Source organism: Carya illinoinensis, chromosome 10, assembly GCF_018687715.1.
Source record: "Carya illinoinensis cultivar Pawnee chromosome 10, C.illinoinensisPawnee_v1, whole genome shotgun sequence".
In the NCBI taxonomy this organism is placed as follows: Eukaryota; Viridiplantae; Streptophyta; class Magnoliopsida; order Fagales; family Juglandaceae; genus Carya; species Carya illinoinensis.
This window is the reverse complement of record NC_056761.1, coordinates 12,057,770-12,129,698: the sequence shown is the minus strand read 5'-3', so window position 1 is coordinate 12,129,698 and position 71,929 is coordinate 12,057,770. Positions and strand designations below refer to the sequence as shown.

The following is a 71,929-nucleotide window of genomic DNA, read 5'->3' as shown; positions in this document are numbered from 1 at the left end:
CTTATCACTGTCTTATAATTGCAAATTAATCTAGCGAATTATGACAAAAAAAAAATTTAAGCGATAGGATTTTACTTAGACCTGTGCATTGTGCATTTATCAGACCTATTATGTGTATCTATAGGATTTCAAGATGTTTTATGATGCCAAGTTCGGTAGAAAGAGGTTGCCGGAGTCAGCGAATGGTCCAACAGCTGATAAGCCTTCCAGTAATGTGAATTCTGCAGCTGTGACGTCAAATGGAAACATTCATGTGAATAACACATCTGACATGGCCATATTTGAAATGTTCCGGGGCCAGGTGGTTCATTTAATACATCCTATGGGGAATTTATATTAGTATGGCTTTCTCAGGACTTAATTAACTCAGTTATTTGTTTTCAGGCGCTGAGCTCGACACATACAAATGGAATTTTGTCTTATCAAACTGATGAGAGACCGTATGATTCCTTGCTTCTTTATTTCATGTAGTTTTGTTTTTTTGTTTAATGTTTCCATTGGTTTGCTTTAAGAGTGTGCTAAAGGCAGTTATCAACAATGTTGAGTCAACCTTCCCTATCTCAGGAGTTTTTCTTCTTGAGCTTCTCTTCATTGGCATAAGTGATCTTGTAAGCATTTCTGATAATTTGTGCTTCTGCCAGTGTGGAGCACCTATGATCTCGCACTTGTGTACAATTTACCTTCAAATAACTTCATTAATGACTGGCTAAGAAAACCACTACATATTATGGAGTTTTGCCCCTTTTTTCAACCGGGCAGCTGGGGGGAGGGGAGTTCCTTGGATTGCATTTGGGATCTTACTGTATAAGAACTTGAAAAAGTTGTAAGCCCTTCCTTTCCTGCTGTATTTATATCACCCAGGTATCACACATTTCTGTTTTGTGAGTAATACATTGATTGGCATTGATTAAAACATTGGAAGTTTTAATCAATGCCGATAAAAAAAAAAAAAAAAAAAAAAAAAAAAAAACACTGGAAGCTGGTAAAAAATGGTTTGATGATACTGAATTATCAACTCAATTCATTCTTAATTTTCTTGATGATATTAACCATTTATTCTCTTGATGGTACTAAAAAAGGGAAAGAAATCCTCTGCAAATAGCCTGTAGATGGTCTAAGGCCCCGTTTGGATGTTGACATCCAAACATCACTTAAACACAAACACAAACACTTTTCAATTTCAAATCATCAATTTTCTCATCTAATCATTACCTAATCATTACAACTTCCACAAACTTCCAAACAAAACGCAAAAAACAATTCAATTTTTTCTAATTCCTCCAAAAAAAAAATAATAATCTTAAGAAATTATATTCTAACAATATTTTAACTTTATAATATTTTTATTCATTTTTTTCTCTCTCCTTTTCCAAAACCCCATAAAATATCTTAACTCAAATTATTTTTACTACTATTCACAAACCATTTACTACTATTTACAAATTTTTCATCTCATTTCAACATCCAGACGAGTCTGCACCCTAGGGTTATTGGAGCATTACTTTGTAAAACTTACACCTTTGATATATGTTCAGTTAACACAGGATTTTCTGAATCTGAAAATTGAATATGATGGAATAGTTATTTTTTGAATTCTTATATAACCTATTAACATTTTACATTCACCTTTTCAGGCAGAAGTCTCTTCTCCCTCCATTTGAGTCTGCAGAAATGCGTACCCTGGCAGAAAGTTTAAGTAGGTAATTGCAAACAGAAAATTACAAGGCAATACCTGTTACTATTATTCCATCCGCACACCATCTGGCTGGCCAAAGATGTTTTTCTGTTTAAATTAGATGCTGGAATTGTAAATCACACAAACTATCTTTATTACTTCTTGTGCAGAGACATCATCCGTGGGAGTCCAGATGTTAGCTGGGAAAGCATCAAGGGGTTAGAGAATGCCAAACAATTACTTAAGGAGGCAGTTGTTATGCCAATAAAATATCCCAAGTATGTCTTGTTTGTGAACATCTTGTAGATCATAATATCATAAGAAGTTAATTATGTTCCCCAACTTAAAACAAGCCTTCCAATTTTTGAGGTACATTACTGGCCTTCTATCACCATGGAAAGGTATTCTTCTTTTTGGCCCTCCAGGGACAGGAAAGGTTTGTAAATTTTCTTTTATTACTTTATTTTATTTGAAATTTTATTTAATTAAGTGTTCTGTTTTTATTTTTTTATTCCCTTACCCTAGAGAATGATGCTATTTGGACTTCTTTTGTACTTGTCTTCATACTGATGTTTCGCTGAGGTGGTACTTCTCACCCTTTTTTTCCTTCTGTCTTGGAAGAGAGTAGGAGGGGGAGGGGGGTGGGGACATATATTCTCTCCTTTTTCCCTTCAATTCTTGTGTAAATTCCAGCTTTCATTTTGTCCCCACCCCTTGCTTCCCCCTTCTCTTCCTCGTGGTTCCCTTTGAACTTTCTTGCTTCCATATAAATCATTACTCAGCAGAGAAGGTACTCTACAGCGAAAAATGAGCTCTCTATAAAAAATCTGTAAATACTAATCATTGGTTGTTGAACCAAACTTAACTCATCTCAAACTAATCATTGATGGGACCCACTACTTTTTAACTTCCCATAAAAAGTTAAACTCATCTCAACCTACTTCATATATTTCAACCTAAAAGGTTTTTTTTTTTTTTTTTTTCTTTTGATGTTGGGGAACCTCTCCCCACCTTTGCAGAATAAACCTTGGTCCCGTGCACTGCACCCTCGGAAGTTTCCCTATACACAATTGGTTAAATCGCTGGCTTTTTATGAGGGAGTGTGGCCCCAAATGATTGTTTGTACCCATGAGATGTTGAACCTTGGACCTTGAAAGGAGTGATATCTTAAGACCAAGGCCTTCACCACTTGGGCCAACCCCTTGGGGTTATTTCAAACCTAAAAAGTTAAAACTCATCTCAATGGGACCCACAAAATATTACTATTGACAACTCAACTTAACTCATCTCAACATCCAAACGTAGCATAAGTCACGTTACAAAAACCCTGTCCAAAAGTTGCCAAATATTCTACGTCCTTGTTATCATTTCTTGTGAGATATTAAGTTAATTAAATCAAGTGCAATGATCTGTAAATTGGCTTGCCAATATCAACATCCTTGGAATTTAGGGGTGATAGCTTTGTTTTTTTTTTTTTTAACTTGCAATGGTTTGCCAAATATGACATCTTTGGTCTCGCTATTTTAATGATTAATATTCTAGAACTTTAATGAATCACCATATTGTGTTGCCGCAGACAATGCTTGCAAGGCTGTTGCAACAGAGTGCAACAACACTTTTTTCAATATTTCAGCATCTTCTGTTGTCAGCAAATGGCGTGGTATGCCAGTGTCTAGCATTTTTTTTCTTGGTTTTTGCTGTAGTTAATTCCATTTTTCTTTCAGTGCATTGGTTTTGAAAATGTACAAACAAGATTATGATATGGAGGAACTATTTGGACAAAGTATTCCATAAAATATGTGACTTAGAAAAAGGAGCAGCAAACTATGCTTAACAATGATAAGACTAAAGTCAGTCATAAATGCTTGAGCTAGTTAGTTTCAACTAAAGAATTGAAACAATAATGGGAACATTTGGGTCCATTTGGTAAGTGTTTTCAAGAAAAATTTTGGTGTTTTGGGGTGTTTTGGTATGTTAGCACCTTGAAATGTGTTTTGGGGTGATTTATTTGGGAGTATTTCATTTTTGTTTTAAGTTATTTTTAGTTGGGGCTTTTAAAAAGGAGAGTTTCTTAGGGTTGAGGATCTCCACCACCTGTGGTCGCTGTGGGTGGTCTAACCCACTATGCATGGGATGCTCTGCCACACAGCAGGGAGATCTCTGGCAGCCATTCATGGTGAAAGGGATGTCCCTCAATAGGTGCAGTGGGGGATCCACCCCTCCGTCATGGCAACACGGCTGAAGGGGGAGATGGGGGAATCCTCATGGCAACACAGCTGTCGGGGGAGATAGCCCTCTTTAGCTGCAGCCGATATGAGCCAAGAGGGGTCACTCCCCTCCAGTTGCAAGAAAATTATTAGGTACTCCTGGAACACGGATGTGGTGGTATTCCCATCCTATCATTGTACGTCACGTAATTAAAATTGCTTATATAAGCACTAATTTTAATTGACATGGCATCCTATGATAGTATGAGAGTATCACGTGTACATGCTCTAAGAGGTCCTAATAATTACTCCCAGCTACAGCCTGTGAGGTTGGCTGCAAGGCTACAGTGAGGTGGATATCCCCCTCCCTCGTGGTGGGGATATCTCCCCCCTGTGGCTCGCAGCACTGTGTTGCACGCCAAGGATGGGGAGATATCCCCATCTCTTGTGGCTCACCATGTGGCAGGGCACCTCTCCCATATTAAATTTTACGTAAGGTTTTCTTAGTTCAAAAGGTGCGCGGTTCTATATTTGCCCACCATATTTCATAAGAAAGTGGTGGAACATCATCATTAAGATGTGGGGCCCTTCACATTGTGTATTTATATCACTGCTGATGTTTTTATTATTTTTATCAATCCACTAAATTCCCGTTCTGATGTACATTTTTTCTTTTTAGTGATTCAGCAAATGAATTGCAAAATGGTTGTATGACATTACAGGTGACTCAGAGAAGTTAGTTAAGGTGTTATTCGATCTTGTGAGGCACCATGCACCATCAACTATATTTCTTGATGAAATAGATGCTATTATTAGTCATCGTGGTGAAGGACGTAGTGAGCATGAGGCAAGTAGGCGTTTGAAGACTGAACTGCTCATACAGGTGATGTATCAAAATGACCTGCTTTATATGTCACTGGACGTTTAGATGCAAACATGTGGCTCATAAACATAAGAAGAATTTCTAGATCTTTCAAAAGGATGTTGGACGTTGAATCTTCTTGTTGCTAGCAGCACCCTCTTAACTTGTTTGATGCATATCTATTGAGCATTATTTTAGGACGAAAGTTATCAGCCATCTTTGTCCAAGTAATTACAATTATAGCTGTTAAACAATTACTTATCAAAAAATTATAGCTGTTGAACAATATGTAACAAGGACAGTTTATTATTGTGTCAAATTACTAACATGCATGGCAGATCCAAGCGCAGCAACTCAACTTTCTTCCATTTATTTTAAGGTTGTCACATCCTGAATTGGCACCTATGCCATGTCAATCTCATCTCAACATCCAGACATCAGTCAAATACAAAAACTTTTCAATTTCAAACCTTCAACTTTTTCATCTAATCATTACCTAATCATGACAAATTTTCCAAACTTTCAAATAAAACACAAAAAATAAGTCAACTTTTTCAAATCTCAAAACAAAAATAATATCAAAAAATTATATTCTAAAAATATTTTAGCTTAAAATATTTAGATTCAACTTTGTTTCTCACCTTTACCAAAACCCTATAAAATAACTTTAGTCAAACCATTTCACTACCATTCACAAACTATTTCACTAATATTAACAGATTTTTCATCCTATCTTATCTCATCCCAGCATTCAAATTAGACCTTATTTGCTTGTGGAATATAATGTTTCATCTTTTTCTGCTTTCTCAAAAACTTATCACCCAGATTAGATTGCAGATGGATGGTTTAACCCAGACAGATGAACTTGTTTTTGTTTTGGTGGCAACAAATCTTCCCTGGGAACTAGATGCATCGATGCTCCGGCATCTTGAGAAGCGAGTATCGTTTCGAAAATCCAGTCCAATTTTATGCAATAGGGAAAAAGGAGTAGGTTGAGTTGTTATAGCGTTCTAGTGGCTATTTGTTTAATTTTGGCTATAATGGTGAATTATATTTATTATGGAAGAGTCTTAATTGTTGCCATACTATCATAATCTTGGAGGTCCTAAATTTATGTGGCTATTATTGCATAACCTATTCTATAAGTAACAAAATCTGGTTATTGGTTACAACTTGAAGAGGCAGCTAGTTGACTGCTGGTCAGTTGAAGGTCTTCTTACCATTAAGCAGAAAAGAAAAATCTATACAATTTGACATTGAAAAACCAAGATATTTCAGTCATTCTGCATTTGGCAGTGGTTATGATTATGCTTCACTTAGCTCAAAATGAAGCATCAAAAAATCCTTTGTCAAAATTCCTATGTCAAGGGTAGACAAATCCTCGACTCCATTCTCATTGCTAATGAATGCTTGGAGAGTAGAATTAGAGATGGAGTTCCAGGCATCCTTTGCAAATTGGATATGGAGAAGGCTTTTGACCATGTCAATTGGGATTTTTTGATATATATCCTTGGTAGGCATGGTTTTGGGGAAAAATGTTGTAAGTGGATGAAGTATTGCATTTCTTCAGCTAGATTTTCAGTTTTGGTTAATGGCACTCCATCTGGTTTTTTTTAACACCTCACAGGGATTGAGACAAGGGGATCCTTTGTCTCCATTTATCTTTGTTTAGCTATGGATGTGTTAAGTAGAATGTTGAAGGCGGCGGTGGATAGGGGTTTTATCTCAGGCTTCTCGGTGGGCAGTTCCATCCATGGCAGCATTAATGTCTCTCACTTACTCTTTGCGGATCCTGTGTGAGTCAAATTCTGATCAGATCTGTTCTTTGAGGGCACTTTTGTTATGTTTTGAAGCTGTATCTAGTTTAAAAGTCAATTTGTGCAAATCTGAAATGGTCCCTGTAGGTTTGGTCAATAATCTAGGGGATTTGGCTGATATATTGGGATGTTCGGTGTCTTTTTTGCCTATGAAATATCTACTTCCCTTGGAGGCACCTTTTAAATCTAAGGCAATTTGGGATGGGGTTTTAGGAAAAATTAAAAGTAGGTTGGCTGGCTGGTAAAGGATCTACTTGTCCAAAGGTGGTAAAATCACCTTAATCAAGAGTACTTTATCAAATATCCCAACCTATTTCCTCTCTTTATTCCCTTTGCCTGCAGGAGTGGCTAATAGAATAGAAAGGATATTCCGTGACTTCTTGTGGGGTGGATTGGAGAATGGGAAGAAATTCCACTTGCTCAAGTGGGATAAGATTTGCTCTCCTTTATATTCAGGAGGTTTGGGGATTAGAAAGCTGAAAACTTTCAGGAAGGCATTTTTAGGGAAATGGTTGTGGCGGTATCATCAAGAAGGGGATGCTCTTTGGAGGATTGTTATTGATGCCAAATATGGGAATATTCGGGGAAGTTAGTCCTCAAATGAGGTTAGAGGGGCATATGGAGTGGGAGTGTGGAAATTCATTCGCAATGGATGTGGGGAGTTCTTCAGAAATTTCAGATTTGAAGTGGGTAGGGGTAATCATATCAGTTTCTGGCATGATTTATGGTGTGGAGATGTGGCCTTGAAGATTGCTTTCCCTAGAATTGCTTCAGATAAAGGCACCTCTGTGGCTGATTGCTTGAGCAACGCTACTGGTCTTATTCAGTGGTCAGTAAGTTTTATTAGAGATGCCCAAGATTGGGAGGTGGGGGTTATCACTGATTTTTATTGCTTGCTCTATGATTTAAATTTAAAATCTGGAGGGGAGGACAGATTAATCTGGAATCAGCTTGGTAATAAGAAATTTTTGGTTAGATCTTTGTACAAAGTCTTGGTGCCACATTCTTCTAGTGATTTTTTCCCTTGGAAAAATATTTTGAGATGCAAGGTGCCTCTCAAGGTCCGATTCTTCGGGTGGTTGTCTGCTCATGGGAAAATACTTACTATTGATAAGCTGAGAAAGTGTGGAATCATTGTAATGGATTGGTGCTTTATGTGCAAAAGGTATGGAGAATCGGTGGATCACCTTCTTCTTCATTGTGATGTGTCGAGGGCTTTGTGGGATGAGGTCTTTGTCAAGTCTGGAATCTCTGCAGTGATGCCTACGAGTGTAGGGAATCTTTTGGCCTGTTGGAGAGGGATTCAAGGAAATCGTTAAATAACAGCTGTTTGGAAGATGATTCCTCTTTGTCTTATGCGGTATATTTGGAATGAGAGAAATGGCCGTGTTTTGATAATAGAGAACGCTCGGTGGATGGGATTGGGGCTTTCTTTTTTCGTACTTTGCTGCTTTGGGCTTTGGTTATTGTAATGGATGGATTTAGTTCCAATGAATTTCGTGCTGTTTTTCGGCTTTAGTTTGTAATTAGACGTTTTCTCTTTTATACTTCCTATGTACTTGGGCTATGCCTAATTACGTGGTTTAGGAAGTACTTGGGCTATGCCTAATTACGTGGTTTTTAATAAATTTCTTACTTATAAAAAAAATGATTATGCTTCCCTTATGATTTTTTTTAATAGTTAAAGAAATACGTTTTAAAAGGCCTTGAGGTTGTTCTATATCATCTATCCCTCTTGACTCCTCTTCCCATTGCGTTTGGCAATGGTACCGGGATCAGTTGCCACCTCTTCCAAATAAAAAGAGGTAAAGTATGATGTCATGATTTTTTTGTTTTAGATGAAAAATGACTAGATCTAGCAACTACAGTTTAGGGCTGATATTAGTTAAGTGGTTATCCTTTGACCATGATAAATAAGATCCTAGTGCCTCTTCCAGAGCCAGAAGCAAGAAGAGCCATGTTTGATGAACTCCTGCCATCAGAGCCGGACAGGGAGAAATTTCCTCATGATTTGTTAGTTGAAAAGACAGAAGGTTATTCAGGTTCAGATATTCGGTTACTGTGCAAAGAGGCCGCAATGCAGCCCCTTAGACGTTTAATGGCACTCCTTGAAGAGAGACAGGAATTGGTTCCTGAGGATGGTATGTGACTTCCAAACTTTTTGCACTTTTTACAGTTATAAAAATGTATGATATAAGGAACACAAGATGAGTACATAAATTTCTTATGGTTTTATTTGTAAACTTGCAAAAGAATGTGTAGATCATCACGTTGGCACATTATACATTATACTACTCTTCAGGCGCATTCTAGAATAAACTGGCTGAGGAAAGCTCTCTGCTTTATAACCTCATTGACGATTTCCTACACTCAAGAAACATATTACTGTGTTTATTTTACTAATCAAAATAATAATAATAATAAAGAGAGCATATTACTGTGGCTAAAAGTCCACTCCCACATCCTAATAGTCAGACATCTTCTCCTGCCAGATAATATTTTCCCATGTGCTTTTGTTTTTAATTTTTCCTTCTGAATTTTATGTCTGAGTTGCTTTTGTTCCCTGATGCTCTTAAGGGATCATTATTTATGTAATACTAGAAGTCTTGGGCTGTCAGGCTTAAAATCCACAGGTCGTGGCTTGAGTCACCAATTCATGCAAAAATTTTGAAGGATAGAACCAATACTGATCTACACCGCTCCCAGAGTCCCACATAACTGGGATCAGTGCTGAGTGATGACGCGAATGCTTTAAATTTTATGTGGGACCAAACCAGAGTGGAAGTATGCCATAATCTATCAAATTTAACTAGGCAGAATGAGAGAGCGTCTCCTACACTTTGTTCAACAAAATCCAACTCGTTTTCCCCCATCAATCTAGTCTTGACATAACAGCTAATAAATCTCTATCATGAACGTCTTTTATTTCCTTTCTGTCTTTCTTGTTTCTTGAGCTTTTCTGTTGGCAGATTTGGGTGGGACCTCCCGCTTGTGCATCAATAGAAGTTTTCAAGTGCAATCAATAGCTTTCTAGGCGTAGCTTTTGGGTTTTCCAAACTTCAGACCTAGGATAGATTGTGTCGAATCATCCAAACATCTTTTCATGTGGCATTTGATCTGGGAGATCTAAATTCTTACCCAACATCCTGATTCCTGGAATTTGATGTTCGGGAATTTAAATGCCTAGATGTGCGATGTTGCTAGCACCTGATGATGTGCTGTTCATACGAGCTTAACAAGATTCATGGGAATGTGAACTTTTCACCTGCTCTTCATTCTAGGGAATCTTGTATGATTTTTCTCTTATTTCACCCAAACTGATGTTAGGCATCTGGATTTCCATGAGCTGAAGGCAACAAAATAAAGGGATTGCTTCAATATCCTTTCTACATTCTTGGGAGTCTTGAAAGATGTGAACCCAATGTTATTGAACTGTTTGACACTTCCAAGAGAGCAACCTAAACCGCAAAGGATAAGCTTATGAAATTCTTCGTAATTAATTACTTTGTAAGCAAAGAAAGAAAGACAAGCGAGTTCAAGTACCATCAATGTTGTCTTACACAATTGTTTTTCTTTATGGGTATTATTTTTTTAAGTTATTGGACACAAATATTTAGAAGTTCAAAGCCATTACATCTGAGGTTTTAAGATTCCCCATTCATGAGTATTGTGACTCTACATGGTATAACCTCTCTCTCTTTTTATAAACCTGAATGAAACACCTACACACAATACATCTTTAATTTCATTTGTTCTTTAATTCTTTTTTTCTTGAACATCTGGATCGTTTACCTATTCTATAATTGGTCATTTGGAACTGAAGGATCAATTTATGACTTACAGAGTTGCCTAAAGTGGGACCAATCAGACATGAAGACATAGAGACAGCTTTAAAGAACACCAGACCATCTGCTCATCTGCATGCTCATCGTTACGAAAAGTTTAATGCCGATTATGGTAGTCAAATTCTCCAATGAAGGCCCCATAGCCTTTCTCCTTCAACCGTGAAATGTGTATGTCCAAGTTTATTTCTTTCATCAGATGTTATCATTTCATAAACAACCTCAATTTTCAAGCAGTGTGTTGTTTATAGTTGCCAGAGTAGAACTCAGCCGTTTCAAGCACATTAAATATGCACATACCTCAATTCTCTGCATTTCCTTATACCATACGTATATTTCATACCGTGAACGTGTTTGACTTAAAATAGAGTAAACAATTTGAGTATATTTGACGAATATACCCCTGCTTTCTTTCCCTCCTTTTGTTCTTCTTTTCGATCCTTCAATGAAGCTGTTTTATGAGACTTTTTCTCTCTGTCTCTCTCTCTTCATTAATCCTTTCAGACACAGCTAGAAGCTCATTCAACAATTTAAATGGTAGGTGTTTGGGGTCAGTTATTTATGGGAACCTCTTCACCACGTAGCGTTCTTTATGCTAAGATTATTTTCCGAAATAAAATGGTTCTACTCAACATTTGTTTTAAGCATCATGTCCGTTTGATGTTAAACGTTCGCATATTACGTAACGTAGATAATGGGAAGCGACCTTGACTATATCTAGAGTGAAGTTTTGTGGGATTTTCCTCCTATTCATTTTTCGAATTAAAAAGGTGAATCTTACAAATTGCATCAGATTATAATTATTATTTTTTAATTTACAATAAAGAGATTTAACTTATTTCATCTACCTATATTAATTTTTTTTTTCTTTATAAAATCTTTTTATAAAGATAAAATAAAATACAACCCTGATTGGTCTGGAATTGTTTTGAAGAGGTAAAGATGATGTAAAAACGAACAGAATTATTTTTGTTATTGTGTCCCAGAACAATGTCTCAACTAATTTCAGACAGTTTTCCCGAGTGTGTCTTGAGTAATTTAAGAAAAAATTCTTGGTAGCATACCACTAAATCGAAGGCCAGTACCACTTGGGCCAACCCAACCCGGTTAGAAGGAACAATCTTACAAGCGAGAAGAAAGATTAGAAAGCTGTACAAACAAAATGAAAGAAAGCAAAAGATGATGTAATAGAACTCGTAGCAATGATAGAAAACTATCCAAAACATGTTACCACACATTGAAGACGAGGTTATAGTCCTAGATAATCATCATGAGTAGACCACCAAACCATTGCAAAAACATGTACATGCCAACATCCACTCAGAACACCATCGAGTCATAACTATCAAAACTTCCCTCCATAGTCCATAGTCTAGTCTCAAGGATATCCCTTTAAAGGGTCGGCTGTTTTGCCAGACCTCGCATCAGTCCATGCTTTTGCAATTGTTCGTTTCATTTCATCGTCCCCTTCCTCGTACATATTCTGCAAGTTTCAAATCAATGTACAAGAAAAGAAAATAAGAACCCTACAACAGAAACATTTGGTGCAAATAATATATGTCAGATGTTTCGAGACACAGCTACTGTAAACATGAACTAGACAATTTGGAATACTAATCTTATGCATTTTAAGGATGAAGTGGATGATCATACACATCTGTTGCTATGAACAAAGCTAGGAGGAACTCACTTTCATTAAATCCATGATTCCCGCCATAGGGTCCCGATCTTTATCCAGATTCGGTTTCAACTGTTAGATAAAAGTGCAATTAGTTGACCATGTTCCAAAGGCAAAATATATAATCCAGCTGAAGTACCTCTCACAGCAATCAATTTACCTTGTCCTCTTTAAACTGCAAATCTAACCAGTTCCCTTTTGATGCTTTGAACAATGTGATAATCACCCTTGTAGGCTTAACTAGCACCTTACACTTATCCGGAATAATCTCCTTGTTCAATTTAGCTATGGCACATCTGTAGTTCTTCCCTTGAATGTCATGAAATTTGACATCAATGGACGTTGTCTTAAACTCAGTTTCAATTTTTTCATGCTCAGCTCCCTCAAGGGATACATATATCTGCAGGGTGGCAGAATCAACATTAGAGCAACCAATGTCCTTTAACCGAGAAATTGAAAACGAAAACTCAGAAAAAAAAAAAAAAAACATTTAAATATTATACTTGTTTTGATGCCTTTCAACGCTTTGATGTCTATTTTGCTTCGAGGTTACAGAGAACCTAATATTTAGTAGCTTTATTAAAACCCCTTTCAGAAATAAAAGTCGGTTGTTACCTTGACTTTGTCATTGTCCTGATCCCAGCTGAATGATCCGAGTGTAACATATTTCAAAGCCGGGTCCGAGGACACCTTAGGTGCAGTTAAAATCGGAGTTGGAATTTGCGAGGGAGGCACGGAGACAGCCTCTTTTGACAACTGCAATGGAAGAATAAAGAGCAGGTCAGCGTCCACCAAAGCAAAAAAAATGTCTACCCAAAGATATATGATCTCACTTGAGGGGCCGATTCAGTCAACAGTACAACATCGAGCAGATAGTCGGAACCTTGCAGTACCCATTGCTTTTCAATTTCATCATGGTAAAGTTTCTTTGGTTTTTTTATTTTCTAATATAGATTTGGCTCGATTAACATATATTTAAATGAAAATGTACGAGTATCTGAATGCAAAAGCCGCAGGGAAGGATATGAAAACGGCATAGGCAGCTCGCATATAACAACGAAAAGGGCTTAATGCGCTATCTATCTGATCAAAGCGCATCAGTGCGCTCACTGATTGCCTTCATGTTCAGTAAATTTCGACCAATAAATATTTGAAAAAAGAAATCACTTCCTTAGAAGTTAACTTTACGACTTCCACTGAAAAAAGTATAAATCAAGAAAACGTAGGGAAGCCATAAACGATAGTTCTCTCCAAATCAAATATATATGTGCATACTATAATAAAAGTCGCGTAGTTGTAGTAGAAACAAGAAATTCACTACTTCCAGTAAAAGCAAATCGATTCATTTAAATTCCAAAACACTTACGAAAAGGAAGAAAAAAATCCGGGCATTCTTGAACAACAATCTCATCAAAATGGCAGAAACACTAGGTTCAATAAGAAAGAAGAAAGGAGGAGGACCTTCTGGAGGTTGCGGATCTCGGAGGAGATGAAAGAGACGATGCGAGGCCTCTTGGCGATGCTTTGGAGGTGATGAAGCTCTTCCAAGTCTAGAGCCAATTCGTCCGCCATTTCTTCTATCACACGTTCAACTTTCAAGACTCCGGCCTTTTCAAAGTTCACTTCTGCAGCCTACTGCGAAAGCCTTCCTTTTTGTATGGCCTTTCGAAACAGAGAAGGTTCTGGACTAGTGGAGGGTTTGCTTAAGGGTGAAGATTAATCAGAAATCGAAGCATTTTCAAATTTTAATGAGAGCGTGGCAACATTAGGTTAAAAAGCTATCTGGGTTGGGTAGGTGAAAGGACAGAATCCCTTGGGCCTGTCTTCGGTAACAATGATAATAATAACAGTTCCTAATACAAAAATATCAATGGAACTTGAATATTCTAGATCCGTATAAATTATTTTTATCATTTATTGATTGAATTTATCTATTCATTATAATTCTCATAAATTATACATTATATATTTTTTTTATTTTTTTCTTTTTAAATTAATTGAATTATTCTACTCATTATCTATATATCATATATTTAATAAGAGAAAAAAAATATAATATGTAGAATGATGAATATAATTTTTTTTATTAATTTGTAGTGACAAAAAAAAAAAAAGTAGTAAATTTAAAAAAAAAAATCAATATATAGAAGTAACTCTTCAAAAGTTCAACATTATTGCAAATCTTTCGCGTATTGCAAATGATCTACAAGACTACATTTGATAAATATGTGAGCATAAATTGAGTAGGATATATTGATGAATTTAGAAATTCTATCTATTAATATTAATTCATGAATGAACAAAAATATTAAAAGGTGGAATCTAAATCGTCATCTATATATATTATCATGACATCTTGGGACAAGACAAAAGTGACATATATTAGGATTTCCAAATTACTAAGTAATTGTTCAGATCCAATGATTAAACTAATGGGCTGCCATTTTTTTTTTTTTAATTGTCAATTTTTTGGACTTGCACCTGAGTATTACTCGTACTAAAATATCATCTCAGTCATAGTGATGAGATTCAATCTCATAAACTTATTATATCTATGAACAATAAAGGAGATTTTGGTATCTATGAACAAGCATCTGAACAAAGGTTTAATTTGGATAAAACTTCTGTTCATTTCAGTAGAAATATAAATGAGGATGCAAAGAGATTCATTTTGAGTATAGCTGGAGTAAGGGCTTATAATTCTTCTGAAACTTATCTTAGTTTGCCAGCCATTATAGGTAGATAAAAAAGGAATGCTTTTTGCAACATTTTAGATAGGGTGAGAAGTAGAATTAGCAACTAGAAAATGAAGTTTCTTTCCCAAGTTGGAAGGAGATCATGCTCAAAGCTGTCATTCAATATCTTCCAACTTATTGTATAGGTGTTTTCAGGCTTCCAAGTTTCTTGCTCAAAGATATTAACAAAGTCATGAAGCAGCTTTGGTGGAGTCAAAAGCAATGGGAAGGCAATGTTCACTGGGTTTCATGGAGGCAAATGGGAAAGGCTAAGTTTGTTGGAGGTTTGAGATTTTGAGATTTAGAAAGTTTTAACATGGCTTTACTTGCAACACAAGGTTTCATAATTATTCAAAGACTTGAAGCTCTCGCTAGTAAGATTTTAAAACTAAAATACTTCCCTCATTCTTCCTTCCTTAATGCCAATATTGGAACTAATCCTTCTTATATATGGAGGAGCATTCATGCTGCTAAAAAGTTAATAGAGGAAGGATCCTTAGGAGAGTTGGTAATGGTGCTCACATAAGAATTTGGAAGGATAGATGGCTTCCTCAACCATCTTCCTTTCGAGTTCAAAGTCCAGTTCAAGTATTAGACAGTGAAGCTGTTTTGTTTGACCTTATTGATCCAAAATTTAGGAGTTGGAACACTCCTTTACTTGATTTTGTCTTTAATAGCACTGAAGCAGAAATTGTGAGGAAGATCCCTTTAAGTGTTTTAACTGCCCTGATAGAATTATTTGGAGGTGCTCAAACAATGGTGTGTTCTCTATCAAGAGTGCATACCATTTGCATATGGAGATGATGGAAAGGGAGAGAGGGTAAGGGTCGAGCTCTAATACTAATAAAGGTTTTTGGGTTAAGCTTTGGAAGTTGAACATTCTTAATGCAGCTAAAGTCTTTGTCTGGAGGGCTTGTCTAGAATCATTGCCTACAAAGGATAATCTGATTAAGAGAAAAATTATAGATTCTTCAGCCTGTCCCATTTGTTTGATTAATACAAAAACAATAGTTCATGTCCTGTGGGATTGCCCAGCAGCTAAGGATGTTTGGAGTGATTTCTCAAGGCAAGTTCAAAAAAGTAGTTTCACTAGTTTTGGTTTTATGCAGCTGTTAATCTACATGGATGGAGTATTAGAGTAGGAGTTGTTGGAGAAGTTTATCATAACAGTAAAGAAGATATGGCGAGAAGAAATTCTTTCATTTTTGAAGAAGTTTTCATCCATCTTAAGAAGGTTCTGCAGTAGGCTCAGCAACTATTGACAGAATTCCAAGACAATCAAGTTTTACATCATATTTTCAGAGATCTATCTGTAAGCAGCAACTCGAATTGGATTCCACCACCTACAGATGTTTATAAAGTAAATTGGGATGATGCAATTAGGTAAGAGATTGGTAAAGTTGGCATTGGCATTGTCATAAGGGATTTTGAAGGAAGGGTAGTAGCATCTATAAGTTTACAAAAATTCATGTTTACTAATGCCTTCATAGCAGAATCTCAAGGAGCACTTCAAGCAGTATGGTTTGCAAAAGAAATAGACTTGAGGAAGATCATACTAGAAGGGAATGCACTAAATGTAGTTAACAGCTTAAAATTTATTTCTTCTGAGTCAGGTGTTCTGTTATGGGTTGCTAAGTAGGTTTTGACTCATTTTGATTCTTGGGATATTGTTCATGTCAGGAGGCATGTTAATATGGCTGCACACGTTTTAGACAAGTATGCATGAAGTAGTGATGAGGATGAAGTTAGATTGGAGGATAGTCTTTTGTGTATTATCCCTTTTATTTGATTGATTTATTTCAATAAAGATTACTTTGATTCAAACAAAAAAAAAAAAATCAATTATCATGGGAGATGATACAAAGTCATAAATTCTCAAAACAAGGCAAATTTCCGCCTGATCAAGGCCTTGAAAATTCAAGAAACCATCAATGATATCAACAAATGTACGTCCAAGTCAAATGTTTCAAGGCTAATTATACCCCTTTGATCCAGTGTAATGTTACACTAGCCTTTTGTAGCACTCAAAAATGTTGCAAATACTACATAAAAATGCTGCAATATCTAAATTGCAACGTTTTTATGCTCCTTGCACGTTTGACCCTATGATCCTTTCTTTTTTGATCAATTGCAACGATATCAAAAAAATGTTGCAATTAATATCAATTGTAGCGTTTTTTTTCGTTGCAAAGTATAAAATAGAACGCTGGAAATAAGTTATGAAATTCTCATTAAGATTGCTGTTTTTGAGCAATTTCAACGATTTTAATCATTGCAAAAACTCTCAATAGTTCTGCAAATACCTCATATCAAAAGCAGCGCTTGCTTCCTTCGTTGCAGTCAAAATTTTTTGCAAGGACTAAAATCGCTGCAAAAAATAAAAAGCGTTGTAAATGCGCCATATCAGAAGTAGCACTTGCTTTGTTTGTTGCATTTAACATTTTTTCCAAGGACTAAAATCGTTGCAAAAATCAAAAAGCGCTGCATATACCCAATATCAAAAGCAATGCTTGCTTCTTTTATTGCATTTAACATTTTTTTAAGGACTAAAATCGTTAAAACAGATCAATTGCGATGGGTTTTGACCTATTTGCTGTGACTAAAAAGCGCTGCAAATACTCAATTACAAAATTAAAAAAAGAATTACTACTGAAACATATAGTTTCAGTAATTGTTTTTCACTTATATTAGAATCAAAGTTAGTAGATCAGATAGGATTTAATTCCCTTTACTTAATAATACAAAGGGTACATTGAAAATAACAACAAAGTACTCAAGGATTCTTATCCAAGTCAAATTATAAATTCATTTACATTATAATTTATATAGATGGAGGGATAGCTTAATACATTTCAAAGTATTGCTAAAATTTCTCTAATCATCCAACACATACCATTATTGCACCTATTCTTTGCAAAAATGAATAAGATGTTCTGGCCAAAGCCACCTCCAACTATAACATGCTTGCTGTCCAATAAAGGCCATTCAATTTTCTACATGGAAGATATATGAAGATCATGGGTTAAGAATGTAGAAATGATAGGAATTTACTTAGAAATGGAAGACAACAAGGAAGTACAAAAAATTTGGAATTTTCACCCAACACAAGCATCTCAAAAATACCTTGCTCTCCATCTCAAATTTTTGAAATTCATTCACATTTTACCTCAAGTCAAAAATAAAGTCATCCACCGTCACTTACACACACAGCAGCTGAAACAGATGTAATTAATTACAAGACCTAAATTTGTTTACTTTTTATTAGCTAGCTAGGTTGCTGTTTGGTTTGTTGGAATGTTGATCCATGGGTTCAAACATTGATCTAAAAAGAAAATGCAGCATGGACCTGTATTATTGTCCCTTGGGAAGATGGCTAGATAACTTTCATGATAAGAAAACCCTTCATCAAATTAAGATGATTTTGAGATCTCACCACATACAATCTCAGAAAATTTCGTGGTGTTCATACCCCATTCTAGGTGCTGCTTTGTCCTTTTCACTCTATGTAATTCATTAGTTCAAAAAAGGATGGATGGTCTGTATGTGAAAGCATTTGATCATAAACTACAAAACTTCCCATCAAACAGTCAATCAATCTATTCATCTTCTTCTAGTAAGCAAGATAATTTTGCCATGAGTCTCCTAAATTCTAGCAATTAAGGAAATCTGGTACTATTTTAACTGCTGTAATTCTTTTGTTCTCTACCTTTGGATATCTCTCATTGCATGCCAACTCAATCTATGTACTTCTGATTTAATTAATATCAGAGAAAGAAAAGCTCAATCTATGTAATTCCAATCCTGATTTTCATGGTAATATGTCAAATCATAGAAAACAAGCTGCATCTTTTCATTGTAACATAGCATAACTCTAAAAATAGAAAGTTAAGGCTAAAATAAATCAAAACCCTATAATAGAATAACAAAACACAATTTACCTCATCATGAAGCATGCCAAATGTCTTTCTGTTGAGTTTTACTAAACCAGCTGAAGAAGCTATGTGCATAAGATTTTTCATGAGTAAGTCAGGGTGTATGCACAAGAAGCTGAAATGGTAAACAATGATAAACCCTCAGGTCATTATTTGGAAATAAAATCTGGCACTAGAGACAAAGTTAACAATTTGCAACAATATATGAGCCCAGATTCCTTTCTTGGAATTCAATGACAGCATGGTCATACTTTTAAAAAAAAATTGTGAATAAATCCACATAAAGAAAGGATCTGCACTAGAGACAATTGGTTTCACAATTGTCTTCCTTGGTGTACCACATCTAATTCACAATTGGTTTTCCTAATTTCATACAGATCATCATCATCATCTTGAATACCTATATATACTTCCATTTTAATACCTCGCTTAATTAGATTAACAATAGTTGGACTAAATATCATATTTTCTAATGACAAATTAACTATAAGATTATAAAAACCAACAGGATTTTGCCAAAAAGAAACAAAAAGCAAGGCAATCTAGTGCACTTATAAACAAAATGGAAGTGCATATTTTTCGTACACTACGAAACATTTGGCCTGTACACCATAATCAAATTCTATGATAGGCATATGCTACTCCTAGAAAAAACATTTAATTATGTTACATTTGATGAAGAATAAAAATGACTTTAATAGACACTCAAGCATGGCCAGCTACTTCTCCACTCAATAATACACGTGTATCACGACAAGCAGATCAATAAAGTTTGGGAAACAACAACCAGAAAGATTCTCTAGAAAGCCAACCGAAGCATGTGTATCACCTATTGGAGAATACTTTCCAATCCAACGGTGAAGAACATGTGTACCAAGAAGATACAGACATAACAATTCTTACCTACAAAGGCTAAAATCTGCAACCTCAAGTTTGTTTAGATAAAACATCAAGGATTGGATTCACTAAACATAGACTTTGTTTATCATGGGTACAAACTGTAGGTGACTAATAAAAGAAGGATATTATTTGATAGATTAATATCTATGGTATGTGCATGGTGCTAATGGATGCCTAGATAGAAATAGTGTTACCATTTCAACCATACTTAGACATGACACCTTAAAGCTAAAGCTTATGATATAACCTCTGCATGTGTCACATCCTTTGTGTTTGCTAATAATATATTGTGAGCTATCTTTCCAGTCATGCATAATCTCAAAGTATGAAATCTGGTGTGAATAAACAAGGTGGAAACAGCAGGTGTCTCCAGCATGAGTACCAGGTGTCTAAAACAGAGTGAAAACAATAGGACATGAGTGCCAGGTATGACCTAAACCATCCACCTCCACTCTCCAGCATCTCACTCTAGGTAGAAAAAAAAGCTAGAGAACACACAGTAAAGTACCTAAAAAGGAGATGCTGTGAATTTAAAAATTCCAAATTAAATTGTTTATATACCTTATTACCACACTGCTTGAAACTTTTTCCTTCCATAAAAATTTGTTACAAAAGAGATGGAGCAAATTTGAAATAACTTAATATGGGCCTACAACAAATAACCAACACAGATCTTTACCAATATATATCTCAACTAGAATATAAGCATGACAACAGATACTGAAGCTGAAACCAAAACACCCTTTGAAACACATCCAATAGCATTTAGAAATGAAGGGAAGCTGTGTTCTGAATGGGAAGATGTAACATGAGTGCAAGCATAGGAAAATCATAAAGTCCAGAAATTATGTAGCTTAACTAATGCTTAAATAACACATGAGCCCACATTATCATGTACACAATAAAACCTACAGAATATAAAATTCCCAGAAAAAATTTCAAGGACCCATCAAGATGGCCATAAAGGGGAAGGGAAAAATCATTTCGGCAACAGTTAAGTATTCATAAACAAGGAGGGAAAAAAAAAGCCAATGATTAAAAGAATTGGTAATAAATGATAGAAAAAAAAAGTATAATAGTCGGAAAAGGTTTTTTAGAAAATTAAAAAAAAAAATGCACAAAAACAGTTCCACAAAAAATATAATACACATCCAAATTATATGTTCTTGCTCAAAAAAGCAATTGCACAATTGGGAAGCACAAAACCAGACTTACAAATGATCTAAAAACCAATAACAAGTGTCACCAAGCATGTTACCTATCTAAGTTGTAAAAAAATGATATGTAAGACACCAAGCCAAATAACAAATAATTCATCAAAGGAAATGTTAACAAGAGTATAAATGATTGTATTCATCAAAGAAGAGTAATGACAGATGGGAATAGCAGAGTCTGACACTAAGCATGCATTTAATAGTCCATGTTTTAGTAAAGAACTAGAAGAAACACTTACCACTTGTATATGATGCTGGTGGGAAGAAATTTTTCATTAAAATGGATCAATAGATAAGAAACTGAGGTGGGAAGGAAAGAGGAGGTAGAAAAATTCCTAATTAATTCCTTATGTGCATTCTAGTTTTAATTTTTTTTTTTTAATGGAAATACTCTTACTCCATTTCATTGAACTAAAGAAGGGATACACTGAGGAATTTCCTCCATAGTTACATTAAAGTCAGCATATATATTAAGAGCATCTTTTGCTAACAAGTGGGCTATTGTGTTACCATTTCTCCTTACATGAGAAACACGCCACATTGCAAAAGTTTTGAAACATGTTCTAGTCTCACATATGAACATACAAGCCACATTTTCTAGTTAAGTATGCTTCAAAGCCAAAAAATAGAATATACTTTTCAGACTAGCACTAAAATCTTCCATTTAAAAGGATGAAATGGTCAATACCTTAATTAGTCTTGTCTTCTTGTCAAGCTCATATTTCATCTTACTTTCTTTTTGTGATCTCAACAACTTGTATCATTCCAATTAGTAATACAACAAAGATATACATTAGAAAATGTGCCTAAAGAAAATGAGTTTCAATTTAAAAGTTGAAAATTCTTGCTAGATAAGAGAAAGTATTGAAAACATTAGCCTGTAACACTAGTGTTTTACCCACTGGGATAAAAGGGAACGCTGCTGGATTGGGTTGCATGGGAATGACCATAAAGAAGGTGTAACTACTTTGATAATTCTTATTGGACAAGTGATATTTGCATGCTGGGAAAGAGTTAGAGATTCATAAAGAAAAAGAAATTAGTGCTAAGATGGTGATCTTAACTGCATGCTAGAAATCTCACTTGAACATTCTTTTAGCATGTTACCACCCAAAAAATAAAAATAAAAAGTTAATATCTTCTAGTAGGTCCCCCTTTTAAAAATTGAGGGATGTTTTAGTTGGCATTATTGGATGCGCTACAATCAATGTAGAAAATACAGAAAAAAAATAAGGCAGGCGAAATTCAAGGGCTGAAAATGTTTATTCCCTTCACTAACAAACCACTTCATATTGTAAAGCCAAGTTCAAAAACATATAAAGTTGAAAATATGAGGTGCTCCAGGTCATTGGGACAAAGTTTTATGGAACAGAATTAATACCTTTAAGTTTATATGAACACTGAATATAGTGGGTTTATACATACCAAAATGAATGCTTGTGGTAAATATCATCACAAACAATTCAAACTTGAAATCAATAAAACTATAGGAAATAGCTCATTAATGTAGATGTAAACTTATTTTTCATTACTATGAAATAATGAATGAACAAAATTTCTTCGCTAAGCTTATTCTCAAAATTCTCCTATACTTTCCAACATCTCACATATTTTCACTTTCAAACATACAAAAAAAAGATACCAATATTAATTGAATCATTATTCTCTGCAATAATTTAAAACATTTTTTTAGAAGTCGATTAATTCATAGAAAAATCTTCTGTGGAAGGACTTGGAATTTACCACTGCATTCATCATTATTGATGAATAACAAGTTACATGCGATGCAACAGACAAATGATCTGATGGCTTCATGGTAATACTTTTTAAAACATTTTATTTATTGTAATTTAATGGGTCAAATATTTAAGTGTGAGAATATATTGTCTATTTGTTTAATAAATTTATATATATAATATTCTTGTTCAGAGGGCCAGATCTACGACTACTAATACATAATTCAAAATTAATCATGATCATGCATGATCCTTATCAATACTACTTCCAGTGGTGCATTCACTTCATTTTGTAGAGTCAATTAAACAATATGAAATACAATATTATTAATTATCTTGTAATAAGAATAAAAATGGTCATGAGGATGACACCTGGTCATGCTTGAGAAAAAAATAAACTATATATGATGGTGAGTTTAACACTTTATAAGTCATGAGATCATCATGTGCATGGTTAATTTTAACAGGTTTTTGCATGTTACCTAAAAAAAAAAAAAAAAAGAATGTATGGCCTAGCTAGGAGAAAGATCATCTTTCTAATATAAGTTACATAATGAAAAGTAATGTTTCCAGCTTCAACAAAATATGACACCTAATTATGAAGCTGCATGCATGCATGCATTATATGTGTGTTCCTTAAACACTACAGTGCACCTAATTATTAGCTGCTTTCAATGTTCATACAGTGAAGTTTTAACACAATTCCATGTTTATTAAACTTTTATCTATCTCTCCTCTTTGAATTTGGTGTGATTTAATAATATTAACTTATACTTCATCAGCAAGCATGTCTGAATTATCTGAAGATCAACATAAGGAGCAATGTTCAACAAGTTTAATGCTTATATATCTGTTTTGTATAACTTTCTACAATGAGTCAAATCCTTGGTTTTGTTTTCCTCCTCTCTCTTTTTTTCCCTCTGTCTAAAGCATTGCAATACCGTGGAGCTAAAGTCAAGCTTTGATCTTGGCAATTCTTATATACAAAAGAGAAAAGGTTTCATCTCAACAACAACTCAAATCATAATGCTAGAACTTGATTAATGTTCAATAGAATAATATTTTGAAGAGAGAGAGAGAGAGAGAGAGAGAGAGAGAGAGAGAGAGTAGTAGGTTGATAATGTCAATTTCTCTCATAATATTGACAACGTAGTTTGTTGTTGCAATAGTGTTGTTGACTCTATTCAGTTCCTTTTATGAAAGCAAATCACAATGGTTATTGTATACGATACAATTTTGATCTACCTTATGCACGAAAAGAGTGTTTCCTCTGGAAAAAGAATTTGAAAGTTTCATTTCATTCTTCCTTTTGACTTCAGAATTTTACTGAATTCTTCAGATTTGATATCTTAAAGATAGGATGGAAGAGTGCAGGTATTGTAGACAATAAGAAAAAGAGAGCAGCCAGTGAACACATTGCAAGCATTGCTCTATCAGATCTAGCCAAGTGTTTTGATCTTCCAATCATAGAAGCTTCAAGAAATTTGAAAGTTGGGACTTACAGTTCTTAAGAAGAAATGTAGAGAATTAGGTATTCCTCGTTGGCCACATAGGAAGATCAAATCACTTGATGGTCTCATTCAAGATCTTCAGGTTCTTTCTCTTTTCCATTCCTAATATGTTTACTTTTGCTGCACAATGTTTCATATTATAGTCGTCTTCAAAACATGTTTCAACTCTATATTTATTTCGTAGTTCTGTTGCACCATTCAATGGAGATAGTTCTTGCCTGGTGCACACTCACAACCAAAAAAAAAAAAGCTTTTCCCGGTACATGACCTGACGTTTTCTCCTTCTATTAACTTTGGCTTCTGTCATTAAAATATTTGTACCAGATTTGTAAAATAGAAGGAAAGAAAAAGTATAAAACAAAATAAAGACAGTAGGAATTCAATTGATGCTATGGCAGTAACTATAATAATCAGCCCCCTGAACCAAAATTTCTCACTTTGGTAAATGTTGATGCAAGAATAGCTGTGACGCATTTACATTTATTACATGGCACAGTAATTCTTCTATTCTACACGTATGCACGTTCATGGGCAAGCATGTATCTTAGCTTGTGACTTGTGAGCACACCCACAAACATATCTTTCGTAATATGGTACATGAAGAGTTTATATAGACCTATTGGCAGGAAGATGCAAAATGCCAACAGCAGGAGAATGAGGCAGCTGCCATGGTAGTGGCAAAAAGGAGAAGGATGTTGGAGAGCGAAAAAGAAAATATAGAGAGAACACTTCATGGAGTTGTAGACTGAGTCCAAAAGATTCAGGCAAGATGTTTTCAAGAGAAGGCATAGAGCTAGAGCTCTTAGAAACCATGGCCTATCAATGTCAAACAATCAGTTGATATAAAGAGCATAAGAGCAAGAACTACAAAATCAGTTAATTTGCTGGTGAAGAGAACTGATGTTGAAGGCATAGTGCACATCCAAATTATAGTGTTCTTATTAATAGATTACATAGAAAATTTCTAAAAAAGTGTTCTTCACACATAGGGAAACACCAACAGTGGTGCATAAACAAATTGAGTACTGTCCAATAAGTTAGGGTTTCCGTTACAAGATAGCAATCCGAAATCAATGAACATGAATTTGAGCCTCAGAAATGTAACAAATGGGAAATCATGAGAGCAATGTGGCAAAATACCAGATATATAAATATATATATATATATATATATCTATATATATTTCTAGCAAAACATAAAGAAAAATAGAAGAAAAGAAGATGCGAAACTCATAGGCCGGGGAGTGGCAGAGTTTTCCAATGCGTGCGGGGCGTGGGTTGCGAACAGAGCAAGGGAGAGAGGGAGGGCCTCGGGCTGCTTGGCTAGGCGTGGAGGAGAAGGGGGCTCTGACGGAAGACTGGCGACAACGTCGAGGTGTGAGAGGTGGCGAACGGCGCTCCTAGCGGCAACGATATAGAGAAATCCGAGAGAGAGAGAGAGAGAGAGAGAGAGAGAGAGAGAGAGAGAGAGAGAGAGAGAGAGAGAGAGAGAGAGAGAGAGAGAGAGAGAGAGAGGTGAGGCCAGAATGAGATCGGCATGGGGGACGGGAAAGAGACCCACCTGAGATGACGCCAACAAATGGTGGTGGTGGGCGGAAATGCAGGGAGACGACACGACGACAGAGACACTACAAAAGGGAAATGGTCTTCTGAAAATGGGGCGGTGGAAATCATGCGATTTCGGGGAAGAGAGAACAAAGAGAACTGAGACACAGGAAAGAAAAGGGGGGAAAAATAAAATTAGAAATTTGGTGCCCAGACTAATTCTGTCAATTATTTTAGCGCTGCAACTTTCTTTTGACATATGCAGCGGTCAAAATCATTGCAAATATCATATTTTTCACTGTAAATGTAAATATACAGTAAATTATGAGTTTTTAAGTAAAAACATAATAACGATTTAAAAATCGCTGCAATAGATTATTTTTTGCAATGATTTTTTTTTTTTTTGCTACAATATAAAAATCGCTACAATAAGTCAAATTTCTTGTATTGAACCTAATAAAATTGTTCAGTATAAGCGAGATGGGAAGACTGCACATACCAAAGGAGTAATTGAAAAAAAAGTAGTTTAATTCTGATACTCCGGCATCATTTCGGAAGAGAAAACTAGCTATTTCCAGCAACTGAGACGCTTTCCTTCTGTCTTGATTTGGTGCAATTAGGTCGACAACGACATATTTTGGAGCTGCTTTTGCAACTGTGCTCTCAACCGATAACTAGAAGCCATGCTTTTATCCAAACTCTCTTTCACAGCCATGAGCTCAGACTTTCTCATTTCAGCTGCAGCTATCTCTGAATTGCTAAAGTATTTATTGTTTCCGTGGAGATTGGTGATAGTTGACTGCTGCTGCAAGGTGTGGTTTTAGTTTCCTCAAATAATCCATTAATAACTTGTACAATAGATCAGTGTTAAGATATATTTATTCAAGATCTTCACTATTGTGCCAGTCTTCAGGACTATCTGAAAAGTTCATGGACATGGTGGTAGTTTGTTTCAACATCATCACTTCTTATGGTGCCTAGAGTGACATTATCGAGATCCAAGACGTGAAACCCGTGCTTTTTTTTTTTTGAGGAACAAATGTATAGAAAATATTGAAGCACATGAAACACTTTGGTTATGGAAGCATGATACACGTACAAAGGAAGAGATCATATAGCTATTTATAGGCAAAATAATTGGTGGAACAAGGCTAAGAAAGCCACTTGTTCAAGTCAGCTTTTGAGCCTGGAGTATTTCTAGCCAGAGAGAAGATCAGTTTTCTGAAGAGAGATAAGATAGAGGCAGTGAAGAAGAATTTTGTAGAGAGACTCAGAAGGCGGTGTTGCTTTCTCTCCTTGACTGGTAAGTGCAAGCTTTGAAGGAGCCATGAAAGCAATAATCGTGTGTATATATATATATATGTAAGATGTTAAGTGATCACAAATAGTATAGACAAACAACAATGAGCATACTTCTCAACCAAGAAAAAAAAAAAACCCTAAAAAATTTATTTTCATAAAAACATACAAAGGCTCTTCTATTAAGAATGTTCGATACGATAAATGATATTTACAGTCGTGGTTGTGCAAGTGCCACGTAGTCTCTTTAAAAAAGTGAATTAATATGGGGTCCACATTAAAAAAAAGTTAAATTTTTAATCGTAGATCTCACTTTTTTTCAAAATGATTACACGGCATTTACACACTTTACGACTGTATGTAGCATTACTCATTCGATATTGACACTTTCTTCGCTTCAATTGTATTTATACTCGCATGAATTCACTATCGCTGTATTCCACAATTCGTCCAGGGAGGAATATTCAAGACGATCAGACAAAGTTACCCTAATTATTACCTCTTTTTTGCAATTCTTCAATTCCTCAATACGCATTCGACATTCCACGACGAACTTCTTCACACTTTCATTGAACTCCTTCATCTCACAAATCTTCAATTCGTAAAACTTATCCCTCTCCTTCTCCAACTCCCCAAGCTCCTCTACCTCCCTCCTCAAAATCCTAAACAATCAAACAATATATCTAAAAGAATATCACATTCAGTCCACAAAGATTGCTAGACCACACGAAGACGTTAGCGAATTTTTTTTACCTCAATTGTTGCGAGTCGGTGCAGTATTTGGCATCGAGACTCTCGATCTCGGACTTGAGTGCCGAGATCTTGAAGTTATTTGCCGCTATCTTTTGATCCAACACTAAGCACCTTTGTTCCATGGCCCTGATGTTTGCGTGCTTCCACTCCAAGACCTGAGACTTGTTCGCTTGCCATTCTTTCTCGGCCTGCAAGCATTTTCGTCACAGTAAACAGAAATTGCCTGAATTAGGGATTTCTAGAGAGACATTACGAGGCTTTTCTCTCTGTTCTAGGTTTCGGGGAATATATAGGAAATTGAAGGAACGTGAAAGAAAGATGGCGAGATTCTACAACGTCTTTAGATTTATTTTGTTTTCCGCGATTCTAGGAACCGAAACAGAGGAGAGAAAGATGAAGGTTTGCATTGGCCGGCGACCTGAAGCTGAGAGATACGTTGGTTTCTGCTGTGTTCCATGTGCTCAAGCCGTTCGCGGAATGCAGTGGAAAGCGCCATTGCCGTGCGAGATGCTATGAAAGGCTGAGAGAGAATTTGAAATTTGGGATTTATATATTGACTATACTATAATACTAAGGACCCAAAAACAAAAAGTACGGTAGACTCGAGTATAGTGTAAGCTCAATAACGCGGACAATGGCTATTGGCTGTTATATATAGAAGTAGAGAAATAATAATTTTCACTAAATATAACTATAGTTTATAGCAATTACATGTAGGCAACCCCCAATTCGTTGGTACGAGCTGATATTCCATGGCTCAAGGTCAGAAGTTCGAGTCAGTATATAAGTTGAAACCACTTATAATAGTATAGCTTGACCTTTGAGCTATGTGGATGGACGGACTTTGGACCATTTAGATACTTTAGATGTGTTATGGTGATGAGCTTGCTCTTGGAACAGTAGTTATGGCTCAAACAAAACATTTCACAACGAAGTGAAGCTCCTATGATTACGCCCATAGATGATTGTTACGCTAGTTGTCCTCGCCTCCACTTTTTGCTTAGGAAAAAAAAAAATTACATATAGGCAATAAGGGGTTCAGGGGCTCATACAAATCTGTGCACTAACAAATTGCATAAATTCACATGGCATTGTAACGTTGCACTTATCATTTTTGGTGTTTGATAGACGCTTATTGTGGCAACAGAAATCTTTTATTGATGTTTCGTGAGTTTCATGATGGCATAGATTAGATTGGAGATGACTACTTTGACTTAACATACATGGAAGAGCTTTTCAAAGGATCTAAGAAATTGTTGTTAGGGACTAGCCAAAAAGTGGGTTTTAGATCTTAAATTGTAGCAATTTTATGGAAAGCATTAGCCATATTTGGTTAGATACTCCAAAAAGTACAATTACACAATTTATATAGCTCTTTGAAATTATTTATAAACTTAAGTCCTTACTCCTAGATAATGTGTTATTCTATTCACCAAGTACTTCACATTCACTATCTTCTCATAAAAGCAAATTAACTCAATACAATCATGAACTTGTCTATCCCAGTCAACACGAATCCCATTTATTGAGCTTCAATTCAACACACATCCTCCCATGCATATATATATATATATATAGGCAAAGCACTTCAATCCAAAGAATTATGCGCGCGTGACGTTTTGACCTAACTTTAATCGAGTCATTTGATGTTGGCTCGACTCGAAAGGTTGTTAAGAATATTAATATTCATACAACTATTTTACATCATTTTAATTTATAACTAAATAGTGTGATAGTATCACTTCTTAGAATATACTGAAGTTTTTATTTGAACTTTAAGTTTTATATATGTTATCATGATTAATTCCTATCTTGATATAGTGGGAAGCTAAGCACCTCCATCATCATAACCTTATCTTAAAATCACAATTCTCAAGAAATTGTAATTTCCACATGCATGCAGCCTTTGCCTTTGCATATACAAACCAAATAATTCTATTCTAGCTCTATAGAATGAAGAAAAGCCATTTCGTTATCATCACCATTCATTTAATTAATAGGTAAAAGGGGGATTCAAGTGTATACTATCCTATCCTATACTTTTGATGCAACCTTTGACAAATTGGTATTTCTTTGTCCCCTTTTGTTCTTTCTATTTTGTGTCCACACTTGTATCCATCGTTCACTTTGGTGATATAATAGAGAAAAAATAATGTTTTTAATAAGAGTACCATAACACAACTCTCTCTCCCCGCAGCCATGCCGAAACAAATCATTTCTCTCCTTGATATATCCTTCACAACCTCCTCCACCAACCGCCGCCGCATGTTGATGGTACCATGAGCACACCGTCAATGATGAGTTCCCCACCACAATGATATTTAAGACCATGTGTTTTGTCTTTAATATTTGGGAAATTTAATGCTTCATGATATTTTATTGTTGTGATGGGATTTTATTTGCTATGGAGTATCGGCCATGCCTAACTGTTGATGAATGGTTGTGCATTTTGACTAGATTCTATCCCAACTGCAATTGAAGTAGCCATCGAAGCAAGCAATGGTGTTTTCCACATTAATGATCAAACGTATACTTCCAAAACCGATAGTTATAAAGTAACGGCAACGTTTGGGACTAGAGAGGAAAGGAGGTCTGTGGGGAAGGAAAAGTCTTCGTTGAGATGGGGAGCCAGTGGCGGGTGGCATCGATTGGGCTGCGGCAGTGGTGTTCGACAGAAGGAGAAGTTGGGGTGGGGGAGGGGAATCGGGAGCAGAGAGGAAGAGAGAGAGGGGAAAATGGAGGGATTAAAACATAAAATAGTAAAAGTAAGGGGGCAAAATTGAAAATAAAAATGTTAGATGAAAACATTGTAGCTTCCACATTTGCATTTATATATAATATATATAGAAGCATCTTCCTCAAATTATGCTAAACAAAGGTATGTAACCTTTAGAAAGAAAACCCAGTCGTCATGATTCCTACCTTGATATAGTGGGAAGCTAATCACCCCCATCATCATAACCTTATATTAAAATCACAATTCTCAAGAAATTGTAATTTCCACATGCATGCAGCCTTTGCCTTTGCATATACAAACCAAATAATTGTATTCTAGCTCTATAGAATGAAGAAAAGCCATTTCGTTATCGTCACCATTCATTTAATTAATAGGTAAAAGGGGTATTCAAGTGTATCCTATCCTATCCTATCCTATCCTTTTGATGCAACCTTTGACAAATTGGTATTTCTTTGTCCCCTTTTGTTCTTTCTATTTCGTGTCCACACTTGTATCCATCGTTCACTTTGGTGATCATATAATAGAGAAGAAATAATGTTTTTAATAAGGAGTACCAGTATCACACAACTTGCTATTGAGAATGACTCTTTGCTTATGGTGAATGAAGTACGGAATGAAAGAGCATTAAGATCACTTCATGGAAATCTAGTGCTGCAGATTAAGCAACTTATATGCAGAGATTTTCAAACTGCTCCATACAACAAATTGGCCGTTTAGGTAATGGTGTAGCTCATGGGATGGCTAAACATGCATGGAATATTGATGATTTGATAATTTGGTGGGATTCTTATCCTAATTGTATTACCCAAGTTATTTGGTCTGATTCTATATTGTAATTCGTTTCAAAGTATTGAAAGAAGTTTTTCTGTTATAAAAATAAAATAAAATACTAGTAATTAGTCAACAATGAGGTGATATTGTTCATCAATTTTTGAATTCTTTTTTAAAAGAATTAAAAAATATCCAAAAGTGATAAAATATGCGATATATATATATAATAAAGGAAGAAAGTGGGGCGGAAATACAATACTAAGCATTACTCTATATAATGATGATTAGTTATATAGGAAAGCAACATGCATGCTTTCGCGGAAAAAATATGCTATATACAAACATAAGAATAAGTACATCCAAGTCATTTTGAAGAAAAGAATTTCTTGTCATCATGATCAATAATTCAGCGCCCCCACCTTCAATAATGCTAAGCTGCCATTGCCAATTTATCAATTAATCCGATAATAATTCAACAAGGATGATGATAATGTTCTCAAAAGAGTGTCATAATATTCTCTCTGTCAAATCGTACACCTGGGAAATCAATTAAGCCCATTATATATATATAGTGATGTTAAAGCATTATTTACTTCCCTTTTTCCCCCGCAGCTTTCAGGGCAATTATTAACTTATTAACTTGAGGTGTTGGTTGCCAAGTCAACGTCTTATAAGGCTCATATAAATAGTTGTGTAATCGGATCAAATCAGTATGTATTAATTTTATATTTCTTAAAATCAATTTCATATCGATTATTCTCTTAAATTGATATTCTGGTTTTATCGATTTTCGATCCGATTTTTAATTTTAATATCCCATATTATATATATTATAATTATATAATATATAATACTATAGTAATAATATATTGTAGTATATTATAATATATAGTAATATAGTATTAATATAACTATTAATATGTATTATATAATATTAGTATAACTATTAATACAATAAATTATAGTGATATAAGATTTTAAAATTTAATATTATATTAATTGTAATTTATGCTAGCTATAATACAAACTATTTTATATATAATTATATATTATAGATAAAAATTATATATAATATAAAAAATTAAAATATATATACATATGAATTGGTCTGGTCCCGCTTTAGAAAAAGAAAAATAGAAAGTTGACTAGTTTTAAAAAATAAAATAAAATAAATACCGGACCGAACCAAATTTAGTACTGGACCAAATCCACCTGTTCGATTTACTGGTTCATCATTTTTTTACACCCCTACATATAAAAATTATTAGTCCTATTATTAAGGCTTAATTTAGATATGAAAATGGTTTCATCTCGTATCCTTTTATTTCATTATTATAATTTTTTTAAATTTTTATACAAAATATAATAAATAGTTAAAAAAATTTTAAATTTTAAAATATTAATAATATTAAAAAATAATATTTTAATAATATTTTATTTAATTTTTAATTTTTATCTAAAATTATCTCAATTCATCTCACTATCTAAGCTACGTCTAGGTTTTTCTCGTTATTCTTTTCAAGTCTCTCGTTAACTCATTAATATTTATTTTCATACCATATTAAATCACACATCGAGTCAAAAGATATATTCAAAAGTCTCGCCGGCCAAAAACAAATCCTAAAGTGAACCTTGACTTATTCTTATCCTTAGCAATTAGATTGAAACTTTTATATTGTCATTTTCTATCTTTTTGACCACATATTTGGGTGCATGGAGTGAGCTGAGTGACTTCGTGTACGTATGACAAGATCTAGCAAATCATGTAACATTAGAGGATGGAACAGACCATTTAGGATGACCTTGAAAATGAATATTGGACGAAAACCTGCGGCAGAGAACCGGCCGAACATGTACGCCTCTAGATGCCCAGGTTATCGATATATAGAGACAACCCCACCCTCTCCTTTCCACCCCCATTTACGTGAACTTCAAGGCTTCAATTCGATGGTGCATGGGATATTCGGTATTTCTGATATAAGGATTTATTACAGTAAAATCATTAATATATAATTAATTAGGAAATAAGACAATAAAAAAAGTTTACATATAGAAATATTCTATAAAAAAATAAGAAAATACTTTCTAGCTTTCTAGCTAGCTAGTCCTTCAAACTTCAAAGCATGCATGCATGAACGAAACTTAAATTGAATTCATTTTTTAAGAAAATAGGAAAACATTAATTCTAACCTTTTGAATTTCTGTTTACAGTTATTTATTTCTTTTTTTTTTTTTAATATTTCTAAAATTTCTAGCACCCTTATATGTCACTGCATGCATCATTCCAAGCATCATTTGAACGCAAGCCAAATAAAGAGTTGTCACGTACGTTCGAAAGTGTCTTTTCATGATCAATATGCTTTGAATGGTCTTACTTGTCCCAAATGCTGGACTTATAACCACAGTTTTTTCTCTTCATAAGTTAGTACTTCTCAATAAATTGGAACACGATCACTATTAAACACGTGGCTATCGGCTTTTTGATAAAAATTAAAATAAAATAATTAAAAAAAGAGCTTCAAATGTGATCTAGCTCTTATTTTACATTTGAAACTCTTTTTTTAATAAAAGCGACTGATTTTTTTAGATTTTAATTTTCCTAATTAAAATTATCTTTACAATTTTGTCCCTATATATGAAGCTAACTTGAAAATTATATATGACTCCGAGTTAAATCCTATATGTACGCAGATGTTTATTTGTATTTGTGTTTTTTTTTTTAATTTTTTATATCAATCTGCGATTCTGCATATATAGAATCCCTTTAGTTTAGTAAGAATTAAAAAAAAAAAAACATGTATGGTCTATAGTGTAGGGATGATGAGTAGAATGACTTCTATTCATTTGGTAAGGAAAAAAAATCATGTATGATGTGCGGTATAGAGATCTGATGAGTATAATTTTTCCTTTTAAAAACTTGCCTTGCCTGCTGCCGCAGTAGTTCCATAATCTGTGTAGTTCATCTGTAGGACTTCCTCTCTTGAAACTCCAATGATTTCTTTGCAAATCTATAAATACAATAAAAACTTTCCTAACATAAGTACTGTTTACAAACTACATAGCACCTCACACCCAACACATCAAAATTTATAAGTGTAGAATAACAAAGAGTAAAAAGGTAAAATTACGTATTTAAATGGTGTGAAAAAGTGTGGGACTGACGTTTAAAAATTTTCTTATAGAAAATCTTCATGAAACACAAAGTTGTAGCGTTTTGAATCAGATTTCCATAACACAGCCAAAATTATCATCATCCAATGTTAATTTAGATCAATATCTATATGATATATAGTTTGAATCCGATCGACTAATTGATTTTTGGACTGCATAAACAAAACATTATTTTTTGTAATTTTCTTGTGCCCAATTTCATCACTAACTTAACCCTTAATACTAAACTAATTCTTTAGAACCCAATTACATGTTTTGACAAATGAATTTCAGGTCTAGGTACATACACAAAAATGAAACCTAGCTAGTTAACATAACATATGACTCTAGCTAGCACAAACAAAGAGACATACTATTTATATATATATAGATATATAATGTCAAGGTCATGAAGCTAACAAAAGTCATTCATGCTGGTCAGTCTTAATTCGTTGCTCATGAGCTCATAAAAGTGGGAATGACACTTTATTTTATATCTAATCGTGCATGCTTAGTCACAAGCATTTGGCGTACGTATGTTGTTTAATTTCCAGTACTAGATGGTTCAGAGCAATTAGGAAACGATTGATAATTCCACCCTGATTTCCCTCAAATCAAACTATCAAAGTTTATTCTTTAATTAATTTCTTGAGTGGGGTGCTCCCGTATAATTCTTGGGCCGCAGCATGTGCATCACCACGTTGCATGATATCAAACATGTAGACCAATTCTCATGATCGGTCCAGCTTAGTACAGTCATGTCTGATCTTTTATATTATATATGTGTGTGTCTATATATATATATATAGACACCCACGCATATGTCAAATATACAGAAAAGAAAAGCTAATAATTAAAGCTCCTTTACAAAAAGGTTGGCAATGGCTGGTGCTGACGGTTATTTCGGCTAGGGGAATAAATTAGCTGTGCCACCCGGCCCCTGTCTGCATTGTCCGCTTGCGGATAATAAAAACAACCCAAGAAAGCTTCACCTTTCCCATTCGAAAGAGAGAGAAGATCGGAAAATTAAGCAAAACTCAAGAAATATTCATACATGCATGATGACAAAGAAGATCGAGAGGTGAATCCCTTGTAACCAATGTGACAAAGATTTTTCTCAATTTGCTAGTGTCTTTGTACATGCGCAAATATCGTAATAAAATGACAAAAGTTGAAGAATAAAGTCTAGATCGTATACATATTCCACTATATATGACAAGAAATTAAGATAGGATGGCCGGTTTATCCCATTCCCATATCCACCGCATGACATAAGATCATGATCACTTGATCTTTGTTAGTCGTAAAGGAAGTGACAGCTGATTGTGAGGTTGGTATTGATTATAAATTGAAGTCCTTAAATAACGACCATCAATACACTTCAATTTTGGAAAGTTGCTTGATACTAGTTGATTACCTTTACCATTATGAATGATACTAAAGCTGGTCTTTAATTAAGGTCATAGTTGAGATTCTTTAGAGGGTTTCTATTTTGCAAGTACTAGAAGTAATGCAAAAAGACCCTAGCTAAGCTTAAGCCCCAATTTTTTCTTCCCAAAAAATAAAAAGGGGTATTTACATCATGATCAACTTGGTCCATTTGCTTAAGTTTGTCTTCTCATCAAAACTTGGAAGGTCAGCAAATACACAATCATCGAGTACACCAAGCTTTCGTTTTCCATTTTTGCAGCCTGTTTCAAAGTAAATTCCATTTAATGAGGGGTCAAAAAAGAAAAGAATTAGATCACTATTCATCGATATAAGTTAATTCAAATGCTCATGATGGTCATTACATTGATGATATACAGTTCTTTTCCTATTGTTATATACATATACAATTTCTGAGATACTCATAATATATTCCTTTTTAAGCCAATAAAATTAAATATATTTGACTATGAAGAAATATTACATCATGGCTTTACCTTTGTGGCAGAGGAAGTAAGAAAAATGGAAGTTGCTGAAGTTGAGGAAGTGCTTGATAAGGTAGAGAGTCCTATATTGTAAGACATGGTTCCATCTGGATGATACAGGCCATAATTCCTTTCTGAAGTTGGTCCTGGCTTTAAATCCTCATTAAACAAAGCAAAAAGATAAACTTCAACCCTGATGTTAGGCCTCAAAGGTGTCCCTTCATTCTGCAGTTGCCTTCTCAGCAAGTTCCTGTTGTAAACGGCAGCATTCTCTATCGTGGCACCAACTTCATTGAGGTCCCCTTTCGAAGGCCAACCAGTTTCAGAGACTCTAACCTCTATTCCGCCATAACCCATCCTATCCATAGCAAAAATGACTGCATCTACCTGAGCATAGAGCATGTTGTCATAGTGCAGCTTGGTATAAGGATCGACCATTCCTGAATTAGGATTGAAAAGAACGTAGTCCAGAGAAATCCTTTCTGGGTCATCCTTATATGCAAAATATGGATAGGCATTGATCCAAAAGGGTGATTTGGTGCTTGCCAAGAACTTTAGTACTTGAGACATTGTGGCGTAGACTTCGCTTTTGAAACTTCCGGCCGAAGGTGGATATGACTCGGCAAGAACAGCAAGAGAACTTGGTGTCGAGACTTGAATGTGTGAGTCTAGACCTAATTGAACTAGAGCACCATGAATGCTGACCATGGCTGGAACAAGATACGCCATTAGAGTTGAGTCGTCGCCGGTGAATATCTCGTTTCCGACTGCTATTCCGGTGATTCTTGTAGCAGGAAAGTAAGGCTTGATATGGGTGCTGACCCACTGAAGGGCTTGTTGTGGGTCGATCAACTGAGCTAGCATTTCGTTTTCGACTGTGACAATGAGTTCTATGTTGGAGTTGGCGAATGCCGTCAATATTTGAGGATTGGTGTCGTAGATTCTAGCTTTTGTTAGCTTAAGGGAGCTTAAAAGATGGAGGACTTTTTGGGGTGATAACAAATTATCTCCCACTTGACCATAGTTGATTCCAAGTGCTGTGATCCCTTGAAGAAATCCAAAGCCTGTATAAACAAAAGCAATGAGAACAACAATGGCCAATTCAGTACTAGGAAATACATATACAACAGAAAAAACTCAACCAACAAAAAAAAAAAAAAGAAAAAAAAAACTATTGTACCTGAGAAGTAGATCAGAGAAAATATGATAAAAAAATGGCTCACGGCCATTCTACTCCTAAAATCTGCCATTATGTGAGCGTGTGTGCGTGAGAGATCAGACAGAGAGATCGAAGAATATTAAGCTGAGAAAGGGAAGCCTTGGGGATCTAGAGAGATAGGTATATATGCTGCTATGAATTCCTTTCTTTTCTTGTTTGAAGTACTCTGTTTTGGAGGGCTTAACGTACGGTTTTAGGCTTCAGCTTGCCTAGCTTGTCAAAGTTGGCTAGCTTTGGGCCTTCGGCGCTTACCTCTTAAGAGGTTTTAAATGACTTAAAAAGGTTTCCGATCTTCTTCAACTTGAAAATGTCTTCGTCATCTTCCAACCCTTTTCTTGTTTGAAGTACTCTGTTTTGGAGGGCTTAACGTACGGTTTTAGGCTTCAGCTTGCCTAGCTTGTCAAAGTTGGCTAGCTTTGGGCCTTCGGCGCTTACCTCTTAAGAGGTTTTAAATGACTTAAAAAGGTTTCCAATCTTCTTCAACTTGAAAATGTCTTCGTCATCTTCCAACCCAATACTCCAACTGGCAATTCTTGTCTGACCATAATGCCCCGACCACTTGCTTCATGCTAAAGCAAAGGGAAATCCCACTAATTGGTAATTAATTAATGTTAATTAACTGGCCAAGGAGATGATCAAGTACTATATTAGCAAAGCAGGGTATCCCAAAATTTAAGGTAATTAAGGAAAAACATTGCTTAACCCTAATGACAAGAGATCAGGCTTTCCACTTCATGTTTTGGCTATTTTCTTTTCTTTTCTTGATGGGAAATGATATTAAGCTACCCCAAGTGTACTGCGCGTCAATTTATTTATTTTTTTAATTTTTTTACTTAAGAATTAATGAAATAATTTTTAGTGTATTGGTATATTCTTTATTTTTTTGAAAAAATATTTAAATATATTAAAAAATAAGAAAATAAAAAGAATAAAAAAAATTCCAAATTGTACCAACCGACACGCCTAGCCGTCATTGCTAGGCGGCAGCCTAGCATGACCATTTTTTGATACATGGATGGGGGATTTTGAAACTCAAATTTTTCATTTAGAAAATCGGATCATATGTTATCAAGCCATTAAGTTCTTGATAATATTTTGACTATTTTCGGGCAGCACTAACTAGATTTGGAACTTAATAATAATTCTATAATATTACTACCTTGCTTTTATTATTTAATAGGAGTTTGAGCTGACGGTACACTATAAGACAAATGACGTACGGTCAGTTAGAAAACATTTACCATGGCATAGATTAATTGTTCTTTCTCCTCTCGTTGTTTCCTGGTAAAATGTTCAAAAATAAAAAGGTAACATCGATACACTTGCGAATTGCGATCCACCCATGATCTCCTCCCAAAACCTCTCACCCAACTCATAAAAATCCACCCATCTCCATCCAAGGGTGTGGAGCTTTGGCTCCTCCCACCCTTCTCCTTTCTGGCCCTTTCTAAAACTGTCCAGCGGTTCCTTTTCGGTTCCCTTTCTTGTTTTTTGACTACAGCATAGAGATGAATCAAGTTACTGCTTTTCAACCGCATACGTTTATCATGCGCTATACCACAAGACTCTCTAGCCACTAATCCTTCCGCCAGTAGAAGAAGATCGTTAAAATGAACGGCACGTATGGGTCACGCGTCTCCCATGTGCCTACACATCCATCGACGGTCATGATTTTTCAACGATCTAAACCATTTGTTGCTTGCAATTTTCCTATATTTCCCGCTTCTCCTAGTCTGTGAGAAAATAGAAATGGAAGTCTACTTTAGCCGATCCAGATCAATAAAATACAGCACAAAACAATCTACTGTAGATTTTGATTATAGTATCTCAATCCAAATTTTGGACTGCATCAAAACCGTCAGTCAGCTCACTCTTGTGAGAAATGGATTGGGGCCAAAATATTGACTCCATATCCCTCTTTTTTTTTTTTTTTACTTCTCTTGTTGTATTAGCTGGTTTGAAATTATTATTAAGACCTTTAATGCACACACTTGCTTAATAAAAAAGAATAAACTTGCACTAGCTAACTAGCATGGTCGTCATGTAAGCAATTAGCGTTAATTACCTGTTAAATATCTTTCCAGCTTTTCCTTTAAGTTACTGTGATGATATATAGCTTCTTTCTGCCGCCCCTACCATACTTGGAACGAACAGTATATATATGCGCAGAGACAAATACTAATTGATGTATTAAATTTAGAAAGCAAGAACATCGTTTCTTTTGAACTATATACGGAAATGAAAAGACATAATTAAGAGAAGATAAAGCATGCATGAATATTTCTTTGTTTTAGTTCTTTGATCAAAAGAAAGTTTCTTTTATCTTTATGAAAAACAGCTAGTACTACTTTTTTAAGAGATTGGAAATGAGAAATAAAAAAAAAAAAAAAAAAAAAAAAAGTCTATTTTCTTTTTTGAATTCGCAAATGTCCTTAATTTGAGAAAGACATGGTAAGCAGTGGTACCCGTAGCTAGCTAGTCAGCCTCATGATGATCTATGTTGTAAGGGAGCTTGGAAAATTATCGATACTCAATAACAGATCAACCTCATGCAGCTAGCAATTAATTAAGGTAAATTGATGCATGCATATTGCTCCTAATCTTCAGTGGCGTCGACGCTGACTGCAGACACAATTAATTAAACGCCGAAAGCACAAGCATAAACTGTAGACCGAACAGATGTTCTTCTAGCAAGATATAAAGCACATAGCGAAAAAGACAGAAAAAGATAGAAAGGAAAAAGAAAGGAAGGAAAACGATGTAAACAGAAAGTTCTGTGCATATTGCATATATATATATATATATATATATATTCTTTATTAATGAGAGTCAGAATTAAAGAGAAGAAACTATTTACTTATGGTCTAGTAGTTAGTGCAAGGACTATGCTACATCCAACGCTCCAAGCACTCGCTTGGAGTTACTATTAGGTATAAGTGAGTTTTTTTTTAACAAGTAATTTTTTAACATTTTAAATTTTCTTTTTTAAAATAATTCATAAAATCGTTAAAAAATATTTCTTTAATTACAAAATAAAAATATAAAATATATAAAAAAAAAGTGAGCGTTAGCTACAAACGTACGATAGCCGAGAGCAGTGACAATATAATTTTCTTTAGTGTACGTAATTCATGTTCTCAAGTACAGTACGGCCATTGAACTACAAAAATTAAAACTTTCGTACGAACCCACAATTCTTCATTTATAAGGATTTTTCATAAAATAATTAGTTTGGTTATAGAGTTCAAACGAGAGAAGTAAAATATTTTATTAAAATTTAAATAAAATATTATTATAATATAATTTTTTAATATTAATTTTATTTTAAGATTTGAAAAGTTGAATTATTAATAATATTTTATATGAAAATTTAAGAAAATTTTAATGGTTACATGAGATCAGAGATGATATAAGAATAGATAATTTTATTTTGTGTAACCAAATTAGTAAGTTGCAATTGATGGTATTAATTTGTATATATGAAATGAAGGGGAAAAGTTTGATTTTTCCTTCTTTATCTATAGATATTATTTCTATATATAACCTGTTCTAATTTATAGCTCTGAATCGGTGCAAAGGGTACTGTTAATAAGTGGACCTGCATTGCCTTTATTAATCTGCAACTGAAACAACTTGCACTGAGGCTCACCCCTTTGCTAGCCATTCATGAGTGGCATCACCCCGGTCATGCATGTGATCTCTCACTGGTAAAAGACATAACTGAAAAGGCAAAGCTATCCTTACCTTACAAAAGGTGATCCTTTGATAAAAACCCATGCTCATACCCTCTCTCTCTCTCTCTCTCTCTCTCTCTCTCTCTCTCTCTCTCTCTCTCTCTCTCTCTCTCTCTCTCTGTGAGCAGGGTCACAAATAAAGAATGCAAAGAATATATATCTTCATTCCACATACAGCTGGTCAATACTATTTTTGCCTTTCCCCATCCAATAAAATGGACTTAATTATATGTGTATGATCAGAATATATAAGAGATATCCATAAAAGAAGTGGTCTTGTAAAGAACAAATATGCTTTTTTTTAGACATTTTGGTGTAAAAAGAAGAATTGTGCATGAAAAGATAAAGGGTCGAAAGTATGTGCAGCGGTATATACTAGTGCACGTGCATGCATGGCATGCATGAAGGTTTAATGTGGCTAAAAGATCGATCATCGAGATTGAGCGCAAACATGCATGCACGAAGGTTTAATTTGGCTAAAAGATCGATCGTCGAGATTGAGAGCAAATAGATATGGGTGTTTTCTCAAAGCTAGAAACTATTTTTCTAGGCCTCGAGTGGGCTAGAAAATGTTACAATCACGACTCATTTTTTTAGAGTGAGCCGTGTCGGAAAACCATTACGCAGAACGTGAGTTCTTTATTAGAAAGGGGGCAAAAGAATTGCGTGCGTCATGCAGCTTGTACTACTGGTCGATGCATGCCATGATAAGAGAAGCCAATCGGGAAAAAGCAAGGTGGATGGTTATTGGTTATGGGGAAGTGAATTTTCTGATAATATAATAAATAGCCTGGAGCTATCAAATTTATGTAGGTTACGTTGTAGACGATAAATAGTTATTATTTTAGAATTTTTTTATCTTTTAAACAAAGTAATTATTTTTACCAAGCGTAACTTATACATAGCTCTATCTAATGATTGAGTTAGCCGCATATCAAAATTATTTCAATTCATTTTATTTAATTATTATAATTTTTTTATAAATTTTTAAATAAAATATAATAAATAATTTCATTTTAATTTCAACTCCCTACCTAAATATTTCTTAAAAATTATATTATAAACCTTAGCTAGGTGAGCAAATTAAATAAACTAATCAAGATAAATAGTCCTCTCATCTGTCTCTCTTTCTTTCTAGTCTCTAGAGAGAGAAACTATCTCCTCTTTTGTCCCTCCTTAGCTCTCCTTCAAACCTCAAGTACAACCTACTTTAGCTCCCTTGTCTTAGCCTTTCATATATTCTCTTTTAGTCAATATCTCTATTTTTTTTTTGTTTTACCAAAATACTATTCTTACCACTTGTGTTTTCCGCTAGTAGTTTTGTTGTAATTTTTTTTATTATTATTTTTATTTAATGATTAAGTAAGAATTTTTTAATAATATTATAATTTAAAAAAAATATTTAAATGTATTAAAAAAAATACTTTAGTCACAAAGAAATTACACACAAACTGATGTGGTTTCATGTGGTACATCAGATTATAAAGTTACTTTCATTACAAAACAGATTTAACGGAACGGATTTCATGAAGTCACATCAGTTTGTGGATTTATTTTGCGTAATTTTTTTCTGTCTGTAGTAGTTCTTTAAAAAAATTACATGTAAAAAGAGAACAAAAAAATAAAAAACTGCCAAAACAACTAGTGGGAGCCCCTAGGTGGGAGGAACACCACCTTTTTTTTTTTTAAAGGACCGGGAGAGAGGGGGGGGGGGGTTAATTAATTCACTACAACATTTGTTAATTTTTGCCGCAAGGGCATGTGGTTGGAAAAACTATAGTCGTAGTGAGAAATGATCTTTGTCTACTAAATCTATCCGTGGGAGACTAGTGACTTAAAGTTGATGACACTAAGTGTTTTTTTCACTAATTTATGAATTGGTGGGAAATTGTGACATTTTTCCACCAAATAGATAGTGGAGATAGCCAACGAATTTCGTGGCAAAAAGTTACTCAAATTAAATTGGTTAGTGAGAAATACTATATTTTATGACGAAATGTGCTGGTGGGTATTAATATTACCCACTAGAGCATTTGGTGGAAAAAAATATTTTCTGGCAAAAAAAAGGTGTATTTGCCACGAGACATATTTGCGGCAAATAGTAAAAGAATTCAGAAAAAAAAAATTGTAAAAATAAAAAAAAATGATATTGTTTCACACCTACTGATCAACATTCAACTAAATTACTAAATATCACATATAAAAGAATTCAGAAAAAAAAAAATTGTAACAACATTTTAAGGTCATCTTATGGAAAGATTTACAATCGTTGACAATTTGTACAAATATGGAAGGATTTACAATCGTATATTACACAACTATGGAAACTATCACCTAGAAATATATCCTATAAGCAAGGAGAATTTCATGAATATGGTTCACAATCAGGAGGCAATATTCTCGAATCCTCAACACAACTTGTAAGAATACTAAGCTCCTACATACAACCCATGTTTTTGGACTATGCCTATTGATATTATCAATCAAATTTATGATTACCTCTAAATAACTGAAGTACATTATATACCTACTTTTACAGGGACAAGCCCATGTATCCAGGCCTTTGGTACTCAAGCTTGAACTGAAAAATCCCGAATCAAGAACATCCTTGAATGCCGTAAAAAAATAATTGTAAAAAGAAAAAATTGATATTGTTTCACACCTACTAATCAACATTCAACTAAATTACTACCAACACAAACATGCATGTAGTTCACAAGAGGGGAAAGAAAGAGAGAAAGAAATATAAAAAAATAAAAACACAATTGTATTGGCAAAACTCATCTAATTGCTCTTTTGATCTCAAATGTATACTTGAGTTCCAAACGACATCTCTTGTCATCATCTTCAAGAAAAGAAATGGCACCATAGAAAAGAAATGGCACCATAGTTCCAAGAAAAAAAAAATCAGACTTCTTGAGTTTCATTGAAAAAAGATTCAACCAAAAAGAATATAAGTAAAATGAAATGGGACCTTCTCATTTTCAACTACTTGGTATACACGAAGCATAGTGCAAGCAGCTTCAGCAGCATATTTGAGAGCAAAAGGTATGTACAAAGCCCAAAAAAGATCAATTAAATTTACTGACAGCACCCTAAGACACAGAAAGGACCCAAGTATTACTCCTTAACAAAATTACAACACTCAAATATTGAGATAAGTGTTCAGATCCTGCATTGCATACCAATACAGGTAACACAAGCATACACAATCACATTACCCAACCAAGCATACCAATACAACCCTTTCTCCATACACAATCAAATCCAATCCAACACTAATCTAACACCAAATCAGGTTCCATTTATTTTTGACATCCAAAAGCATAACATAACACTAATCTAACGTATATGTACGCATAGCTGAATCAAGTTTAATTCTCACCTGTTTGTGCAAGGGCAGGACATCTAAAATATGAAGCCGGTAGGTATAATTATCAGCAACACAAACTAGAGATTTCCTCTCAGCCCAGTGCAAGAAAAGCCACTTCATCCAAAAAAAAATCAAATAGTTCCAAGAACCATGCTATTAACTTCAATATTAAAAATAAATAAAAAAGAATCATGCATTAAAGACCCAAGTATAGTTAGTGTACGCCTAAAAAAGTATAAATTTACATTAACATGCTATATAGCTAGTTAATTACTCATGCATTATCAATTTTCAAGTCTCTAATTAGAGTATAGTCACAGTTCACCTACAACTATATATATTTTTTTTATAAGTCTTCACCTACGACCATATTCAGTATATATAATTCCATCCATATCAATTATATAACAACTCAAACATAATCACTAACTTTATAAGCTTCATTCACACAACACATTCCAACTCATACATATACAAGTCATCACTTAATCCTTGAAATATAACCCTCTTCATAATATCAAGCCTTACAATTTAATCCCTCCTCACTATTAGATCACCACTAAGATACATTACCCATCCTCCACATTCAGATCTGAGTTAAGTCATATTAATAAGAACTAATAATATATTAATAAGAATGTATTGTAATACCAAAATATATGATCATCCTGATTAAGATGAAAAATACCCCTACTAGTTTTTGACCCATAACTTCAAGACTTATATATATATATATATATATATATTATATATATATATATATATTATATATATATATATTATATATATATATATATATGCAAGCATATTAGTGAAAAATATCGCAAATCATTTACCTTGTTCAAGCAAAAGATTATATATGTATGTAGAAGATTAAATATTGCAAATCATTTACCTTCACAATCCAACAACAACATCACAACCAATCTGTTTCTCCTCCGACTTCCACAACAACACAATCAAAGTATTATGATCAGTTGCGGTCACATAATGGCCCTTATATAAAGAAAACTTCACAACTACAACACAAGACCCAACACTTCACAATCCAAAAAAACATCACAACCAATCTGTTTCTCCTCCGACTTCCACAACAACATAACCAAAATACTACATATCCATGAATATAAATCTGTCTAAGCAATAAACATCACTCTATATATACAAGTCCATTTACTCTAAATATATAAAGGTAGGATTTTACCATGCTTAAGGGCTTCAACAGTGAATGAAAGCGTGCGGGAGGTGCTGCTGGGTCGATGGGTTGCTCGTGGTAGTGCGGCGTCGTGGGTAGAGGCGGCGATTGTGGCTCACGGCGGCAGATCAACCAATCTGTGCATAGGGGATCCGTGAGAGAGAGAACGCGAGGGAGGAAGGAGTTGAACGGTTGAGGTGGCTCACGGTGGGCCTAGCGGCGGATCTGGGCCGTGATGAAGAGAATGCCGAGAGGGAGATGGAGTGTGCGAGGGAGAGGGAAATTGGGGGGCTTTGGCTGTGGGAAAGGGAGGAAGCTGGTCGTCGGTGAGGTGGGGGGCTGGTGGTGGTGGTGCGGCTCAACCGCTGGCGTCAGATTGGCTCGCGACGGCAGGGAATCGAGTGAGGGACTCGGTTTGGGCTTGCCTCGGGGAGAGAGAAAGGGAAGAGAGGGAGAGGGAGGCGTAGGGTGGGGTGGTTGGGTCCGGTGAGGTGATCGTGCTCGGTGGCGGCGACGGTGGCCTGGAATGAAGCCGAGAGAGAGAGAGAGAGAGAGAGAGAGAGAGAGAGAGAGAGAGAGAGAGAGAGAGAGAGCAAATGGGGAGGGGGTGCAGCGCGGGGGAGCTGATGGGAGGAGAGAGAGAGAGAGAGAGAGAGAGAGAGAGAGAGAGAGAGAGAGAGAGAGAGAGAGAGTGAACAGGGTGGGGGGAAATATTAGGGTTTTAATTTAATGTGGACCGTTTGATCTAAATTTAATCCAACGATGATGATTAAATGGTGAGACTAAACTAGAATACTTATTTGCGGCGACAAAAAGTCGTGGGAAAAGGTTTTTTTTCTTTGCCATCTCTCCTCCTTAGTGTCAAAAGGTTAATTTATTTCCACTAGATAAAGTCGTGGCAAAAAGCAGTTTTACCCACTATTTTGAAATCGTGGGATATAAAATGGTGACAAAAGAACAGATTTTTTTCCACTAATACATTTTGTAACAACAAGTAATTATTCTTCATGAGCACATATAGTGGAAAAAGAACTAGTGGGAAAATATCAATTTTGTTGTAGTGTAAGTTAATCTAAAGACAAGGCCAAAATGGTAGCAAATAGCCAACTCCATGTTTTTTGGCATGAAGCCAAGTAGTTGACACCACTTGGGTATTCTTAGTGTGTTTGAGTGTGCTCCGCAAGATTTTGGTTGAAGTAAATGCCGTAGAATGTCAATCCCACATTACTAGGAGAAGAGCAATGAGCTCCTAGAAACGACACACAAAAGGTAGCATAGCTGAGGAAGAGCTAGAAAGTGTGTAAAGACCATGAAGGACACGTGCTAGTAAAAAGGTGGATTTGATCATATAAGAGTTGTGTGGAGCATAATGTCACAAGCCTCTTAAGGTGGCGCCTGAGGTGTTGGTGGTGGTTGAACGATCATGCATATCTAAGCTCCAAAATTTCTTAAAAAACACAAACCATAAAAGAAATAGCAGTAAGCCAAAGCATAAAAACAACAAATAAGTAAATATAAAGGGGGAATAAGCTGGTCATGGTATGAAATAGGATGAAGAATTGCCGCCTATGGGGGGCACATCATGAGACTCAGTACATGTGTCTTTGGAAATCAAGCAGCTACAATGAAGAGTTGAAGGTGGTAGATCTAAACATCCATGACCCAAAATGGTGAGAAACATATGAAAGAGTGGGTATGAGAATAGACGTTGAAATGGGAAATCCTAAAGTGTAGAAGAAGCTAGGTGAAAAAGTAATGGAATGAGAAGGGGAGTGAGGGCTTCACACAACTTCTCCCTCCCTTTTGACATATCAAATTGGAGAGGTTGAGGCAAGAAAGAATTTTTGTAGCGATCTCAACCCCCAATTGTAGTTTTGAGAGGAACTGCACTGCCTGGAATGCATGCCACATAGGTCACATGGAAGTCTTGTGTGCTCGTATGCTAAGAACACATGTATATACAAGTAGCAGTGAAAAAGAATAAGGTATTAATCGAAAACTAATAGCAATAGTATTAGAAGTTTATAACACATTACTCACCCATCAATAACATTATCCATAAGTCATGACCACATCATCATTTAAATAATACTTACTAAGATTTGTTCATTGCCTCTTTACAAAAATATTAAATCACAAATTTTTTGTCACCCAAAATGAATAAAAACCTAAATTTTACAAGAAATTATAAACTTAATGGGAACAGGTCCCCATTGCTAATCCTTGGGTTCCAATCCTTCTTTCTCGAAATAATCCTCCGAAGTTACATCTACATCAATGCCTACGGTTTAATTTCAAGGAGCGAGGTCATAGTAGGACCACAGAATCTCAATAAATTAAAACCTAAAACAATATTATTAATGTAAGAAATGACGATGAATATGAATGCAACATTTACGACTAAACAAAAGAAAATATCACATTTATCATAGGTATAACGAGGAACTAACCTTCGGGCAAAACAAACTAATCATGAATCATTGTAAATATTAATAAGCACCCAAGCCCCAAATCATACATTGTAAACATCCTCGAGCACCCAGTACCCAAATCATCTCAAAATATATTATAACATGTCATGGACTCTAGATCCAAATCAACATGTAAAAGCTCTTCACCAACCATATTTATTTATTAACGTGTATCACTATAGTTCCCCACTAGATCTCCATTGGAGCCCGACAACAACAAGAGACGTTATTCAATTATTAGGCGCTCCCAAGTAAATAGAAAACTCTGTAGTGATAATCCCTCATCCAAACTTAAGGTTCATGATCCATCCAAACACCTATAACTCCTTTTGAAACCGATACATTAAGTACTTGAAAACATATCATCAAAGTAATCAGTTATTTATAATAAGAAAACATACACTTGAGAAGATCATGAAGGAAAGAGATTAGATGAACACCCTAAACATACCCATAGATATTTATGCCAAAGTACTAGCGTCGTCGTAGGAATGAACCTACTTGAGCAGTGATCTATCACTAAGCATTGCGCTAATGATGTTGAACTCCTTATCGAGGAAAACTTCGAGCTTAGTTTCCTTCTTTGTGAAGTTTTGAAGAGGAGAGAGAGAGAGAGAGAGAGAGAGAGAGAGAGAGAGAGAGAGAGAGAGAGAGAGTCTGAATACTTGAAAATCTCAATCCTAATATGAAGATTAACGGCAAAATATCTCTTATTTTTGCAATTAGGGCTGTGCAAATTTATGAGAATTTCAATTCCATCCGAACTCGTTTCGATTTCAACTCCGACAGAGTCAGAGTGGTTAGAATTCAAAGTCGGAGTCGAAGGCACTCCAAAAATGCAAACGGAATCGAAGTCAGAGTTCAGAGTCCATGGAGACTTCAAACTTTGAAATCCGACTTTGACTTTTTTTAAAAAAACATAAATGCAAAAAGACGTTTTTTTGGATCTGTATTTTTTTTATTCCTAAGTTAAACGACGGCATTCCTTTACATATGAACAACGTCATTTTGCTAGTATAGAAGACCCCCATCCTGTGGCCCTTTCTTCTTCATTTCTTCTTCCCTGAGCTGTTTGGTTCTCAAATCTCAGTCTCTTAGATTCTCTACTCTCGTCTTTCACTGTCTCAAGTGGATTTCACCGTCGTTTCATTTCTTCTTTGTAAAGAAGACTTGAGCCGTTTCATCCCCATTTCATTTCTTCATGGTGCCGTTGTCGTAGTTGTGCTGCATGGTCCACCATGAAGTGTCGCCTGCACCACCATTTTAATTAGTAATTTCAGGACTTTCATTTTCAATTTGGGAATTGTGAATATAGTTGTAAAGGTGTGGAAATGGCTAGATTTATTTAGGAATTAATGCAGTAGATGATGTTATGTTGTTGAGGTGTAAATGGAAGATGAGTGCAAACTATTTGAATAAATGCCTCAAAGGCCATATGTATGCTAACATCTAAAATTTACATATAATTTATCATATAATTTCTTTACAAACATTTACATAATTAGTTACATGTAATTATATAATATTATTGACTTTGGTTATTAGTTACATGCAAGTTGGAAATGAGAGAGTGGGGTTTCGGTATAGAGAGGAGGAAGAGAGGTTTGAAGTGTAGTATGCTTTTCCAATATTGGTTTTTTTCTTGAGCTTAATGTCTTGACACGAGGAAGGGTGCTTTGTGTGTGAGTGGTGGGATTTGGTACCTAAGTCTATATTGTAACTTTGTATTTTGCAATATCCATTCTACTGTATTAAGAACTCATTAGTGTGTATTCTTGTGTGATGTTGATTGTTTTTACTTTGCACTTTGCAAGTGCGTGCATTTAAGTCTTGTGTTGTTGCATGCATGATTATTTTTTAATCTTTATGATTCTATAGATTTAGGTGTTTTTGATTGCATGATGATGTCCTTTAATTTACATTATGGGCAATTTACATACAATACAATTTATTAAAAAAAAAAAACTAAATTCTATAGAGTTGGGCTTTTTTACTTCTATAGAATCAGGCTCCAAATTTAACTATATTGTACCATCCAATTCCATCAAAACATTGGAGAAAGATCTTATTAGCAAAACTTGTCGAATTACAACAATTACTCCACAAGTAAACTAGTCTAGCCTATGGCTTACATTAACATGATTAACTGAGGGTAGCAGATTAGATAAAGTAATTTGATTTTTTGTCCACTATAGCACGTGCTTCACGCTTCATAGTCCATAAGATCAGGATGAGGAGTCATGTAGATTGTAGAACATCCATCTCTAGCCTTAGGGTGGACCTGACCTTAGAAGTAATATCAATGAGTCGTGACAAAACTCAATAAAACTTGGCCGGCCTTGAAAGTTTGAAACCCCTATAAATTTTCAACTTTCTCATTCTTGTATCCTTGTATCCTCAAATATATATATTTATAGTTCACCTTTCAGGACCTATGATATTAATCTTCAAGTATTTGTTTACTATAGGCTCAATACTACATTCTCTTATCTCAGTTTTGATCCAGCTTGTTGTAAGTGATAATCACCATAAACTTCTCCAAGAAAGGTTAGGTTTCTTCTAAATTATTCATTGGCCGTGTATGCATGTTGTTGTTTCTTTCTTTTTCTTTTTTTTTCCTCGTGATTTCTTTCTAGTTTGATGTTTGATAATAAAGTCTATAAGTAAAGCTTTATTTAATTATTACTTCTACTTCTAATTTATATTGCATCACCATCTTACTTTAAATATACATGTAATTATATACATTACTAATTTGCAATGTTTGCATGACTTTTGAATCCTTTCTTCTCTTTAAAATGACATCTCGAACTTCTGTATATTACTTCTTCTTCTTTTTTAAATAGATAATACTCAATTTTTATAGATAATATCACCAATTCTTAAGCATTCTTCACTCTTTCTTATTTTTCTATTTATAGTAACTATTTATTTATTTTTATAGATATGAATGCTTCACCTAATGGAAGGTCAGAAGAAAATTCAAATGCCACAATTCCGTCATCGACATTGATACCGAGATCTAGACCCGCTTCTAGAGTAGCTATTTTTTGTGCAAGTAGTCAATTCTCACTCCTATTAGACATAGAACATGAGGATTAGTTTGATGAGGATGAGAAGATGGCTATTGAGCATGATCCAGATTTACCACCTCGATCTACAAGGCCACCTCAGCCATGAACTACTAAAAAAAGGTCTTGGACATGGGAGCATTTCATCAAGATTCCTGATGATTGTGAGAACCCATAGGCGAGATGCCATCGCTGTGGGCAACTTTGTGGATGTCATTAAAAAAAGATGGGTATAAAATAGCAAAAGGATTGGCGGTCACTGTTTAGACCAAGCTCAATTACAAAACTTCTACGGCCACTGATGGTACATAGATTAAGAAAATGGTCATCTCTCAATACAGTGAGAAATTGTTAAGCGATATGTTTGTAGAGATGATAATTAAATATGAGATGCATTTTACCACAGTCGACAAAAGATTCTTCCGAAAGTTTTTCAAGACTATTGAACCACGATTTCCATTGCCATCATGGTATACAATGATGCAGGATTGTATGAAGAAGTATGCAAAAGAGAAGTCGGAGATGAAGAAGATGTTTATTACCACTAGTCAAAGAGTGTCATTTACGACTGACACATGGACTCCGATACAGAATATTTCCTACATGTGTATCACATTACACTACATCGATAGTGAGTGAAATTTGAAAAAACATGTTATTGGGTTCAAAGAAATTATTGATCATAAGAGTGCATTCGTTGGGGCACTGACGGATGATTATTTAAAGGATCGGAGAATTCAAAAAGTTCTTTGTATTGTAGTTGACAATGCTAATACTAATGACACTGCAATTGAATAGTTCAAGAGGAATATGAGTGTGAAAGCTGATGTTATCCGCAACCACAAGTTTATTCATGTTCAACGTTGCACTTATATAATCAACCTGATTGTTGTTGAAGGGTTAAAATATGTTGATGATTCTATTACTAGAGTCTGCAATATTGTGTGGTATGTAAGGCTTCACCTCAAAGGCTATCTAAGTTCAAGACAATAGTAGAACAGTTTGGAATTTCATGTTCTAAGACATTGTGCTTGGATATTCCGACTCGATGGAACTCGACATACATTATATTGGATGTGGCACAGAAGTACCAAAGAGCGTTTGAGCAAATTGAGGTCGAGGATGGGGGCCTTAACTTGCAGGAAAGGGGCTTGGTGCGCCGGACACATATGATTGGACTAATGTGGGGCACTTTGTAACATTTTTGCAAGTTTGTTATGACATGACTATGCGGATATCTAGATCCGCATATACGACTGTGAACTTGTTCTTCAGTGAACTCTTGGAGCTTCACTACCACTTGCAAGAAAGTTGTACTGATCCTAACAGACTATTATCTAGTATGGTTATGAGGATGCATACCAAATATGATAAATATTGGGGGGATGTTGGGAAAATAAATAGATAACTCTTTGTGGCTGTGATCCTTGACCTCTGATATAAGTTGGCCGTGATAGAATTTTGGGCAAATTCTGTAATGGGGGTAGTGAAGGCTGCACGGTTTATTACAATACTTAAAAGGGATCTTGATGACTTATATTTCCATTACAACAATAGTGATTAGCCTTCATTCGCAGCGGGTACCTCACACTCGATTCCGACACCTCTATCCGATGACCTTAGCCTAGATGGAGCATTGCATCCACGTCGTCGAGGTTACAACATTGTGAATCAGTATCATCAACTTGTTGCAACGAGGAATATTATGCAGTATACTTCTAAGATTGAATGATATTTTATGGAAGAGGTTGAGGCACCTAGTGATGTATTTCAGTTATTAACTTGGTGGAAGGTCAATTCCACCAAGTGTCCAATCCTTTCCTATATTACCTGAGATGTGCTAGCAATTCCTATCACTATGATTGCCTCTGAGTCGAAATTTAGCACTGGAGATCGAATATTGGATTCTTACTGGAGTTCATTGCCACCGTCTACTGTGGAGGACCTCATTTGCACATAGAATTAGATAAGTGATATACCCATTGGACTAGATACCATTGGCGTTGATGCTGAGAGCTATATGTATGAATTAGGTAACTTTATTTAAGTATTTCAATTGATTTATTTAATTATTTTTATGATTTCATAAATCTATTAAAATTCTACTTTTTATGATTTCATAGATATAATTGCGAACCCTAGCATACTTGCCGATAACTGATAGTCTGAGTCTGATATGCACAACCATTGGGCTTTGGGATGTAGTTGATGGATCATGGACTTAGAGTGTGGATAAGTTAATAAACCCCCTTTAAATTTTATTGATGAGAAATGATAATCAGATTTACTTTTAGCGTGTTCAATTTTTTGAATCATTTTTTTTTTCCTTTTATTGATTATGACTTATTCTCTTAATTTTAGGTATCACCAATGACAAAACATGGTGTTGCAGTCTTGCAGATGATGTTTTTATTTTTATGTACTGTTCAATATGTTTTTCTTTATGGTCTGTTTGAAATGAATGGATTGTTTTTACTATTATCAATGTTTTGAACTTATTGTATGGAGTTTTTTGAATGATATAATATTAATTTTTTTTTTTTTTTTGAATTTTAGGGCTGGGAATTGGCCTAATCCCATCATTAATGAATCGAAATTCCGATTGGAGGTTGAAGTTTCGATCTCCAATCAGAGTTGAACTCCAAGTCCTAATTGAAGTCGGAGTCAGAGCTAACTTTTGCCTCCGACTCCATCAGAGTCGGAGCACAACCATACTTGCAATCTTGTCCATCACAGGCCTGGTAGTTCTTATCTGAATCATGAATCTCAATTGTCTATGCATATGCAAGATTAAAGGATGGCATAATTGACTAGATTGATGGAACAAGTCTTACTTGTTCCTGATGCTTTCTTAAAAATCAAAGCTTAGTTTGTTGCTAATGAAAATCGCTCACGTGGAATAAGCTCAAATGCATGGTTAGATGCATGTTCTTTGAATCTGTACTCCTTTTTTCCCATCTATGCCTTGGCTGAGACATCATCATTGGGTACATGTCTCAATAAGTCACCTACTACCATGTAAGTACTCTTGTGCTATCGCCAAGTATTCTAGTTCCCATATTGTATTGTCTGTTACTCGCACCAGAATGCTTTTGGCTACACTTTGCTAGTTCGCATTGTTGTCTACCCATAGCTGACCTGATGATTGCTTATACGTCCCTTACTCTCTTGACGTAGAACGTCTATCTCTTTGGTCGCCTTGTTCATTGCTCGCCAAGGTGACGCTTAACTTGCTCACTTGTGCTTTTCATCGTATGGCTTTGCTCGTCCAATATTTTGGCTTGCTTGGTTCGCGTTTCTCATTTGATTGCTTGGCAATCTACTCGCTTCTTGCTTAGGTATCTTCTATCTTCTTCCTAGTTGCGTTTGCTCACTTGTGAGGAGTTCCTTCCTTCGAGGAAGTGAGGCACTTACAATTTCCTTTTCCCTCCTTGCCACTCTCTCCATCTCCTTTCTTATAATTAAGTTATTCCCTCACCTTTCTCCTCTCATTTTCTCTTGACTCTGTATTGCTTGTAGATTGTATTACGTATAGTACTTGTATCCAGGGATAATAAAATGGTATGTTGAGGGTTAATAAAATTTCATATAAATATGTTTAGATAGCTATATGAAGGAGTGAATTTAAGAACCTAGTGTTACAAATTTAAATTTATTCTGCATTTTACGCGTCCAAATGTGGGATGGTTTTGGGCAAAAGTTAATCACATTTTTTTTTTGAAGAAATGGAAACTTTCATTGATTAAACCATGCTATTACAAATATCTAAGAGAACAGCATGTCTAATACAAAATGGTATCACCTCTAATTCATAGAGATCACAATCAGTTAGAAGGGCATTCTTGGCTAGTAAGTGGGTTGCCATATTTGAATCCCTCTTTGTGTGACAAAACTTCCAATTAACAAAATCTTGTAGGACCAGTTTAGTGTCTTCAATAATTAAACCTCCTTGGCTCCAATCCTTGACTGTCTTCTGCATCCTTTCCACCACTTTGAGTGAGTCTCCTTCGAAAAGGACTGAATGGAAACTAGCTTCTTTACAAAAGATAACCGCCATCATCATTGCATAAGCTTCAACAGTAAAAGGGAAGAGATTTAAATTTCTTCTAGCTCGTATTGTACCAAAAACTTGGCCATTATAATCTCTGATGATAGCCCCAATACCTATTTGATTTAGAGGTTGGTTTATGGCAACATCCCAATTCAGTTTGTATAATCCCTCAGGTGGTGTAGTCCAGCTTTGAAGTCTTCTAGTGGGCTTTGCAACTCTACCATTCAAAGGATTATGTTTTACCATTTTGTAACAAGTAAGATCATCTTGAGCCTTATGTATAATAGAGTTTGGATGTCTGAATTCCTTCCCATGCACAACCTCATTTCTTCTTGTCCATATAAGTCTCATAATTGAGCCTACTTCCTCCATCATTGTTTTAGGTAACTTACCCATCATTTGCTGCCAGATTTCCTTGAAGGTTCCTGCTTCTAGGGAAAGTTTTTGAATTGGTTTGCTTGCTTGGTTCCAGACATCTCAAGCTGCACTACAATTCCAGAGAACATGGCCTGATGTTTCTTCTGCAAGGCCACAAATTGGACAGCTACTCTCATCTATGATCTTCCTCCTCAGTAAATTGGAGAGTGTAGGTAGGCCTTCGTTAATTGCCCTCCAGAGAAACATCTTAACTCCATTTGGGACTTGTAGCTTCCAAATTCCTTTCCATAACTCTGATTGATCCTTTGGAGAGGAGGGGCCAACATCATGGTTGGAGTGGATTTCTCTATGAAGATGGTAGCCACTCTTCATTGAGAACATACCATTTTGGGTGCATCCCCAGATCAATTGATCCCCTCTACTGCCAAGACTGATTGGGACAGTTTTTATCATCTCTATCTCTTGCTGAGTGAACATGTCAAGAAGCCTTTGATCATCCCATTTCCTTAGTGAAGGGACAATTAAGTCAACAACTACTTTCCTCTAAAGTGGGACATCAGTTTCCTGCCTTGGGGAAAGGAAGTGGGGTCGAGGGAGCCATCTATCTTCCCAGATCTTTACCTATGTTCCATCTCCTATTCTCCATAGCAAGCCTTCTTTTAGTAATGCAATTACAACATGTAGGCTTCTCCAAGCCAGTGAGGGTCGAGCACCAACTTTTGCCTTCAAAATGGAACCCTGTGGAAAATACTTCTGTCTGAGGATGGTGGTAGGGAGTGATGTAGGGCTTTGCAATATATTTCAACCATTTTTTGCTAAGAGAGCTATATTGAAACTGTTGAAGTTTCTGAAGCCTAAGCCTCCTTGAGCTTTTGCTTTGTTGATTTGACTCCACTTTATCCAGTGCATTTTAGTTTGGTCCTAACTGAAACTCCACCAAAACTTCCTTAGAATCTGTTCAAGCCTATTGGTGATGGACTTTGGTAGAAGGAAGATTCCCATTGTGTATGTGGGAATAGCCTGCAGCACTGATTTGAGTAACACCTTCTTTCCAACCGCTGATAATTTGTTTGTCTTCCAGTTGTTAATCTTTGACCACATTCTATCAATCAGTCCATGAAAGCATGCTACCTTTGTTCTTCCCACCATGGTTGGTAAGCCTAAGTATTTTTCAAAAGATGTTGTGAGGGTTACACCTGCAATTCGAGTAATATTGGCTCTGTATTCATTTGGTGTGTTTCTGTTGAAGTATATGGCAGATTTCTCTTTGTTTAGTAGCTGTCCTGAGGCTTGCTCATATACAGTCAGTATGCTTAGCATTCTTCTCCATTCTAGTGTACTTGCTTTGCAAAATATCATACTGTCATCAGCAAAAAACAAGTGATTTATTTTGACAGGTCCTCTTCTCTTTGGAACACTTGATATCTTGCCTTTTAATTTAGCCTGAGATAAGAGATTTGATAGAGCCTCTGCACATATGATAAAAAGGTAAGGGGATATGGGGTCCCCTTACCTTAGGCCTCTAGTTGGCTTGAAACTGGCCTGAGCTTCACCATTAAGAACGATTAAGTATGAAATAGACTTGATGTAGTTCATCACCAGTGCAATCCACCTACTGTCAAATCCCATTTTGCACATTATTGCAGATAGAAAGTCCCACTCCACTCCATCATAGGCTTTGCTCATGTTGAGTTTTAGAGCCATATAAGTTGACTTTCCTTGTATTCTTGTGGACATGGAGCGGAGAGTCTCATATACCACCATGATATTATCTGTTATGGCCCTACCTAGAACAAATGCACTTTGATTCACAGAAATAATGTCAGGCAATATAAGTTTAAGCCGATTTGATAACACTTTTGCTACCACTTTGTAAATTACATTACATAGGCTAATAGGCCTATAATCAGAGACTTTGGTGGGATTTTTTTTATCTTTGGGATCAGAGTTATGTAGGTGTCATTTACCCCCTCTAACGAGCCTGCATTATTGAGGGTGTTGAGCACAAAGTTTGAAACTTCCTTCCCTGTGATGTCCCAATTGGATTGAAAGAAACAGGCTGGTAAGCCATCAGGACTTGGTGATCACATGCCTTTCATTTGGAAGACAGCATTCTTGACTTCCTCTTCTGTGAATTTTTGGAGAAGCAAATCATTCAATGTTGTAGTGACTCTATTGGGCATATCCTTTATGCAAGCTTCTATGCCTAAATGATTTTTCATAAGAATTAATTTCTAGATAAATAATTTTTCCATCAAAATATATTTTGAAATAAAATACATGTTTTTAAAATTTTAAATGTATTTCTTTTAAAAAAATATTTTCACATTTTTTAAGTTTCTCAAATTCTTAACTTTTAAAAAATCATTCTTTCTTTAGATTTTTTAAAATTTTAAAAATTTTCAACTTTTATTTCTTATTTTGTTACTTTTTCTTAATTTTCTCATCTTTTTTGGTTCTTTTTATCAAAGGTATTTATTGCAAAATATTTTTTGCGGGGGTTCATCGCAATTTGTTGAAGTGATTGTCAAAATTGAATAATTTGGTAGTATACGTTAAATCACCATTTAATTTAAAAGTTTAAACTGATAAAAATATGTATAGCTTATTCTTTAAATTATATCTTAGAAAAATTTTCCTCAATAGTCCTACACCACAAACCTGCTAAGTGGAAAAGCATAAAAGAGTCCTTTTACTCAGAAGGTGTGTGGTCTAAAGTTGTTGAGTAGAATAACTTTATATCTTAATAATATATAATTACAATGCTATTCTAAGACCTGAACTACACCACACATCATCCATATGGATATAATTTGATTTGTAAGATTCAAATTTTAAATCAAATTATACCATGTGGATAGTATGTCATGTAGAGACCTTAGAAGTAAGTTATTCAATTGCAATTGGATGGTAATAAGAGAAGATTTTATACATTTATCCCTTTTATTTATGAGAGAAAGGTACCCACCATACATATGTATGTGTGTGTGTTTGTGTTATAGGCATATAAAATGAATAAATGAGAAGTCATTGAGTATTTTGGTGGGGTTTCCCTTGAAAAAACTTACAATTTCACTCATAAATCTTGAAAATCTATTTGTAAACCCAAATCTATTGGTGGCCTTGGCCTAAGATTAACCTCTGATTTTAACAAAGCTTTACTTTGTAAAATGGGCTGGCAGATGATCAATGGTAACACTGCTATTTGGAAAAAAAATGCTTACTAAAAAATACTTGAGAAACACCTCCTTCTTTACAACTAGCCTAAAGCCCACTAATTCATGGATATGGAAAGGTATTTTAAAACAAAATGAGTTCCTAAAAAATAGTGTGTTATCATATAAAAAATGGGGTTGGCACAAGGGTATGGTTTGATCCTTGAATACCCACTCTTCCTTCTTTCCAACCCACTCCAAAAATCGCCTCCATCTAGATGGACCTTTCACTAAAAGTTTCTTGATTAACCATGGAAGAACCTAGAACATGGAATACAATCTTGTCACAAGCACTTTTCCATCAAGACTCAATGAATGAAATCATGAAAATCTCTCTTGCTCAAACAGATTATCATAACTTGGATGATAAACTGATTAAGAGTACTCATCGCACTTCTTGAAAATTCACTGTCAAATCGGCTTTTGTTGCTATCTCAATCAATCATAATCACAGCACCTTTTATCAGTCTAGTAATTGAAGAAAACTTGGAAAATCAACATCCAAGATAGACTGAAATTTCTTTACTAGAAAATCCTCAATAATATCATTCCCACAAGAATTATTTTAAAAAGATTTATTCTTCTAAACAATGATGAAATCCAGTGCCCGATTTGTAGTATTGAGGAAGAAACTTAGAATCATCTCTTCCTAACCTGCACTTTCACAAGAATTCTTTAGAGGCACTCCCCTTAGCCTCTGAACATTTCTTGCTTTGCTAATATATAACAATATTAGCCAATGGATGTCCTTCAAGAAGCCTCAATGTTCCAAGCAGAGATGAGCATCACTTTCAAATATTTGCCATTATTGTTATGGACAATATTTGGTTCCTTAGAAATAAGATTGTTCATGAGGCTTTCACACCCAAGCTTGATAATTTTGTCTCTTTAACTATAAAAATTTACAAAGAACATTCTGATACTTGAGTCAATAAATAGATTAATATAAGTCATACTTGGAGTGCGACACCAAGGGATCACTACATTTTAACATGTGTTGTGTCGGTAAGAAGCTCAGGCAGCACAGCAGCTGCCATATGCATATCAGAGGATGGCTCTCCAATATTTGTCCACACCAGATTCATCTAAAGTCTGAACCCAAACCAAGGAGAAGTTGAATCAATGCTCATAGGAATAATGGAAGATAAGGAAAAACAAATTGAGAAGATTATGATTGCAGGTGATTCATTGGGAACAATGCTAGCAATGAATGAACTAGATAACCTTCTAGACTAGACTGTCTAGCCTATAATCCATGATATCAGGAATGCATTGCAATGCTTCCAAAGCTAGCAAATCAGGAAAATTCATCGAGACCTTAATTGATAGGCAGCTTTCAATAGCCTCTATGGAAGCATGTCCCTGATTTCAATTTCCCCTTAGCTGTTAAACTTTCATAACGGTAAACATCCATTTGTCTGTAATACTTAACTATACTGTTGTTATAGGCTGTGATTTTCTTTATTATATATCTTGTTTGAAAAAGAAAAAAGAAAAAATAATTGAGTAATGTTACGTATGGTTTTAGGACATGTAAGTTTCACGCTTTTTTTATTTATTTAAAATGACCTAATATTAATTTTTTTTAATATAAATCTCATATTTTTTTAAAAAAATATTATCCGGAATTTGCGTATCCACAACTACTCAAATTATTTTCCGAAATGAATAAATCGAGTGACGTATTTGTTCCTACGCCACTGCTATTTGTCCGCACATGCGTTGGCGCATGGACAGCCACATAGTCGACGTCGTACAACTCCAGCGACGAATACAATTAATAAAAGGAAAATGATAGGGCACTGCTGGTGGCTCCCGCTGGGGTCACCGCTGGCCCTATTTTATTTTTTTTTAATTTTTTTTTTTTTTAATAATTAAGTAATTTTTTTATAATATTATTATAATTTTTTTTATATATTTTTAAAATGTTTAAAAGTATTAAAAAATAATTTTAAAAAAAAAGTCAAAAAGGCCAAAATTTTTTTTTGCCTAACGGTGACTCCCAGCGGGAGCCACCAACGGTGCATGTAGCACCGTCCTTAATAAAAACCTAGAATAATTTGAGAGTTCCATGGCCGATATTTGTCCAAATGGCACAACGAAATTGATCTCTCTGATTAATGTATCCAAACCTAAACATTCTTCCCACAAATGAGAAAATTAAACAAGATATACCGATCCAGAACTGTTATACATAAATAAATAAATATAGATATATAGACAGTACTGTAGATATAAATATATCTGCTGCAAAATTGTGTAAAATTCTACTCGGTCCACATGAGCCATTGCATTAATTCCTCCATTGGAGGATCCTCCAAGATCATCCCATCCAAGTCTTTAAACGACATGCCCTTCGATAACACCGAAACATGGAGATTTCCGCTGCCAACAGTACTACCATTATCATGGCGGCCGCATGATGGCCTGATGTCGAAGCTGCCACCACCATTATTCACAGTGACGGGTGATCTTTTTCTCTTGTTGGCGCCGAAGGAGCTCTTCTCTATCCATGCAACGCAAGAATCCTTACCAGTAAGGCTCTGAACAACAGACTTGAAGTTTAAGGGGTCCGTTTCCACGTACTGGGTATCGATATGCACCACTTTCACGGCTTTTCCACTAACGCTGCACGCCATTGAAATAATATATCTTGGAAGTTGATTCGAGCTAATTTTCTTGGTGTCTTTTGTCTTGGTGGTCGAGGGAGGGCTTTATACGAGTGAAGGAGCTTGAAGGGTTTGGTAGCTGAGGAGAAGAAAAGCGCGATAGCTGTGGGGACCTTGATGCACGTGCAGGATGAACCAGTTGACCGCTAAGTTTCATGTATATATAGCAGTCTTGAACGACCAGAAAGTCTGAGTCAAAGCCAGCAAGCACGCGATTTCTGAATCTATCTTGCAACTTGGGGATCATCAGTTCGACCATTAACCGCCAGATCGATCCACACCCTCTGATCTCTGATTCCGCTCATCGCGTGCATGCAGCGCAAGATCAATATTACTAATCGAACATACATGCAATCTCTATAATCAATCCATACAGGGTGTAATCGGATAAATTCAATTTGATTTTAAGCTTATTGATGAACAAAATTAATGAACTAGTAATTGTCAAAACCAGAACAATCAGTTCATCAACAATACTAGTATTAAGGAGTACAATGCTAGCGAGACCGCGCTCCCGCATTGTACCGATAAATGCAATTGCTTTTTTTATTTTTAAAATATATTTAAATATTTTAAAAAATTAATAGATTTACTAAAATTCACTTATTTAACCATTAAGTAATAATTAAAAATAAAAAAAGGTATCTATCAATTTGGAAGACACCATTCTCGATCCCACTATCATTTTCCAAGTATTAAATTATGTATCTATTTTTTAATTTATTTTCCGTTCGGTTTTGTTCGGTTTTAATCACCTTGACAGAGAACAAACCTGTTTTTTTCCCAGGTTTTTAACATTATATAAATTAGATTCCCTAATATAACCATGTGCATATAAGATCATTGTTAATGTATTATGTATATGTAAAGGACAATTTTGATGAATGTAAGATGAATTTGAATATTGACTATTTCATTAATTTACATAAATCTCCACATTAGAATAATAATTTTTTCATTATATAACAATAAAATAATATGAGATGAATTTAATTTTGATTATTCCATTCATATTAAATCTTTATATTGAATTATTCATTTATTCATTATGTAGTAATAAAATAATATTAATCTAAAAAAATATTTAATTTGGATATTTTTAATTTATTGAATTTAATTTTAATTAAAAAATATTTAAATATTTAATTATTTAATTTATTTAGCTCATGAATTACAGAGGATGCAAGACGGAATGATATTTTCAGGGTGCAAGACGAAATGATATACTGTATTGGGTCTGGATGCAAGACGGAAGAGAGAGGGAGAGTTACATAAATTAGTAAAATAAAGATTTGACCTCAATTTGTACAGTATATATCAAATTTGATCCTTTCTTTCCAATTACTATAGCTAAAAGCTATAAAATTTGTTTTTATCTAATTCGATGCAGGCGGTTTTGATGTCTAATATCCAAAAAGTGGCTTTAACTATGCATTTCCTATTCCGATAAGAATGCTCTAATAATATTAATGTCATGATACTCTCTAAGATATTAAGCTATTAATGTGTTCAGGAGTACTATATAGTGGAAGCTGAGCTATACCTTTATATATAATGTACTAATTTAATATGAATGTATCGTATAATTAATAAATATATATATATATATAACTGTTATATAATAATATATATGTACTGGCTACTACATATTTTACTGTGCAAGGACAAAAACTATTTGGTAGGTGATAAGTTTGATATATACTATGTAATACTAAGTGACTAACTTACTACGCATACATGTTGAGATTAGATGAGATGAGTAATGAAATAAATCTTTTTTCTAAACATCTCTAAGTATGGCAATAATTGGATGCGACATTTTACTAATTATAATATATATAATACGAATAATTTTATTTAAAAATTTTTATATTACATATAATCCATGTGGTATAATTTGATTTAAAAAATAAATTTTAAAATTTAAATATTTCAGATTAAATTATGCTATATAAATACAGTGTAAATAAAAACTGGGCAAGACGGACTTATATGATAGGAAGCCACAAATTACATCAAATCAGATTTTAAGTCACGGCCTATACTTAAGTTTGTTAAACAATTCAATAAATTTTTAGTAAGCTAATCTTAAATAATAGTTTAATGCGAATTAATATTCAAAAGAAATTAGTACCGAGAAAGTGTGAAAACTTGGAAAATTGCAGTAGGAAGAAATCAAAGTGAGAGTTTATCAGACAGCTATAGCCTAGAGGATTGAGCAAGTAAGGCTTCATTTGTTACGCAAATCATTTTATTTTATTTAATTATTATAATTTTTATAAATTTTATATAAAATATAATAAATAATTTAATTTTTTAAATTAAAAAAATAATATTTTATTTAACTTTTAATTTAATCACTACTTATTATATAATTGAAGGAGGCATTACAAATTTGGGTAGGTTTGAGGTGCTCTTTCCCATGCAAGTACGATAGCGTTGTGGGCATTTTGCAAATAAGAAAGTCATCCATGCTTTAATGGCCCTGGCCCCTATAAGATTAGAATCAGTCATAGATTCGTGGGATATATGGTTTTAAGGACAATGCTAGCATCTACCGTTGGGCGGACCTAAACTCTAGTGTATTTTCAATTTTTTTTTATATTTTTTAAAGATATTTAAATATTTAAATAATATATATTCATTATTTAGCATTTTTCTTTCTTAATATTATTCATAAATACTGCCCATGAAAAACAAAATGATTACTATTATTAATTAATATAAATAAAAAAAATATTTTAACTATAACAAAATTTATAAATTAATGTAATTTATAAAATTATTTTTATAATAAAATAAATTTAATATATTACATTAAATTATGTGAATTTATAGCTTTATTTATTTATAATAGACTTTTGTACGGGGAGTACTGCTACATATAATCGTGGAATTGCAAACGCCGCGTAATCGTTTTGAAAAAGAGTATAGTTCACGATTAAAAAGTTAATTTTTTTTCATGTGGATTCCATATTAATTTATTTTTTTTAAAATGACTGCACGTCACTTGTATAATCACGACTGCAAAAATCATTTCTCATTGACGGGCGACATCCCATTCATATCTCTGTAAAAGAGCCCATGTGTTCAGAAATTTCGTGGCTTGGTGCTCTGAAACTAACGGCGACAGCATGCATGACCGACATCCCATGTGTCAGGCCATGGATCCAAAATGTAAATAAAAAATTATCAATTTATATTGCAAATGGAGGATTATTATGTAAAATTTAAATTATTTTAATAAAAATAGATGATGAGGCTTCACAGTCCTAACAAAGTGTACAAAAATGACTTACGTTTCAAATTGGAGATTATATAATAATTACTTTAAAAAGGGGACTAAAATATAAAATATAATTTTCCTGCCCATGCATTAGAACAATCCTTGTGGCTTTTATTACCCACTTGTGGGAGTAGGGTTTTAACTTGTAAGTCCATCAGAAGACGTGAAGAAGTCAAAGCTTGGTTGGTCCAATTGATAAATAAACGTCATTTTTGGTCACTTCGATTATAAGGTTGTCAAAGTTGAACTTTCCAACAACTTTAACCAATTGACGGCTATGTTTGGACCACGACATTGAGCAGTTATGTTTATTTATTTATTTATTTTTTTCAAGAAGGGCAGAGAAGTATGACTTGAGTTGAATTCAAATAACTTTAGTTCGGGCTCCAGCTTGAAATGAAAGTTCATTAAATTGAGTTGAGCTGAGTTTAAATTGATCAAACACGAACTAAAATTTAATCAAGTTATTTATCGATTTTTGTTTAAATTATTTAACAAGCTTGAGATAAGTAGAGTTGAGTTATTACTCGAATTTTCTTTATAATTTATATATTTTTTGAATGAATTAAATAATTAAAAATATTAAATTTAAAAATAAAATATTAAATTTAATGAAATTTTTATAATTAATATATAAACATTATATTGAACTATAAGATTATAATATTTTTATGAATACATTTCTTATATGTTTATTAAACGAAATTTATAGTAATAAACACTAAACGCAATGTTATATGAGAAATCTATAGTAATAAACACTATAGGACACACTCTACATTTTTATTTCTTTGTCTCTTTGAATCTCGTCCGCTTGAATGTCTCAAGCTGGATATGATTTTAAGGAAATATTTTTTTCTAATTTCCCTGTGTCGTTTGCCTCGCTACAGTATTTGGGTGTAAGGTGGTATTCTCTGTTCACGCGCTTCGGTGTGTGTGGTGCGGGTACACGATTGTAATACAGGAAAAGCAACTAACCCAAGAGACTGCAATTCAAAAAATTCATTTAGGCCCACAAGCCCATAAACCTTTAAAATCCAATTGATATTAAAGCCCAGTCAATCCATTTCTCATCTTTCAATAAAGGATTTATTTATTTATTTTTTTAAGTTGGGATGTAGAGTATATTATTCATATTATTTAAATAATAAAATTTAATTAATAAGATTCAAATATTAAAATTTACCTTTCAAATCAATTATACTATATAAACATTTTACTAATATATAGTTTGGATAGTGAGATAAGATGAGATAGTTTTAGATGAAATTTAAATAAAATATTGTTATAATATTATTTTTAATATTATTATTGTTTTGATATTTGAAAAAATTAAATTATTTATTATATTTTGTGTGAAAATTTAATAAAATTATAATAATGAAATGAGATAAAACCGTTTCGTTTCTATATCCTAACTAAGCCTAAGTGTGTATTACACAACGGCTTGAAGAATATAATTTTTCATCAATGTTGGGCCAAGTCTTTCACTTTACACAATTGCTATATAAGAGACGAATTACCTGGCACTATTTTATTGAATCTTATGGTGAACTGTCTTTGGTATACATTTACAAGATGGATTTTGGGTTTCAAGACATCAATGGTTTTGCAGTTCTGATTTTTCTGAAAACAAGTTGTGGGGATTGGAGAATTTAGGAGAACAAATCATTTTCCTATCTGAGAAACAAAATGCCCCGGAAAATATTTGTTCCAAGATTCTGTCCTTTGATATTTTAAGGAATTGATGTTGTGTAGAGGTTGATTTCTTGTCAAGACTATAAATATAAACTTTTGCTTTTACTTTAAGAGATTAAGGTTGTGTTTTTATCTTAACTCATTTCAAACCTATTATTGATGAGATTTATTACTTTTTCAACTTTCTATAAAAAAAAGTTAAACTCATTTCAACTTTAAAAAGTTAATCTCATGTCAATGGGATTCACAAAAATATACTACTATTCACAACTCAACTCAACCCATCTCAACATCCAGACGTAGCCCAAATGGTTGTTGTATTGAATAGAATGGAATCAATGGATAATGGCAACTTTAACAAAAGGAAAATGCTTAGTCTACCTACACTTTCTATCAAGAAAGTGTAATTTTCTTTTAGGATTTGTGTTAATTTATATTTTAGTATTGTTTGGGAGCTTGTTGAAGTTGTTTGCTTGGAGTTTTCGCCTAGCTTCTGAGAATTCGATGGACTCGGGAAGAAGTGCAATAGTTCTGGTTTATTGGCAAAGAAGGTCTCAAAGTGACCACTGGTAAGATTTTACTGGCCACTCAGAGTAATTTGGTTGATTTCATGTTGTTTACTCGCAAAACTAGCTTGTTTCCCTTTGTTGAATTTGTCATAAGGCGTTGTCGTTGGGTTGAGATTTTCCATTTTTTCTACTTCTTCATTTGGCCACTATCTATTTGTTGAGAAGCCCGAGAGTTTGCTTGCCTGCTATTATATTCAACTCTGATCTATAAGCCATATTTGAGTCTTGTGGGGGCTGAGCTTAAGTAACCACAAAATATTTGGGAGTGACCAAGTCTTCCACACGCATAGTAGAAATCTAGTAGTTTTTCATACTTGATAGTTATCCATATTTCGTGGTTTCCTAGCCTTGGCATCATGAAGCCTTGCTGAAGAGGTTTGGTGATGTCTAATTCAACTTTGATCCTTATGAATTTTCTAAAGATAGAGAGGGTCTTCTTCCACCTTAATCAGAGTACCAAGTGTTGTCCCTTTTTCAAATGCATTGTTGAGAGTTATATGTTCTAAAAGTAGACCATGTATTTGCACAATGAAAGTTGCGTGATTTAGACTGATTTATTGAAGAGTAGCATTGAGAGACCAATGTTTTAGAATAATCAAATGCCCTTTAAAGTTCCAAGGGACTTGATTAAGAACTCTGAACTTGTCTTGGGGGGATCTAAAAGTTAATATGAACTTGTTTGTATCCATGTCTTCAATGAGAAAGTTTTGAATGAAGTTCCATGAAACTTTAATACTAGAATGAATAGAAAACTTGTTCAAAGGTCTAATGGCTACCAACCATCCTATCAGGATTTTGTCTGAAGTGGTTTTTGCTGACTTTGGTACAGGGTGGAGGTTGAGATCATGCCAAGATAAAGCTTCAGTTTGGGTGATGAGAGAGTCCATATCCATCAGTAATTGAAGTTGTAACTGAGATGGTTGATGACTAAAGTGTTGTAGTAGAGATTATGAGCAACAATAAGTGCAGTTAGTTAAAGATCTCGTGTATATTTGATAACTAATTACTTGAAAATAAGCGGCAATATGTGCAGAGAGTTGTATTCCACCTCCTAGATAGAGAAGCTTTGACTTCTTTCTAGCCAATCTAGACATGATTTAAATTTCATTAATAAAGACGGATCAATTACAAAAATAGGCATTTAAACCATATTAAAAAAGTAGACTGGCTCCCATGCTTTACAAAAAATAAAAACCTTAGGCAACAATGGGCCTTAGCTTTTGGAGTATAATCTAGGGACACAACTAGTCCTTTTTGTTTTCATCGTCTTCTTTTTTCCTAGCAAAGTTGCATTCCTTATCCACAAATAATATCTATAGAGTTTTAAACCTTTTATGCATTCCTCAATTTTATGACTTGATGTGATATAAACATGTATGCAATAATGCAAGTATTATCAAGTATCTATATCTTTGCATGTGATTAGAGATATAGGTTTGGCCTCATGGTAAACGTATAAACCTTAGTTGGTCATTGGATTTTGCCAAGTGTATTCTCTGCCCCTTTGACCATTGGGTGTTGCTAAGTGTACTAGTCTTATCTCAAGGGTCATGATAGCATGTGAAAATACCAATTCCCCATGTGAAAGCAGGTTTTGGAATATACAATTCAAGAGTAATGATCTATCTGTCACAGAACCTTGTGATTCTTATCATGCACTAGATTAGTACTTAACATCTAATCTTAATACATGAAAATACTAAATCTCATGTGAATTCAAGTATTAGCAGGATCATAATAGCATGTGATTCAAAGCATTTAAAACATGTAGTAATAAATATTAAATAAAACATATGCATTAAAAATATTCAAATCTACAATTTTTTGGTGTAGTTTACATTGAAGAAAAACAACAACCCAAACCATTGCCCCACCCCCCCCCCCCCCCCCAAATTGATGAATTTTAATGATGTCTAAGGATATGGGAAACTCAATTTAAGGAAGAAAATTATAAAAGATTTGAACATAGCCATAACTAACATAAAGGGACATGCGAAAACCATTTTGAAAGTAGCTTAATGGCATTAAAAGCCATTGTCCATAGCATTAAAAGCCATGAGAACAAAGTACTATTGGCTCAATGTGTTGAAGGATGTGGAAGAGCTAGTGAGGAATCAAGAAGTGGACATTGTGAGGAAATGCTAGTGTACCCCATAGCTTGTCAGAGGAGCTAACCACCATCCATCGGGCAATGATCTGAAGATTTGCGACTAAGGTAATTCACTTTCACAAACTAAAACCGAGTTAAGAAATTATTATTGATGAGTACTCTGTCTAGCTTCGCCCAACTCTAGGAGGTCCCAACATGCCCATTGCACCAAGACAGCCATTGTCTCGAACATGTTAACTCAAAGAGACCACACCTGTCAATAAAATCATTAAACTCATTCATGGAAGGCAGAGATCGAGGATTACCACCAATTCTCTCAGACTCCGTTCTAATTTTGTTGAAATCACCTACTACGATCCAAGGCTGATCAGTCACCTGCAGCCCCTCAAGTTCTTGCCAAAGAGCCTGTCTCTCCACATAAGAACACTTAGCATAAATAAATGAAATTAGAGTTTTTTGTCCATCGATCACCAACCACCCAGAAATAGACTGAGTCAAACACGCTACTATTTCAAAAATATTTGGGTCATTCCAGAACACCCATACCTTTCCCCCTTGCAATTCATTCAAAATATGATGATGATAATTCAAGTTAAGATAATTCCCCAACTCATGCATATGTTCAGCTTTAATAAAAGGTTCCGCAACTACAAACAAACTCACCTTAAACTTATTGTAGTGACTTTTTTAAACGTCCTCTAGAACTGTCTAACCCTCTTATATTCCAAAAGAAAATATTGTCACTCATAAATTTAATTTTTGAGCACGAGTATGCACCCGCTGTGACTTTCTTACCGATTTTTCCTCATGTGCATCTGATTTTGAAACTTTTGCAGCAGTGGACTGTCTCTCCCCATTTGTATCATACAGTTTTTCTTTCCCCAACAAAACTGTAATTTCTCCTTCCTCTCGCTCTGAAGAATAACATGTCGTAACTTCTCGCTGTGGACTGCCATTGCCCGGACGGTCATTATTTTCTTCCTCATCCAGCACCATAGTCTGCACTCTATCTGCTTGTGCACTCCATTCCAACTCAGGTTCATCATCATGCCAAACTTCTTCACACTCTTCATCACTATTGTCCGGGTCTCTCGGTATAGCAGATTGCACATGTTAACCACACTTTGTTTTTGCAACCTGTTTTCCTTCTCTATGTTGTATCATGTCAACGCTTTTTATCAAGTCCGACCAAACCTAGTAGCTATAATCTGTAAGAAATCAATCCGGTATAAATGCATAGGTACTCTGGGCAGAAAAATCCATTGGGGTGCCAAGGGGGATTCCTTTTTCACATCAAAGTCTTTAGTCACATCACAGCTCTGTGCATATTCCGTTTGAAAAATTGAGCAACTTATAACCTTTAAAGCTATTTATTGAAAAGAATGAATCCATCATGCACAAATAGTACTTGATATTATGTTTTTGCTAGTCGGTGTTTTCTAAAGTATCTAATTTTTGTTGGTTTCCTAGCATTACTACCTACACTCGTCTCTCCGTACTTACACTAGGCAGGTATGGCCCACTTCCATTGTTGTTCAAGTTTTTATATTTTGTTATCTTTTCATTTTCATTACCCAATTATGACTTGTTGCAATTCTTTACTAGCCTATGTGTCATGTTCATCGAACCTGTATTAGTATATTGCATTTTGTACTTATATTACACACTGCTATCACTTTTAAGTATAAGCATCATGTGCATTTTTAGTTATTTCGCATGGAACATTCTGAGAATACACACACTGATCGTGAGTTATGGGAGGATGGGATGGAGGATATTTTTATTGAGATTTTGTATTGGAATGCTCTTACTGGTGCACTACAGGCAAGGAAGATCACAAGTAGTGACCACAGATTGTACGCTCAACACCTTACTGTTGTGGATAGAAGGGTATTTGATTCAAACCAAATGAAGGGCAAAATACAAGGCTGAATAAGAGGCAATGGCAGTTCATCGACCTGATGGCCAAACTGGTATGGGATGGGACCTAGACACCAAAACGGTGATAGCTAGAGACGAGCACTAGGCGAAATATCTACCCAACTTAAGCGAAAATTAACATGTTTCCTTCTATCTTAATGTCTTCATAACCAATATCTAAAAAGTGACTTCTAATCAATTTGAACTAGGCGAAATCAAAATGGAAATAGTTACGGACCATGGGCTACCCAAAGTATGTGGAGCTTTGCATGATTTTTGGCTCATTAGTCACCACTGGTACACTTCACCATGCATCAACCCAACCACCCCCAAGTAGTGACGAGGAACGTCAACTTAATGCAGAGATGCGACATCGAAGTCCTGCACTAGGCACACAACTGAGAGTGGAGATTGACCTTGATGAGATAGATGTTTCCATGGACAAGGGGACACCTTTTATAGGACCATTAACACACTCCTCACGTCATCGTAAAAAGATGGGGCAAAACAGGCAAGTGGATGAGGAGTTATCAAACTTCCTTGATGAGATGAGGAAAACAACAGTCGCACGCTAGAAGTGCTATAAGGGTAAAGCTGAGTCTTCGACAGCAAAGCGTAGCAAAGAGTCCAGACCGACCATGGACATCGATGACGATTGGAATCCATTTGCGCATTGTGTGGTATTGCTGCAAGA

General features: G+C 34.7%; 7 protein-coding genes across 7 annotated transcripts in view; 1 reads left to right on the top strand and 6 right to left on the bottom strand.

The window, feature by feature from the left end:
- Positions 1-10,717, top strand: part of LOC122279447 (katanin p60 ATPase-containing subunit A-like 2) — an 11,289-nt gene extending 572 nt beyond the window's left edge. Inside the window, exons 2-11 of the mRNA XM_043090127.1 lie at positions 125-301; positions 385-440; positions 1,635-1,700; positions 1,846-1,953; positions 2,045-2,115; positions 3,252-3,335; positions 4,605-4,765; positions 5,582-5,683; positions 8,480-8,702; positions 10,405-10,717. Of these exons, the coding sequence (XP_042946061.1) occupies positions 125-301; positions 385-440; positions 1,635-1,700; positions 1,846-1,953; positions 2,045-2,115; positions 3,252-3,335; positions 4,605-4,765; positions 5,582-5,683; positions 8,480-8,702; positions 10,405-10,538 (1,182 nt within the window). The 3' untranslated portion in view covers positions 10,539-10,717. The remainder of the gene's footprint in view (positions 1-124; positions 302-384; positions 441-1,634; positions 1,701-1,845; positions 1,954-2,044; positions 2,116-3,251; positions 3,336-4,604; positions 4,766-5,581; positions 5,684-8,479; positions 8,703-10,404) is intronic.
- An 849-nt stretch (positions 10,718-11,566) lies between these two features.
- Positions 11,567-13,806, bottom strand: LOC122278195 (calcyclin-binding protein-like). The gene is made up of 5 exons (XM_043088322.1): positions 13,543-13,806; positions 12,697-12,837; positions 12,242-12,481; positions 12,094-12,153; positions 11,567-11,886 (listed from the first exon to the last, which is right to left on the bottom strand). The coding sequence occupies exons 1-5, from the start codon at positions 13,651-13,653 to the stop codon at positions 11,782-11,784; spliced, it is 657 nt and encodes a 218-aa protein (XP_042944256.1). The 5' UTR covers positions 13,654-13,806; the 3' UTR covers positions 11,567-11,781.
- Positions 13,807-26,269: 12,463 nt separating this feature from the next.
- On the bottom strand, positions 26,270-28,201 carry LOC122278429. Its single transcript, XM_043088618.1, has 4 exons — positions 28,124-28,201; positions 27,706-27,893; positions 27,452-27,614; positions 26,270-26,458 (listed from the first exon to the last, which is right to left on the bottom strand). Exons 1-4 carry the CDS (start codon positions 28,199-28,201, stop codon positions 26,270-26,272), a joined length of 618 nt encoding a protein of 205 aa, XP_042944552.1.
- A 7,255-nt stretch (positions 28,202-35,456) lies between these two features.
- Positions 35,457-37,899, bottom strand: LOC122278769 (glucan endo-1,3-beta-glucosidase 14-like). The gene is made up of 3 exons (XM_043088965.1): positions 37,457-37,899; positions 36,289-37,340; positions 35,457-36,054 (listed from the first exon to the last, which is right to left on the bottom strand). The coding sequence occupies exons 1-3, from the start codon at positions 37,524-37,526 to the stop codon at positions 35,968-35,970; spliced, it is 1,209 nt and encodes a 402-aa protein (XP_042944899.1). The 5' UTR covers positions 37,527-37,899; the 3' UTR covers positions 35,457-35,967.
- Positions 37,900-55,081: 17,182 nt separating this feature from the next.
- LOC122278428 lies at positions 55,082-55,762 on the bottom strand. Its single transcript, XM_043088617.1, has one exon. The coding sequence runs from the start codon at positions 55,760-55,762 to the stop codon at positions 55,082-55,084; it is 681 nt and encodes a 226-aa protein (XP_042944551.1).
- A 927-nt stretch (positions 55,763-56,689) lies between these two features.
- Positions 56,690-57,951, bottom strand: LOC122278427. The gene is made up of 3 exons (XM_043088615.1): positions 57,861-57,951; positions 57,282-57,555; positions 56,690-57,128 (listed from the first exon to the last, which is right to left on the bottom strand). The coding sequence occupies exons 1-3, from the start codon at positions 57,949-57,951 to the stop codon at positions 56,690-56,692; spliced, it is 804 nt and encodes a 267-aa protein (XP_042944549.1).
- A 3,126-nt stretch (positions 57,952-61,077) lies between these two features.
- Positions 61,078-61,746, bottom strand: LOC122279935 (VQ motif-containing protein 10-like). The gene has a single exon (XM_043090847.1). The coding sequence runs from the start codon at positions 61,620-61,622 to the stop codon at positions 61,251-61,253; it is 372 nt and encodes a 123-aa protein (XP_042946781.1). The 5' UTR covers positions 61,623-61,746; the 3' UTR covers positions 61,078-61,250.
- Positions 61,747-71,929: the final 10,183 nt, after the last annotated feature.

Bases quoted from the DNA above. Each gene is read 5' to 3' on its own strand.
- LOC122278428 (XM_043088617.1), bottom strand. From the start codon at position 55,762: ATGGAGGAAGTAGGCTCAATTATGAGACTTATATGGACAAGAAGAAAT.
- LOC122278427 (XM_043088615.1), bottom strand. From the start codon at position 57,951: ATGCCCAATAGAGTCACTACAACATTGAATGATTTGCTTCTCCAAAAA. The intron at 57,556-57,860 runs GCATGTGATCAC...CATTTGTTCTAG, and splicing joins TGCTGTCTTCCAAATGAAAG to GTAGGGCCATAACAGATAAT. The intron at 57,129-57,281 runs GTAAGGGGACCC...TGCTGATGACAG, and splicing joins AAGCCAACTAGAGGCCTAAG to TATGATATTTTGCAAAGCAA.
- LOC122278769 (XM_043088965.1), bottom strand. From the start codon at position 37,526: ATGGCAGATTTTAGGAGTAGAATGGCCGTGAGCCATTTTTTTATCATA. The intron at 37,341-37,456 runs GTACAATAGTTT...TTGTTTATACAG, and splicing joins TTCTCTGATCTACTTCTCAG to GCTTTGGATTTCTTCAAGGG. The intron at 36,055-36,288 runs GTAAAGCCATGA...ACTTTGAAACAG, and splicing joins TTACTTCCTCTGCCACAAAG to GCTGCAAAAATGGAAAACGA.
- LOC122279935 (XM_043090847.1), bottom strand. From the start codon at position 61,622: ATGGCGTGCAGCGTTAGTGGAAAAGCCGTGAAAGTGGTGCATATCGAT.
- LOC122278429 (XM_043088618.1), bottom strand. From the start codon at position 28,201: ATGGCGCTTTCCACTGCATTCCGCGAACGGCTTGAGCACATGGAACAC. The intron at 27,894-28,123 runs GTCGCCGGCCAA...AAATGCTTGCAG, and splicing joins AACGTATCTCTCAGCTTCAG to GCCGAGAAAGAATGGCAAGC. The intron at 26,459-27,451 runs GTAATAATTAGG...CACACCTTGCAG, and splicing joins TGAAGAATTGCAAAAAAGAG to CAGCAGTCAACTATCACCAA.
- LOC122278195 (XM_043088322.1), bottom strand. From the start codon at position 13,653: ATGGCGGACGAATTGGCTCTAGACTTGGAAGAGCTTCATCACCTCCAA. The intron at 12,838-13,542 runs GTCCTCCTCCTT...CTTCCATTGCAG, and splicing joins AGATCCGCAACCTCCAGAAG to TTGTCAAAAGAGGCTGTCTC. The intron at 11,887-12,093 runs GTGAGTTCCTCC...TGAAACTTGCAG, and splicing joins GAATCATGGATTTAATGAAA to AATATGTACGAGGAAGGGGA.